Source organism: Coturnix japonica, chromosome 11, assembly GCF_054131305.1.
Source record: "Coturnix japonica strain WE chromosome 11, WE-NBRP24, whole genome shotgun sequence".
Lineage (NCBI taxonomy): Eukaryota > Metazoa > Chordata > Aves > Galliformes > Phasianidae > Coturnix > Coturnix japonica.
Genome location: NC_140673.1, coordinates 3,446,253 through 3,501,255, shown reverse-complemented (window position 1 = coordinate 3,501,255; position 55,003 = coordinate 3,446,253). Strand labels below are relative to the sequence as shown.

The following is a 55,003-nucleotide window of genomic DNA, read 5'->3' as shown; positions in this document are numbered from 1 at the left end:
TGACATCCAGGGCTGAGGGACAGATTTTTGCCCCTGGTGGTTCAGGAACCAGCGATGCTGGAGAGCAGGTTGAGCTGCAGGAGCTAGAAGAGGCTGTTCAGAATGAACCCACAGGCAGTCATCTGGCAACCTATGCAGCGCATCTCTTGCCTCACCTGTTGAGGCAGACACTTCATGTGCAGCTTCTCTGGCTGCAGACCTTGAGCCTGAAGGACACCTCGAGCCCTTGCCCATAACCGGACCTGAAGATGGGGAGAACTCAACTTCTTTCAACACTGAGTGCTCCTCTGCCTCTGATGGTTCCCCAGCCAGGGATGTGTTAGTCCAGGATTTGCAGCAAGAACTGGAAGAGAGCGCTGGGAGAGAAACGGCAGGAGAGTCATCTGGCACCCTGCAGGTTGCATCTCTTGGCCCATCTGATGAGGCACACCCGTGTGTTCAGCGTCTCTTCTGGAGCCTCTGCCTGCATCACATGTAGATACAGGAGATTCAGAAAGCTCCTATTCTTCTGAGGCTGCATGCTCTGCGGTGGAGGCCAATGCAGCAGCACTCCTCTTGTCTGTGTCTGAGGGAGGAGAAAGAGAAGAACCAGCTGTGGCCATGCCTGAAGCTCTGGGAGAAGCTGGGAGTTTCCAGGATCCCATTGAGATCAACAGGAGGGCCTGTGGGTGCCCTCGTATGATCGGAGGACCCCAAAGATTTGTGGATGAGGGCAGAAATGAGCGGACATTGTCACGCTGGAATATTTCCTGGCCAAGGAGTGTGATGAGGCCCGGGCAGGAAAGACTGTAGGCAAGATGTGATGGTTCCAAAACTGCTGGTGCTGCTCATGGCATGCCAGCCATCCGGCCCACAACATCACAGGCTCATGGCTTGTTTCTTGACTCTGGTGATTCCCAGATGTGGGCTGGTAGACTGCCAGTGTTGTGGGAAGAGCCCAGTGAGGAAAGCAGCGCTTCTGCCAGCACTGCTGAGAGACACAGAGAATATAATGGAGACACAGAGAGAGGATGGTATTTGATGGCTACACTAGATATGTAGCCATTTGTGACAGTGCGTCAGGGCTCTGCTGTACAGAGAAATTCAGAAATATTAAGGGAAGGGAAGGGAAGGGAAGGGAAGGGAAGGGAAGGGAAGGGAAGGGAAGGGAAGGGAAGGGAAGGGAAGGGAAGGGAAGGGAAGGGAAGGGAAGGGAAGGGAAGGGAAGGGAAGGGAAGGGAAGGGAAGGGAAGGGAAGGGAAGGGAAAGCAACTGCATGTCTGAAACACTCACATTGTTTGCTGGTTCTGGGGAGGGAAGTAGGGAAGGGAAAGGTCACCTTTTGGCTCTGTCACTTAATCTACTGTGCTAACAAAACTGAGACTCATACATTGTTGCTGGTATGAGTGCCTGTATGTACTGCAGAAGTCCATTTGAGCTTAACCAGTACCCCTAGGTCTCACAATATTTCCTTTTCTTCTCAGACTCTGGTTGCGGCACAGCCTCTTTACTGCAAAGGAAACACAGACAAAGAGACACTAACCAGCCTTACAGCAAGAGGGTATGCAGCCACATGCTTAAACAGGCTGATGTCTCTTCAGAGATAAATCTACCTTGACAGAAAAATCAACGGAGCCTGAGGTTTTACTGATGTTAGGATTCAACTCTAGGAGTTGCTTCTTTATTGAAAAGGTAATCCGGCAGTTAAAACATTCATAAAATAGACTGACTAAGAGTTTCAGTACAGGCTATGTTATCTGAGCTATGGAGAGAGCAAAGGCTAAAAGTAGACAAGGCTAGCTCAGAATTTTAATGAAATGTGCTTGTACAGGTATGTGTGGAGGGGAGTAATTATCTTCATGCCATTTGTGTCATACTTACGTATGATTTTTTGCTTTTGGTCACCTTGTGTTTTGATTCTTAGTTGGAATTTGTTTTTTCAGCTGAGCTATGGGAAGGAACATTTGTTTACAGATTTGGTGAGATGTACTTTTCACAACAAACTTTTCTTTTCCAAAATCATTACTAAAAATCACAATACTGTGAACTGGTTACTTGCAGAAAGAGAAGGAAAAAAAAAAAAAAAAAAAGGTCAGATCAATGAAAATATTACATTTTTCTAAAGGCAGAAACTTCTAACTTAGATATGAGTTCCACACCAGGCTAATCTCATCAGTTAAAGGTGTACAGAGGCAATCTGAAGTGTGGCTAACAGATTGGTAGCTCATTCTTTCTACCTTGGTTTAAAATGAGTGTGATATTGCCTTTTTTCCAGTCGCCACGGACTTCACTTACCGAGAGTGGCTTAGTGACTACATCATCCTTAGGACTCTGGGGTGCATCTCATCAGGACCTGAAGACTTACGGATGCTCAGGTTCTTCAGGTGGTTGTGAACCATCAGATCCCACATTTTGCACCTTCCAAACCACCTGCTCGAGGGCTATGTGGATGGCACTCTCCGGTGAAGACTAAGACAAAAATATTGCTGAATACCTCAGCCTTCTCCTTGTCCTTATCACTACCTTGCCTATGTTTCTCACTCGGGACAGTACGCTCTCTTGGACTTCCCTTTTCTGGTTGATGTACCTGTAGAAGCCTTTCTTATTCTCCTTTCCGTCCCTTTCCAATTGGGCCTTGGCCTTCCTGACTCCATCCCTACGCAGCCCAGCAACATTCCTGTACTCCTCCCAGTTTACCAGTCCCTGCTTCCACTGCCTGTGCATTTTCTTCCTACTCTCTAGTTTGACCAGTAGGTCGCAGTTCAGCCATGCTGGTCTCTTGCATTCCTTTCCTGACTTCTCCACTTAGGCATGCAGAGCCTAATCCTAACCCTAACCCTAACCCTAAACTTCTCTTGTGCTCTTGTGCCCTAAACTGCCCGTCTTCTCATTTGCTTCTAGTCATAGGACTGATATGTGCTTTCATGAGCTGAGTATTTTCACAGGTCTAGGAAATTACCTACGTGGTACCTGAACAACTGTAGATACTCTTTATTTCTTCAAAGTGCTGTGTGCATATTATCTCCGTCTTGTTAGCATAGCCAACATGAAAAAGCAGCACTCATCTGCTGGTCAGATAGCAGTATAAGATACCATTTGACTTTCACAGAGGTTTTCCTGTATTGTGTGCTGCAGATATTTAGTCCATGCTCTGGAATATGTTATATCTGGTTATATCAATTGCAGGAGTATGCATACAGGAGATTCAGGAGGTATGTTACTAGCAGAAGGCTAGGCTAAAATCTCCCTTTCTCCTTGCGCAATAACTGAAGGAAGCAGAAGCTGAAGCTGATCACCTGAAGAGCCTTCAAAATGAGGAGAGCTCACACAAGTTTTAAGCAGTTTCTTTACTGATCTCCAATTACATACGGAGTTGGCAGAGGACAATCTAGAGAAGGTAGGAGATTTTTTAGGTCACTGTACTTACTTTTTTGTGCTGCAAATTTTCTTAAATGGTACGAAGGGTACAAAGACACGCATATTTTTGAGTTAAGCATATTAGGTCAGATATGCCCTTGGTGCTTTACAACAGTGGCAGCTTTATAATTGTTTTATTATTACTATCATTATTTTTTAACCAGGGGCCTCATAGCATCCTTCTGCTCCAGGGAGTCAGACTGTTGTGCACACAGTACAGGAGTATGGATTTTTTTCTGACTTTTCCTTTCTAGCTGCACTGGACCTCATCCCAGTCAGCTAAACCTCCAGGAGGTGTGAGCTGTGCTGCACGGAGTGCATTGGGTACCTTTCCCTTTATATTTAAAGGCCTTGCCTTCAAACAGTGACTATGTGTGTGCGTGAGTCCAGCTCAGCATACTGCATGCAACACTGCTTGTGTCCCTGAAATCTGTGTTTTCTTTCTCTCAGCACAACCTTGGCCTTAGATTAGAAGGACAGTCAGAAAGATAAGAGTATCACTTGCTTGAGGAATTCCCTCAGAAAATGTGTTTGGATGAGGAAATATCCAAATGGATTTCTACTGCCTCAATTAATCAGAAAAGTATCATGGATGCCTGTATAATTTGATGCAAAGCTGCCGTAACACGGGGTGATCTGTAAAGGGGTTCATAACCGTGTAAAAGAACAGCTCTTCAACTAGTTTTTGAACTTCAGTAGACTCATTGTTAGGACTCCAGCGTTAGCTGCATCCATGTAAAATTTCACCTCATTGCAAAGCCAACTCTGCAAAACATCCAACTAGAGGCTTTGTTATCTCCTATTTGAAAGCCTCGTTTTGTTGGTACAGATACAACAAAGCTCTTTTTTTTGTATCAATTTTTCCAGCTTTTCCACCTTGCCATAGACACTGTTAGATCATGTGGTTGGAGGGTCACCTCAATGAATACACAGCTTATTCATAGGCTTGCCTTGGACTCCTCTTTCGTGCTACCAAATGTGGCACATCCAACATACACAGTCCTTACACACCTTCCAGGCATTCTGCATGGGAAGGAAAGGGAAACACTGCAGAGGCGTGCTTTGTTTCTTTTGTCATAGAACACCATACTTATTCCATCATTAACTTTCTTTTACTGTACAAACGTGATTTTAAAGTACAACATATGTGCTATATGTGTGGCTTATAAACTCGCATCTCCACTATCTGTGCTACGTGTTTCTATTAAGAGAATAGAATATATTTGCAAACTGCCACACATACCAAAATAGAATAATTGAAATTAATTAATTAATTAAAACATCTTTTTATGCTTGGAATGAAGTGCTCTTGTTTTTTGGCCAGGCTGGCTGACCAGTGTTTCAGCAAGGATTTATGCATTTAAGATTATTGTATGTAAGACTAAGTATAAATACACCAGAAACTTGGGATTTTCAGACAGAAGAAATGCGAAAGCTCAAAAGAAATGCAAGCACAAATGGAGGTTAGTCTGTGCACAGAGCTGGCAACATGAAAACAAGGCTTTTTACAGTTACTTCTATCACACCGGAAAAAACGGACAAGGAATAAAAGACACTCATCTGTCACGAATGTTGCCTGAAACACCGAGAAACTACTTCAGGCTGCTTTAAGTAAGGTGGATCCAGATTCCCTGTGATGAAGATGGTGATTGCAGTAGAGTGGATGATGGGGATATTGTACAGCTACAGCAGGGTCAGCTGAGACCGGTCTGAGGTCAGAGGGACGGAGTGGACTATCATTCTTCCAATTCAGGATGAATAATTCAGGATGAGTGTGGAGGATTTCTGACACCATCTCAGTGCAAAGATTGCTTGATGCATTTGTGCAGCACAGCAGAGTGCTGGACAGGATCAAAGAACAGTTAAGGCCCGAAGGGAACTCTGGGTCCTTCCTGCCTAAACCCCCACAAGAAGGGATGCATAGAGCAAGTTGCCCAGGGGAACCACTACAATTAGCGGCCATACTTGAGTGTATATTTCAAACATGTACTAAATAAACATCCAGCATGTAGTTACGAGTAAAGACAGAGAAATCATGATGAGCTGTACAATGCAACATGCAACCGTTTTAACGCTAATTCAGATTTACTCACTAATGTTCAAAAATCAGGACCTGAAATTGAACTTAATGGAAATTACCAATGCAGTGGATTAATTTACAAGTCTGTCCTATCAGAAATGTGTGATTAAGAGCAAAGATAACCCTATAAACTCTTCTAGGAATAAGTGTCATAGATAAATGACATACATAAGTGAAACTCTTGTATGAGCAAGAACAGCTAATGATGTTGTCCTGATGCGTGGTGCACAGACAGCTCCTTTGCTCCTCCCAAAGTGCATCACCAGTGAAAAAATCACTTAAAGTATTGATTTGAGAATGTATAGAAATATAAGATCATTAAGTGTAACATCATTATGCCACTACATATAAAAGTATAATCTGTAAGACAGACACAACTGACAAAGAAACGAGGTTGAAAACAGAGTTATATGAAAGTGAAACGGTTTCTGACTACAGATATAACTATCGGGTAAAAAACTTAATAAACATCTTTGTCTTCCGAATCTCCACTAGATGACCGAGATCCTTGCTCCTCTTAATCCCTTTGATTTATTTCCTTTTTACTAGTGGAGATTCTACAATTCTTTATTCTAAGTAATGAATTCTTTTTTCTTTCTCTCTTTCTTTCTTTTCTGAGTTGCCTTCATTTCTTTTCCTTATGAATTTTGTCAGCTGAACTATTATAGGCAAAGGAGTCACCAAGTTTTGGGGGAGATTCTTTGATCTTTCTAGAAGATTACACAGACTATTCCCAGTAAATTTCATCTCATAAAGAAGAGTTTATTATTTACTTTCAACATAAATTACATTTTAGTTTCAGATAATAATCCTGAGTTAGGAGTAGGGAGAGGTATAAGGACCACGCTGAGTCACAGGCAGCCGGCTGCCAGGCACGTGCGGAGGGCTGTCACAGTGGGCTGTCGTAACCGCCAGGGCTTTGTGACGCGGGCCGGCATCGAACCCGAAGGCCGTTGTGACGCGGGGCTGCCTTGAGGGGTCAGCGTCCCCTGGAGGGAGTGCCGCTCACTCTCAGGACAGCGGCTCCGTGAGGAGGCAGCAGCTCCTGGGTGCTTCCCTGTGCCTCTGTGCGAGGACGCGGAGATGAGCGAGAAGCGCGAGAAGGACGACTCCCAGCCCAACGCAGGGCTGCCACGCGTGCAGGAACGCCGCCAGGTGAGGCAGGCGGAGAGCAGCGGGGCCGGGCTCGGCCGGGCCGCCGGTGGCGACCTGGCCACCTCCATCTCACGCCTCCTTCTCCCCACAGGTGGGCCGCACGGCGCCGCGAGCGGTGCCGCCGGGCAGCCGGAGCCCGGGCTCGTCCCTCCACGGCGTCCATCTGCCGCCGCTGCCCGGCCCGGAGAGCTCGCGGGCCTCCGGGAGCCGCCGCGCACAGGTAGGGAGCCCGAGGGAGGCGAGGCCGAACGTCTTCCCGCGTGGCGCGGGGACCGCCCACATGAGCGCTGCCCTCGGTGCTCCGTGGGGCGGGAGCGGGACGGACCGCGCTCACCTGGTGTTTCTCCTCGGCTTCTCTTGCAGGCGGGCGGGTGGCAGTTCACGCTGTCGGTGACCCGCAGCAGTGCCGGCGGGCAACGGAGACAGCCTCAGCCATCCTTGCTGCCTCACTTAAGGCGGCCAGGGATGCCGGCAGCTGCACCCCGGCGTTCTAATGTCTGTAAGCTGCCTGCTCTGCAAGCAGCAGCCTGCGCACCTGCTGCGCGAGGCAGAGAATGCACCAGCGGCATTAGAAGCGTCAGACTCCCAACACTTCCCCGAAGACCTCAGGTGTCCAGTCGCAACACCGGCTGGACAAACCCTGTGAGCGTGCCCAGGCTTCTCGTGCCCCGAGCGGCAGCAGACGGTGCCAGCGCTGCTGGCTCTGCTCAGGGAAGACTGGGCGTATGCTCTGTGACATCCAGGGCTGAGGGACAGATTCCTGCCCCTGGTGGTTCCCGAACCAGGGATGTTGGAGTGCAGGTTGAGCTGCAGGAGCTAGAAGAGGCTGCTGAGAAGGAATCCACGGGACAGTCATCTGGCACCCTGCAGGTTGCATCTCTTGGCCCATCTGATGAGGCACACGCTGTGTGTTCAGCATCTCTCCTGGAGCCTCTGTCTGCATCAGATGTAGATACAGAAGAAGATTCAGAAAGCTCGCATTCTTCTGAGTCTGCATGCTCTGCGGTGGAGGCCAATGCAGCAGCACTCCTCTTGTCGGTGTCTGAGGGAGGAGAAAGAGAAGAACAAGCTGTGGCCATGCCTGAAGCTGTGGGAGTAGCAGGGAATTTCCAGGATCCCATAAAGTTCAACAGGAGGGCCTGTGGGTGCCCTCGTATGATCTCAGGACCCCGAAGAATTCTTGATGAGCAGCTGTTGTCACGCTGGAATATTTCCATGCCAAGGAGTGTGATGAGCACCAGGCAGCAAAGAGTGCAGGCAAGAGGTGATGCTTTCAACACTGCTGGCACTGCTCAGGGCATGCCGGCCATGCGGCCCACAACATCACAGGCTCATGGCTCTTATCGTGACACTGGTGATTCCCGAGTGTGGGCTGGTAGACTGCCAGTGTTGTGGGAAGAGCCCAGTGAGGACAGCAGCACTTTTGCCAGCACTGCTGAGTCGTCACACGCCAGAGACGCTGCAGAGACAGATGAGGGCGTGCACCTGCCCTCCTGTCTTTGCCAGTCAACACCAGAGGCTGTGGAGGAAGAACTGGAGTGTGACTGTGAGGAAGATGCTGCAGCAGAGGCAGTCAGTGTCACACCCGGCACATCTGATAATTCATCTGGTGAGGTGGAGACCACATCTTCAGAATCATCTGTGGCTGCAGATCCCAGGCCTGAGGAGCAGGTGTCAGCATGTGTGGGAGCAGATGTGGGCCCTCAGCACGAGGTGAGCAAGGCGTGTGTGGTTGGTACCAGGCACGAAATTGAGGCAGAGGCAGGAGAGGTGCCTGGAGCTTTTGCTGTGTCCGAGATGCCTGGTGCTGTCTCCTTTCCAGCCAGCTCAACGCATTAGGGTGGAGAACCCTTCTGTTAGCCCTGCCTTGCCTTCAAGCAAAGGGGCCTGGAAAGGCAATCCCTTCCTTGGTCGCCTGGCACCCACAGCAAAACAGGCAGTGACAGACAGGGTTGTGGTTTTCTGCTCTCCACACAGGTTTCTGCAGAGGCCGGAGAACGTGCACAGAGCTCCGTGTGCTTCAGAGATGCACCGGAGGATGGCCCAGGTACGTCCCCAGGCAGAAAGCCATGCCCACCAAGTGGCACGGAGGCCGGCAACGTTCCGTGCCCTGCCACATGCAGTGCAGTCCTCCCAGGGAAATTCCATGGTGGTGGGTGGCAGGCAGGGCCGTGCCTCTGCCCCTTGCCTACAGCTCTCTGTCCCCCACAGGTACCGCTGCCGCACCACACGCAGCGGCTCGCCGCCGGATGCCAGCTGTCATCAGGATGGCGCTTCGGGCTCTGCGCAGAGTTTGTACCTGCAGCTGCATCAGGGGACAGGAAGAGGAAAGGCAGGAGGCTGCAAACACCAGGCAGCTCCCAGAGACAACAGACTAAATCACAGAATCAAAGAATGACCTGGGTTGGAAGGGACCTCAAGGATCATGAAGTTCCAACCCCCCTGCCTGGCAGGGCCACCAACCTTCCACAATTACTACATCAGGTTGCCCAGGGCCCCATCCAACCTGGCCTTGAACACCTCCAAGGACGGGGCATCCACAACCTCCCTGGGCCATCTGTTCCAGGGCCTCACAACGCTCCTAGTAAAGAACTTCCCCCTAACATCCAACCTAAATCTACCCTCTTTCAACTTAAATCCATTTCCCCTTGTCCTGTAGTTGTAGAATAGCTCCCAGAGATGAAACACTCAATCCTGTAGATGTAGAAATCTGATTAAACATTATCCCTTAACCCTAACCTGGCTGAGTACTGTCTGGTCTGTGCACGTTTGGTCTCTGTGCAGCTACTGGGGTCAGAGAATGGAGCAGTGGATCTCCATGTCAGTGATGGCAGCAAGTGCAGAGAGCGTGGGCGTGCAAGGCACGGTGATTTCTCGCTTGCCAAGTGTGAGCTGGCTGAGCTGGTGTGTGTGTGAGGTGGCCTGTGATGAAGGGCTTGAGGGTCTCTGAAGCCCTGGTGGGAGAGTGCTGGTGTGTCTGTAACCAGGCACCTGGCTAGAGGAGACCAAGAGTGTCCCAGCTGGATCGGGGCTCCTCAGGCGCCACACTGTGTAGTCTTGGGTATTCCCACAAAGACATCATTCCCCCATATGAGGATGTCATCAGCATACAGACAAACCCGGACACTGTGGTCCAACGTAACCTTCTCCATCCCCCGTGCCTATGCTCTGAGCTCCAGAGTGGGCGAGTGTTTGTACCCCTGGGGTAATCAGCTGAATGTGCATTGCAGTCCCTCCAAATAAGTGCAAATTGACTGTCCTCCGCCTTCCTCAAGGGGACCGTAAAAAACCTGTCTTCGACATCAACAGCAGCCAGAAAGGGGTGAGCATGTTCCTGTAGAGCGGCAATCAATTCTGAAACATTTGGGACAGCTGTTGCTGAAGGGGCAGTGTTGGCATCCAGGTGCCTGTAAGTCTCCCACTTTCCATTAGGCTTCCATACCAGGAGAAGTCCCTCGACATTTTCTGCATACGGTGCCCGCCCTGTCCCTTGCCCATAGCCATCTGTCCCCCAGAGGATCCGCTGCCACACCACGTGCAAGGCTTCTGCAGAGGTGGAGAGGAGCTGCACGGAGCTCCAGGTGCTTCAGAGACACACCGGAGGGTGGCCCAGCTCCGTCCCCAGGAAGAAAGCCATCCCAGTGCTTACCCACCCAGCTCAGGTGGCCCACCAGGTGGCATGGAGGCCGGCAGCACTGCGTGCCCTGCCATATCCAGGCCCACCCTCCTGCGGAAAACCTGAAGTGGTGGGTGGAGGCAGGGCCGTGCCACTGCCCCTTGCCTACAGCTCTCTGTCCCCCACAGTTACCGCTGCCGCACCACACGCAGCGGCTTGCTGCCAGTGGCCTGCTGTCAGCAGGATGAGACTTTAAGCTCTGCACAGGGCATTCACCTGTAGCTGCATCAGGGGACAGCAAGAGGAGAGGCACGAGGCTGTCAGCAGTAGTTTGAGACCGCACAAAATGGAACCAGAAAGTTTAACGTTTTTCTTTTTTGATTCTCTCTCCCACCCCCCTGGGAGGTGGGATAGCCAGTAAGAGTAGTTTGCTGTGTAGCTGCCTGACTGGTTAAACCTCAACAACCACGCTTTTAATGTTCACTGCTTCAGTTTCTTGAAGAAAATAAACATCACATATGACCCCACAGTCTTCTGTCTGTGTCTAGGAGAACATTTTTAAAACTAAGGCAGGCTAAAGTAGGACCTTCCTATTGTCATCTATACTGCCGTTCCCCTCCAGAAATAATGTATTTGTGAGGGGAAAAAACAAACAAACAAAACCACAAAAACAAAGCAAACATTTCTTCGCTTCTCTCTTTCTTCTTATTTGGAATTTTCCTTTTTTTTTTTTTGTTTCTGAATTAAAATGAAAACTTCAAGAAAGATCAATGCAATTGCACGACTGTGCACTGTTCGCTCAGAGTAGCCTTTTTTTCCCCCAAAAGGATGTCCTGACATTTGCAATCCAACAAAGCTTAACCAGAAATACAGAAACTAGGCAAAGTGCTCCCGGCGGCGGTTTGTTTCTTTTAAAAGCGGAAACAACAGAGCCGGTCTCTAAGCCTCCGCGGTCCGTTTCCGACACGGCACCACACAGGGTTCCTCTCACGGCCGCCATCTTTTCCGCACTGCTCCCTCGCGGGCTTCCCACAGGCTGCAGCTCTGCCAGCACTGCTCCGAAGCGGCTCCGTAGCCCGGGGTCCATCCTGCAGAAACCGCCTCACGGTTTCTCCACAGAGCAGCTCTCTGTGAGGAAGCTCCCCACAGAGCTCCACCACCGCACGCTCCTCTTCAAGAGCGGCAGCCCGCCCAGCCCTCCCGCCTCACTTCGGGCCCCTCTCCACGGCCGCAGCTCGGGCCCGGGGCTGCTCCTGCGGGCACAACGTGGCTGCCGCCTCCTGCGGGCCGCTCCTGTCTGCAAAGGAGATGTGCTTCGTGTGGTGCCCACGGGCTGCAGGGGACAGCCTGCTCCTCCGCGGGCTGCAGGGAGCTGCTGCTCCGTGCGTGGAGCACACCCTGCTTTCCTTCTGCACTCACTTGGGTGACTGCAGGGCAGTGCCTCTCTCACTCCTCACTCCCCTCTCCCAGCCGCTGTCCTTACATCTCCTCACCCAGAATCACAACTGCCATCACTCGTTGGCTGTTTTGTCTCGTGGTGGATCTCTCCTGCAGCTAGACAGAACGCACTTTGTTCTAACATGGGCCATCCGGTAGAGTCCTCTCACAGACTCTAACAGAGGTTGTCCCGGAATCCTATTCTTGCCCATCCCCTCCTCCTTTTGGGGATGACTTTTCCTCAAAAGCTGTGCCCGGGAAGGAGAAAAAGGATCGACCAGCAGGATCTACCTTCTCATCCCCATACCTTTTGCCTGCATCAGTAGGATCCTGGAGGTATCCCTACATTCTTGGCCTTTGCATGGGCTGAACCCTGTGCACTCAAAATCCCTGTGCTGGCAGTGTCCAGCAGTGGAGGACATGCTCATGTACTGACAGAAGTAGGGAGCTTCCAGCACTGCACATCACAGTTTTCACCTGTTAGATGTCTCCTGCTTTCCTCTTCCCTTGAAACAGTGTGAGGTATTTAACTAGACTCTCTTCATATCCTTGTTCATCTTCCCCGATGATCGCCACTTCCTACAGCTTCTTCACGTGATCCCTCTGCACCCTGACCACAGCATACCTCCCTGAGATGAGGCAGCCGCTGCTCCCAGTGAAACCACCCCAGGTACCCTTCAAACAACACCTGGACAACCACATCCTCTCTCGGGATGGTGCTTCTGGGTTAAAATCTACTATGTGCTAAGGGCATGCTGTTTCTCTGGCCCACGGTGGCCACAACGCATGGCACGTCTTCGTGCTATGTTGCTTTCAGTGGAGCTGCTGTACCCCTCCGCCCATGCTGCAAGCACTGCTGAAGGCTGCACACTGCCCTTCCTTGCTGAAATTAGTAAACAGCTGCATCACAGAAGCTGCAAACTTATGGAGATTTGTTCTTCTGAAGAACCTACCCTGAACATATACACTGAATCAGAGAAATATGGCCTTGTAACATTTCTTCCAGTATCTCATGTAAGCTTGCACTGGAACAAAGAGATACAGTTTTTCACAAGTATCTTTATTCAACCTCTCACGCCCCAGTGGTTATTCTGGATGTCAGAGGCTATTTTGCAGACAGCCGTACTACTGGAAATCACTAATCATTCCCAGTCTTACTGGTCATAGCAATAGCTGGGAAGTCAACAACTTCAGGCACTTAAGTCAATTGTAACTTTCTTGCTCAGGTATCTAACCAGTAACATCTTCATAATATTCTGTTCTAAATCGAGTGCCAGTCAGCATGACAATGTCTTACTTCTTGTACCGTTGCTAGAGATCTGTGCAAATCCATCATCTTCACATCACCCACAGTATGTAGACATTATCTCCTCTTTGTAGGCCAGCTCACAGGATCCTCTCCAAACAGACTACACTAATTCTCAATTAGTGCTGTCTCAGTACCGCAACGTTATTTGCATGATAAAGCTACTTCATGTTTTCCTTCAACACGCTGCCTAATAATTTCATTTAATACTCCCTGTTCTACCAAGATAATCATTTATTCTCTGTTTTTCTTTTTCCGGCATGCAGCACCCCGGCGTGCAGCAGCGTCTCCTTGTGTCTGTAAGCTGCCTGCTCTGCAAGCAGCAGCCTGCGCACCTGCTGCGTGAGGCAGAGAATGGGCCATGGTCATTAGAGGCAGCAGAGTCCCAATACTTCCCCGAAGACCTTCTGCAAACACCATGCGTGTCCAGTCGCAACACCGGCTGGACAAACCCTGTGAGCGTGCCCAGGCTTCTCGTGCCCCGAGCGGCAGCAGTCGGTGCCAGCGCTGCCGGCACTGCTCAGGGAAGACTGGGCATATGCTCTGTGACATCCAGGGCTGAGGGACAGATTTTTGCCCCTGGTGGTTCAGGAACCAGCGATGCTGGAGAGCAGGTTGAGCTGCAGGAGCTAGAAGAGGCTGTTCAGAATGAACCCACAGGCAGTCATCTGGCAACCTATGCAGCGCATCTCTTGCCTCACCTGTTGAGGCAGACACTTCATGTGCAGCTTCTCTGGCTGCAGACCTTGAGCCTGAAGGACACCTCGAGCCCTTGCCCATAACCGGACCTGAAGATGGGGAGAACTCAACTTCTTTCAACACTGAGTGCTCCTCTGCCTCTGATGGTTCCCCAGCCAGGGATGTGTTAGTCCAGGATTTGCAGCAAGAACTGGAAGAGAGCGCTGGGAGAGAAACGGCAGGAGAGTCATCTGGCACCCTGCAGGTTGCATCTCTTGGCCCATCTGATGAGGCACACCCGTGTGTTCAGCGTCTCTTCTGGAGCCTCTGCCTGCATCACATGTAGATACAGGAGATTCAGAAAGCTCCTATTCTTCTGAGGCTGCATGCTCTGCGGTGGAGGCCAATGCAGCAGCACTCCTCTTGTCTGTGTCTGAGGGAGGAGAAAGAGAAGAACCAGCTGTGGCCATGCCTGAAGCTCTGGGAGAAGCTGGGAGTTTCCAGGATCCCATTGAGATCAACAGGAGGGCCTGTGGGTGCCCTCGTATGATCGGAGGACCCCAAAGATTTGTGGATGAGGGCAGAAATGAGCGGACATTGTCACGCTGGAATATTTCCTGGCCAAGGAGTGTGATGAGGCCCGGGCAGGAAAGACTGTAGGCAAGATGTGATGGTTCCAAAACTGCTGGTGCTGCTCATGGCATGCCAGCCATCCGGCCCACAACATCACAGGCTCATGGCTTGTTTCTTGACTCTGGTGATTCCCAGATGTGGGCTGGTAGACTGCCAGTGTTGTGGGAAGAGCCCAGTGAGGAAAGCAGCGCTTCTGCCAGCACTGCTGAGAGACACAGAGAATATAATGGAGACACAGAGAGAGGATGGTATTTGATGGCTACACTAGATATGTAGCCATTTGTGACAGTGCGTCAGGGCTCTGCTGTACAGAGAAATTCAGAAATATTAAGGGAAGGGAAGGGAAGGGAAGGGAAGGGAAGGGAAGGGAAGGGAAGGGAAGGGAAGGGAAGGGAAGGGAAGGGAAGGGAAGGGAAGGGAAGGGAAGGGAAGGGAAGGGAAGGGAAGGGAAGGGAAGGGAAGGGAAGGGAAGGGAAAGCAACTGCATGTCTGAAACACTCACATTGTTTGCTGGTTCTGGGGAGGGAAGTAGGGAAGGGAAAGGTCACCTTTTGGCTCTGTCACTTAATCTACTGTGCTAACAAAACTGAGACTCATACATTGTTGCTGGTATGAGTGCCTGTATGTACTGCAGAAGTCCATTTGAGCTTAACCAGTACCCCTAGGTCTCACAATATTTCCTTTTCTTCTCAGACTCTGGTTGCGGCACAGCCTCTTTACTGCAAAGGAAACACAGACAAAGAGACACTAACCAGCCTTACAGCAAGAGGGTATGCAGCCACATGCTTAAACAGGCTGATGTCTCTTCAGAGATAAATCTACCTTGACAGAAAAATCAACGGAGCCTGAGGTTTTACTGATGTTAGGATTCAACTCTAGGAGTTGCTTCTTTATTGAAAAGGTAATCCGGCAGTTAAAACATTCATAAAATAGACTGACTAAGAGTTTCAGTACAGGCTATGTTATCTGAGCTATGGAGAGAGCAAAGGCTAAAAGTAGACAAGGCTAGCTCAGAATTTTAATGAAATGTGCTTGTACAGGTATGTGTGGAGGGGAGTAATTATCTTCATGCCATTTGTGTCATACTTACGTATGATTTTTTGCTTTTGGTCACCTTGTGTTTTGATTCTTAGTTGGAATTTGTTTTTTCAGCTGAGCTATGGGAAGGAACATTTGTTTACAGATTTGGTGAGATGTACTTTTCACAACAAACTTTTCTTTTCCAAAATCATTACTAAAAATCACAATACTGTGAACTGGTTACTTGCAGAAAGAGAAGGAAAAAAAAAAAAAAAAAAAGGTCAGATCAATGAAAATATTACATTTTTCTAAAGGCAGAAACTTCTAACTTAGATATGAGTTCCACACCAGGCTAATCTCATCAGTTAAAGGTGTACAGAGGCAATCTGAAGTGTGGCTAACAGATTGGTAGCTCATTCTTTCTACCTTGGTTTAAAATGAGTGTGATATTGCCTTTTTTCCAGTCGCCACGGACTTCACTTACCGAGAGTGGCTTAGTGACTACATCATCCTTAGGACTCTGGGGTGCATCTCATCAGGACCTGAAGACTTACGGATGCTCAGGTTCTTCAGGTGGTTGTGAACCATCAGATCCCACATTTTGCACCTTCCAAACCACCTGCTCGAGGGCTATGTGGATGGCACTCTCCGGTGAAGACTAAGACAAAAATATTGCTGAATACCTCAGCCTTCTCCTTGTCCTTATCACTACCTTGCCTATGTTTCTCACTCGGGACAGTACGCTCTCTTGGACTTCCCTTTTCTGGTTGATGTACCTGTAGAAGCCTTTCTTATTCTCCTTTCCGTCCCTTTCCAATTGGGCCTTGGCCTTCCTGACTCCATCCCTACGCAGCCCAGCAACATTCCGGTACTCCTCCCAGTTTACCAGTCCCTGCTTCCACTGCCTGTGCATTTTCTTCCTACTCTCTAGTTTGACCAGTAGGTCGCAGTTCAGCCATGCTGGTCTCTTGCATTCCTTTCCTGACTTCTCCACTTAGGCATCCAGAGCCTAATCCTAGCCCTAACCCTAACCCTAAACTTCTCTTGTGCTCTTGTGCCCTAAACTGCCCGTCTTCTCATTTGCTACTAGTCATAGGACTGATATGTGCTTTCATGAGCTGAGTATTTTCACAGGTCTAGGAAATTACCTACGTGGTACCTGAACAACTGTAGATACTCTTTATTTCTTCAAAGTGCTGTGTGCATATTATCTCCGTCTTGTTAGCATAGCCAACATGAAAAAGCAGCACTCATCTGCTGGTCAGATAGCAGTATAAGATACCATTTGACTTTCACAGAGGTTTTCCTGTATTGTGTGCTGCAGATATTTAGTCCATGCTCTGGAATATGTTATATCTGGTTATATCAATTGCAGGAGTATGCATACAGGAGATTCAGGAGGTATGTTACTAGCAGAAGGCTAGGCTAAAATCTCCCTTTCTCCTTGCGCAATAACTGAAGGAAGCAGAAGCTGAAGCTGATCACCTGAAGAGCCTTCAAAATGAGGAGAGCTCACACAAGTTTTAAGCAGTTTCTTTACTGATCTCCAATTACATACGGAGTTGGCAGAGGACAATCTAGAGAAGGTAGGAGATTTTTTAGGTCACTGTACTTACTTTTTTGTGCTGCAAATTTTCTTAAATGGTACGAAGGGTACAAAGACACGCATATTTTTGAGTTAAGCATATTAGGTCAGATATGCCCTTGGTGCTTTACAACAGTGGCAGCTTTATAATTGTTTTATTATTACTATCATTATTTTTTAACCAGGGGCCTCATAGCATCCTTCTGCTCCAGGGAGTCAGACTGTTGTGCACACAGTACAGGAGTATGGATTTTTTTCTGACTTTTCCTTTCTAGCTGCACTGGACCTCATCCCAGTCAGCTAAACCTCCAGGAGGTGTGAGCTGTGCTGCACGGAGTGCATTGGGTACCTTTCCCTTTATATTTAAAGGCCTTGCCTTCAAACAGTGACTATGTGTGTGCGTGAGTCCAGCTCAGCATACTGCATGCAACACTGCTTGTGTCCCTGAAATCTGTGTTTTCTTTCTCTCAGCACAACCTTGGCCTTAGATTAGAAGGACAGTCAGAAAGATAAGAGTATCACTTGCTTGAGGAATTCCCTCAGAAAATGTGTTTGGATGAGGAAATATCCAAATGGATTTCTACTGCCTCAATTAATCAGAAAAGTATCATGGATGCCTGTATAATTTGATGCAAAGCTGCCGTAACACGGGGTGATCTGTAAAGGGGTTCATAACCGTGTAAAAGAACAGCTCTTCAACTAGTTTTTGAACTTCAGTAGACTCATTGTTAGGACTCCAGCGTTAGCTGCATCCATGTAAAATTTCACCTCATTGCAAAGCCAACTCTGCAAAACATCCAACTAGAGGCTTTGTTATCTCCTATTTGAAAGCCTCGTTTTGTTGGTACAGATACAACAAAGCTCTTTTTTTTGTATCAATTTTTCCAGCTTTTCCACCTTGCCATAGACACTGTTAGATCATGTGGTTGGAGGGTCACCTCAATGAATACACAGCTTATTCATAGGCTTGCCTTGGACTCCTCTTTCGTGCTACCAAATGTGGCACATCCAACATACACAGTCCTTACACACCTTCCAGGCATTCTGCATGGGAAGGAAAGGGAAACACTGCAGAGGCGTGCTTTGTTTCTTTTGTCATAGAACACCATACTTATTCCATCATTAACTTTCTTTTACTGTACAAACGTGATTTTAAAGTACAACATATGTGCTATATGTGTGGCTTATAAACTCGCATCTCCACTATCTGTGCTACGTGTTTCTATTAAGAGAATAGAATATATTTGCAAACTGCCACACATACCAAAATAGAATAATTGAAATTAATTGATTAATTAAAACATCTTTTTATGCTTGGAATGAAGTGCTCTTGTTTTTTGGCCAGGCTGGCTGACCAGTGTTTCAGCAAGGATTTATGCATTTAAGATTACTGTATGTAAGACTCTAAGTATAAATACACCAGAAACTTGGGATTTTCAGACAGAAGAAATGCGAAAGCTCAAAAGAAATGCAAGCACAAATGGAGGTTAGTCTGTGCACAGAGCTGGCAACATGAAAACAAGGCTTTTTACAGTTACTTCTATCACACCGGAAAAAACGGACAAGGAATAAAAGACACTCATCTGTCACGAATGTTGCCTGAAACACCGAGAAACTACTTCAGGCTGCTTTAAGTAAGGTGGATCCAGATTCCCTGTGATGAAGATGGTGATTGCAGTAGAGTGGATGATGGGGATATTGTACAGCTACGGCAGGGTCAGCTGAGACCGGTCTGAGGTCAGAGGGACGGAGTGGACTATCATTCTTCCAATTCAGGATGAATAATTCAGGATGAGTGTGGAGGATTTCTGACACCATCTCAGTGCAAAGATTGCTTGATGCATTTGTGCAGCACAGCAGAGTGCTGGACAGGATCAAAGAACAGTTAAGGCCCGAAGGGAACTCTGGGTCCTTCCTGCCTAAACCCCCACAAGAAGGGATGCATAGAGCAAGTTGCCCAGGGGAACCACTACAATTAGCGGCCATACTTGAGTGTATATTTCAAACATGTACTAAATAAACATCCAGCATGTAGTTACGAGTAAAGACAGAGAAATCATGATGAGCTGTACAATGCAACATGCAACCGTTTTAACGCTAATTCAGATTTACTCACTAATGTTCAAAAATCAGGACCTGAAATTGAACTTAATGGAAATTACCAATGCAGTGGATTAATTTACAAGTCTGTCCTATCAGAAATGTGTGATTAAGAGCAAAGATAACCCTATAAACTCTTCTAGGAATAAGTGTCATAGATAAATGACATACATAAGTGAAACTCTTGTATGAGCAAGAACAGCTAATGATGTTGTCCTGATGCGTGGTGCACAGACAGCTCCTTTGCTCCTCCCAAAGTGCATCACCAGTGAAAAAATCACTTAAAGTATTGATTTGAGAATGTATAGAAATATAAGATCATTAAGTGTAACATCATTATGCCACTACATATAAAAGTATAATCTGTAAGACAGACACAACTGACAAAGAAACGAGGTTGAAAACAGAGTTATATGAAAGTGAAACGGTTTCTGACTACAGATATAACTATCGGGTAAAAAACTTAATAAACATCTTTGTCTTCCGAATCTCCACTAGATGACCGAGATCCTTGCTCCTCTTAATCCCTTTGATTTATTTCCTTTTTACTAGTGGAGATTCTACAATTCTTTATTCTAAGTAATGAATTCTTTTTTCTTTCTCTCTTTCTTTCTTTTCTGAGTTGCCTTCATTTCTTTTCCTTATGAATTTTGTCAGCTGAACTATTATAGGCAAAGGAGTCACCAAGTTTTGGGGGAGATTCTTTGATCTTTCTAGAAGATTACACAGACTATTCCCAGTAAATTTCATCTCATAAAGAAGAGTTTATTATTTACTTTCAACATAAATTACATTTTAGTTTCAGATAATAATCCTGAGTTAGGAGTAGGGAGAGGTATAAGGACGACGCTGAGTCACAGGCAGCCGGCTGCCAGGCACGTGCGGAGGGCTGTCACAGTGGGCTGTCGTAACCGCCAGGGCTTTGTGACGCGGGCCGGCATCGAACCCGAAGGCCGTTGTGACGCGGGGCTGCCTTGAGGGGTCAGCGTCCCCTGGAGGGAGTGCCGCTCACTCTCAGGACAGCGGCTCCGTGAGGAGGCAGCAGCTCCTGGGTGCTTCCCTGTGCCTCTGTGCGAGGACGCGGAGATGAGCGAGAAGCGCGAGAAGGACGACTCCCAGCCCAACGCAGGGCTGCCACGCGTGCAGGAACGCCGCCAGGTGAGGCAGGCGGAGAGCAGCGGGGCCGGGCTCGGCCGGGCCGCCGGTGGCGACCTGGCCACCTCCATCTCACGCCTCCTTCTCCCCACAGGTGGGCCGCACGGCGCCGCGAGCGGTGCCGCCGGGCAGCCGGAGCCCGGGCTCGTCCCTCCACGGCGTCCATCTGCCGCCGCTGCCCGGCCCGGAGAGCTCGCGGGCCTCCGGGAGCCGCCGCGCACAGGTAAGGGAGCCCGAGGGAGGCGAGGCCGAACGTCTTCCCGCGTGGCGCGGGGACCGCCCACATGAGCGCTGCCCTCGGTGCTCCGTGGGGCGGGAGCGGGACGGACCGCGCTCACCTGGTGTTTCTCCTCGGCTTCTCTTGCAGGCGGGCGGGTGGCAGTTCACGCTGTCGGTGACCCGCAGCAGTGCCGGCGGGCAACGGAGACAGCCTCAGCCATCCTTGCTGCCTCACTTAAGGCGGCCAGGGATGCCGGCAGCTGCACCCCGGCGTTCTAATGTCTGTAAGCTGCCTGCTCTGCAAGCAGCAGCCTGCGCACCTGCTGCGCGAGGCAGAGAATGCACCAGCGGCATTAGAAGCGTCAGACTCCCAACACTTCCCCGAAGACCTCAGGTGTCCAGTCGCAACACCGGCTGGACAAACCCTGTGAGCGTGCCCAGGCTTCTCGTGCCCCGAGCGGCAGCAGACGGTGCCAGCGCTGCTGGCTCTGCTCAGGGAAGACTGGGCGTATGCTCTGTGACATCCAGGGCTGAGGGACAGATTCCTGCCCCTGGTGGTTCCCGAACCAGGGATGTTGGAGTGCAGGTTGAGCTGCAGGAGCTAGAAGAGGCTGCTGAGAAGGAATCCACGGGACAGTCATCTGGCACCCTGCAGGTTGCATCTCTTGGCCCATCTGATGAGGCACACGCTGTGTGTTCAGCATCTCTCCTGGAGCCTCTGTCTGCATCAGATGTAGATACAGAAGAAGATTCAGAAAGCTCGCATTCTTCTGAGTCTGCATGCTCTGCGGTGGAGGCCAATGCAGCAGCACTCCTCTTGTCGGTGTCTGAGGGAGGAGAAAGAGAAGAACAAGCTGTGGCCATGCCTGAAGCTGTGGGAGTAGCAGGGAATTTCCAGGATCCCATAAAGTTCAACAGGAGGGCCTGTGGGTGCCCTCGTATGATCTCAGGACCCCGAAGAATTCTTGATGAGCAGCTGTTGTCACGCTGGAATATTTCCATGCCAAGGAGTGTGATGAGCACCAGGCAGCAAAGAGTGCAGGCAAGAGGTGATGCTTTCAACACTGCTGGCACTGCTCAGGGCATGCCGGCCATGCGGCCCACAACATCACAGGCTCATGGCTCTTATCGTGACACTGGTGATTCCCGAGTGTGGGCTGGTAGACTGCCAGTGTTGTGGGAAGAGCCCAGTGAGGACAGCAGCACTTTTGCCAGCACTGCTGAGTCGTCACACGCCAGAGACGCTGCAGAGACAGATGAGGGCGTGCACCTGCCCTCCTGTCTTTGCCAGTCAACACCAGAGGCTGTGGAGGAAGAACTGGAGTGTGACTGTGAGGAAGATGCTGCAGCAGAGGCAGTCAGTGTCACACCCGGCACATCTGATAATTCATCTGGTGAGGTGGAGACCACATCTTCAGAATCATCTGTGGCTGCAGATCCCAGGCCTGAGGAGCAGGTGTCAGCATGTGTGGGAGCAGATGTGGGCCCTCAGCACGAGGTGAGCAAGGCGTGTGTGGTTGGTACCAGGCACGAAATTGAGGCAGAGGCAGGAGAGGTGCCTGGAGCTTTTGCTGTGTCCGAGATGCCTGGTGCTGTCTCCTTTCCAGCCAGCTCAACGCATTAGGGTGGAGAACCCTTCTGTTAGCCCTGCCTTGCCTTCAAGCAAAGGGGCCTGGAAAGGCAATCCCTTCCTTGGTCGCCTGGCACCCACAGCAAAACAGGCAGTGACAGACAGGGTTGTGGTTTTCTGCTCTCCACACAGGTTTCTGCAGAGGCCGGAGAACGTGCACAGAGCTCCGTGTGCTTCAGAGATGCACCGGAGGATGGCCCAGGTACGTCCCCAGGCAGAAAGCCATGCCCACCAAGTGGCACGGAGGCCGGCAACGTTCCGTGCCCTGCCACATGCAGTGCAGTCCTCCCAGGGAAATTCCATGGTGGTGGGTGGCAGGCAGGGCCGTGCCTCTGCCCCTTGCCTACAGCTCTCTGTCCCCCACAGGTACCGCTGCCGCACCACACGCAGCGGCTCGCCGCCGGATGCCAGCTGTCATCAGGATGGCGCTTCGGGCTCTGCGCAGAGTTTGTACCTGCAGCTGCATCAGGGGACAGGAAGAGGAAAGGCAGGAGGCTGCAAACACCAGGCAGCTCCCAGAGACAACAGACTAAATCACAGAATCAAAGAATGACCTGGGTTGGAAGGGACCTCAAGGATCATGAAGTTCCAACCCCCCTGCCTGGCAGGGCCACCAACCTTCCACAATTACTACATCAGGTTGCCCAGGGCCCCATCCAACCTGGCCTTGAACACCTCCAAGGACGGGGCATCCACAACCTCCCTGGGCCATCTGTTCCAGGGCCTCACAACGCTCCTAGTAAAGAACTTCCCCCTAACATCCAACCTAAATCTACCCTCTTTCAACTTAAATCCATTTCCCCTTGTCCTGTAGTTGTAGAATAGCTCCCAGAGATGAAACACTCAATCCTGTAGATGTAGAAATCTGATTAAACATTATCCCTTAACCCTAACCTGGCTGAGTGCTGTCTGGTCTGTGCACGTTTGGTCTCTGTGCAGCTACTGGGGTCAGAGAATGGAGCAGTGGATCTCCATGTCAGTGATGGCAGCAAGTGCAGAGAGCGTGGGCGTGCAAGGCACGGTGATTTCTCGCTTGCCAAGTGTGAGCTGGCTGAGCTGGTGTGTGTGTGAGGTGGCCTGTGATGAAGGGCTTGAGGGTCTCTGAAGCCCTGGTGGGAGAGTGCTGGTGTGTCTGTAACCAGGCACCTGGCTAGAGGAGACCAAGAGTGTCCCAGCTGGATCGGGGCTCCTCAGGCGCCACACTGTGTAGTCTTGGGTATTCCCACAAAGACATCATTCCCCCATATGAGGATGTCATCAGCATACAGACAAACCCGGACACTGTGGTCCAACGTAACCTTCTCCATCCTCCGTGCCTATGCTCTGAGCTCCAGAGTGGGCGAGTGTTTGTACCCCTGAGGTAATCAGCTGAATGTGCATTGCAGTCCCTCCAAATAAGTGCAAATTGACTGTCCTCCGCCTTCCTCAAGGGGACCGTAAAAAACCTGTCTTCGACATCAACAGCAGCCAGAAAGGGGTGAGCATGTTCCTGTAGAGCGGCAATCAATTCTGAAACATTTGGGACAGCTGTTGCTGAAGGGGCAGTGTTGGCATCCAGGTGCCTGTATGTCTCCCACTTTCCATTAGGCTTCCATACCAGGAGAAGTCCCTCGACATTTTCTGCATACGGTGCCCGCCCTGTCCCTTGCCCATAGCCATCTGTCCCCCAGAGGATCCGCTGCCACACCACGTGCAAGGCTTCTGCAGAGGTGGAGAGGAGCTGCACGGAGCTCCAGGTGCTTCAGAGACACACCGGAGGGTGGCCCAGCTCCGTCCCCAGGAAGAAAGCCATCCCAGTGCTTACCCACCCAGCTCAGGTGGCCCACCAGGTGGCATGGAGGCCGGCAGCACTGCGTGCCCTGCCATATCCAGGCCCACCCTCCTGCGGAAAACCTGAAGTGGTGGGTGGAGGCAGGGCCGTGCCACTGCCCCTTGCCTACAGCTCTCTGTCCCCCACAGTTACCGCTGCCGCACCACACGCAGCGGCTTGCTGCCAGTGGCCTGCTGTCAGCAGGATGAGACTTTAAGCTCTGCACAGGGCATTCACCTGTAGCTGCATCAGGGGACAGCAAGAGGAGAGGCACGAGGCTGTCAGCAGTAGTTTGAGACCGCACAAAATGGAACCAGAAAGTTTAACGTTTTTCTTTTTTGATTCTCTCTCCCACCCCCCTGGGAGGTGGGATAGCCAGTAAGAGTAGTTTGCTGTGTAGCTGCCTGACTGGTTAAACCTCAACAACCACGCTTTTAATGTTCACTGCTTCAGTTTCTTGAAGAAAATAAACATCACATATGACCCCACAGTCTTCTGTCTGTGTCTAGGAGAACATTTTTAAAACTAAGGCAGGCTAAAGTAGGACCTTCCTATTGTCATCTATACTGCCGTTCCCCTCCAGAAATAATGTATTTGTGAGGGGAAAAAACAAACAAACAAAACCACAAAAACAAAGCAAACATTTCTTCGCTTCTCTCTTTCTTCTTATTTGGAATTTTCCTTTTTTTTTTTTTGTTTCTGAATTAAAATGAAAACTTCAAGAAAGATCAATGCAATTGCACGACTGTGCACTGTTCGCTCAGAGTAGCCTTTTTTTCCCCCAAAAGGATGTCCTGACATTTGCAATCCAACAAAGCTTAACCAGAAATACAGAAACTAGGCAAAGTGCTCCCGGCGGCGGTTTGTTTCTTTTAAAAGCGGAAACAACAGAGCCGGTCTCTAAGCCTCCGCGGTCCGTTTCCGACACGGCACCACACAGGGTTCCTCTCACGGCCGCCATCTTTTCCGCACTGCTCCCTCGCGGGCTTCCCACAGGCTGCAGCTCTGCCAGCACTGCTCCGAAGCGGCTCCGTAGCCCGGGGTCCATCCTGCAGAAACCGCCTCACGGTTTCTCCACAGAGCAGCTCTCTGTGAGGAAGCTCCCCACAGAGCTCCACCACCGCACGCTCCTCTTCAAGAGCGGCAGCCCGCCCAGCCCTCCCGCCTCACTTCGGGCCCCTCTCCACGGCCGCAGCTCGGGCCCGGGGCTGCTCCTGCGGGCACAACGTGGCTGCCGCCTCCTGCGGGCCGCTCCTGTCTGCAAAGGAGATGTGCTTCGTGTGGTGCCCACGGGCTGCAGGGGACAGCCTGCTCCTCCGCGGGCTGCAGGGAGCTGCTGCTCCGTGCGTGGAGCACACCCTGCTTTCCTTCTGCACTCACTTGGGTGACTGCAGGGCAGTGCCTCTCTCACTCCTCACTCCCCTCTCCCAGCCGCTGTCCTTACATCTCCTCGCCCAGAATCACAACTGCCATCACTCGTTGGCTGTTTTGTCTCGTGGTGGATCTCTCCTGCAGCTAGACAGAACGCACTTTGTTCTAACATGGGCCATCCGGTAGAGTCCTCTCACAGACTCTAACAGAGGTTGTCCCGGAATCCTATTCTTGCCCATCCCCTCCTCCTTTTGGGGATGACTTTTCCTCAAAAGCTGTGCCCAGGAAGGAGAAAAAGGATCGACCAGCAGGATCTACCTTCTCATCCCCATACCTTTTGCCTGCATCAGTAGGATCCTGGAGGTATCCCTACATTCTTGGCTTTTGCATGGGCTGAACCCTGTGCACTCAAAATCCCTGTGCTGGCAGTGTCCAGCAGTGGAGGACATGCTCATGTACTGACAGAAGTAGGGAGCTTCCAGCACTGCACATCACAGTTTTCACCTGTTAGATGTCTCCTGCTTTCCTCTTCCCTTGAAACAGTGTGAGGTATTTAACTAGACTCTCTTCATATCCTTGTTCATCTTCCCCGATGATCGCCACTTCCTACAGCTTCTTCACGTGATCCCTCTGCACCCTGACCACAGCATACCTCCCTGAGATGAGGCAGCCGCTGCTCCCAGTGAAACCACCCCAGGTACCCTTCAAACAACACCTGGACAACCACATCCTCTCTCGGGATGGTGCTTCTGGGTTAAAATCTACTATGTGCTAAGGGCATGCTGTTTCTCTGGCCCACGGTGGCCACAACGCATGGCACGTCTTCGTGCTATGTTGCTTTCAGTGGAGCTGCTGTACCCCTCCGCCCATGCTGCAAGCACTGCTGAAGGCTGCACACTGCCCTTCCTTGCTGAAATTAGTAAACAGCTGCATCACAGAAGCTGCAAACTTATGGAGATTTGTTCTTCTGAAGAACCTACCCTGAACATATACACTGAATCAGAGAAATATGGCCTTGTAACATTTCTTCCAGTATCTCATGTAAGCTTGCACTGGAACAAAGAGATACAGTTTTTCACAAGTATCTTTATTCAACCTCTCACGCCCCAGTGGTTATTCTGGATGTCAGAGGCTATTTTGCAGACAGCCGTACTACTGGAAATCACTAATCATTCCCAGTCTTACTGGTCATAGCAATAGCTGGGAAGTCAACAACTTCAGGCACTTAAGTCAATTGTAACTTTCTTGCTCAGGTATCTAACCAGTAACATCTTCATAATATTCTGTTCTAAATCGAGTGCCAGTCAGCATGACAATGTCTTACTTCTTGTACCGTTGCTAGAGATCTGTGCAAATCCATCATCTTCACATCACCCACAGTATGTAGACATTATCTCCTCTTTGTAGGCCAGCTCACAGGATCCTCTCCAAACAGACTACACTAATTCTCAATTAGTGCTGTCTCAGTACCGCAACGTTATTTGCATGATAAAGCTACTTCATGTTTTCCTTCAACACGCTGCCTAATAATTTCATTTAATACTCCCTGTTCTACCAAGATAATCATTTATTCTCTGTTTTTCTTTTTCCGGCATGCAGCACCCCGGCGTGCAGCAGCGTCTCCTTGTGTCTGTAAGCTGCCTGCTCTGCAAGCAGCAGCCTGCGCACCTGCTGCGTGAGGCAGAGAATGGGCCATGGTCATTAGAGGCAGCAGAGTCCCAATACTTCCCCGAAGACCTTCTGCAAACACCATGCGTGTCCAGTCGCAACACCGGCTGGACAAACCCTGTGAGCGTGCCCAGGCTTCTCGTGCCCCGAGCGGCAGCAGTCGGTGCCAGCGCTGCCGGCACTGCTCAGGGAAGACTGGGCATATGCTCTGTGACATCCAGGGCTGAGGGACAGATTTTTGCCCCTGGTGGTTCAGGAACCAGCGATGCTGGAGAGCAGGTTGAGCTGCAGGAGCTAGAAGAGGCTGTTCAGAATGAACCCACAGGCAGTCATCTGGCAACCTATGCAGCGCATCTCTTGCCTCACCTGTTGAGGCAGACACTTCATGTGCAGCTTCTCTGGCTGCAGACCTTGAGCCTGAAGGACACCTCGAGCCCTTGCCCATAACCGGACCTGAAGATGGGGAGAACTCAACTTCTTTCAACACTGAGTGCTCCTCTGCCTCTGATGGTTCCCCAGCCAGGGATGTGTTAGTCCAGGATTTGCAGCAAGAACTGGAAGAGAGCGCTGGGAGAGAAACGGCAGGAGAGTCATCTGGCACCCTGCAGGTTGCATCTCTTGGCCCATCTGATGAGGCACACCCGTGTGTTCAGCGTCTCTTCTGGAGCCTCTGCCTGCATCACATGTAGATACAGGAGATTCAGAAAGCTCCTATTCTTCTGAGGCTGCATGCTCTGCGGTGGAGGCCAATGCAGCAGCACTCCTCTTGTCTGTGTCTGAGGGAGGAGAAAGAGAAGAACCAGCTGTGGCCATGCCTGAAGCTCTGGGAGAAGCTGGGAGTTTCCAGGATCCCATTGAGATCAACAGGAGGGCCTGTGGGTGCCCTCGTATGATCGGAGGACCCCAAAGATTTGTGGATGAGGGCAGAAATGAGCGGACATTGTCACGCTGGAATATTTCCTGGCCAAGGAGTGTGATGAGGCCCGGGCAGGAAAGACTGTAGGCAAGATGTGATGGTTCCAAAACTGCTGGTGCTGCTCATGGCATGCCAGCCATCCGGCCCACAACATCACAGGCTCATGGCTTGTTTCTTGACTCTGGTGATTCCCAGATGTGGGCTGGTAGACTGCCAGTGTTGTGGGAAGAGCCCAGTGAGGAAAGCAGCGCTTCTGCCAGCACTGCTGAGAGACACAGAGAATATAATGGAGACACAGAGAGAGGATGGTATTTGATGGCTACACTAGATATGTAGCCATTTGTGACAGTGCGTCAGGGCTCTGCTGTACAGAGAAATTCAGAAATATTAAGGGAAGGGAAGGGAAGGGAAGGGAAGGGAAGGGAAGGGAAGGGAAGGGAAGGGAAGGGAAGGGAAGGGAAGGGAAGGGAAGGGAAGGGAAGGGAAGGGAAAGCAACTGCATGTCTGAAACACTCACATTGTTTGCTGGTTCTGGGGAGGGAAGTAGGGAAGGGAAAGGTCACCTTTTGGCTCTGTCACTTAATCTACTGTGCTAACAAAACTGAGACTCATACATTGTTGCTGGTATGAGTGCCTGTATGTACTGCAGAAGTCCATTTGAGCTTAACCAGTACCCCTAGGTCTCACAATATTTCCTTTTCTTCTCAGACTCTGGTTGCGGCACAGCCTCTTTACTGCAAAGGAAACACAGACAAAGAGACACTAACCAGCCTTACAGCAAGAGGGTATGCAGCCACATGCTTAAACAGGCTGATGTCTCTTCAGAGATAAATCTACCTTGACAGAAAAATCAACGGAGCCTGAGGTTTTACTGATGTTAGGATTCAACTCTAGGAGTTGCTTCTTTATTGAAAAGGTAATCCGGCAGTTAAAACATTCATAAAATAGACTGACTAAGAGTTTCAGTACAGGCTATGTTATCTGAGCTATGGAGAGAGCAAAGGCTAAAAGTAGACAAGGCTAGCTCAGAATTTTAATGAAATGTGCTTGTACAGGTATGTGTGGAGGGGAGTAATTATCTTCATGCCATTTGTGTCATACTTACGTATGATTTTTTGCTTTTGGTCACCTTGTGTTTTGATTCTTAGTTGGAATTTGTTTTTTCAGCTGAGCTATGGGAAGGAACATTTGTTTACAGATTTGGTGAGATGTACTTTTCACAACAAACTTTTCTTTTCCAAAATCATTACTAAAAATCACAATACTGTGAACTGGTTACTTGCAGAAAGAGAAGAAAAAAAAAAAAAAAAAAAAAGGTCAGATCAATGAAAATATTACATTTTTCTAAAGGCAGAAACTTCTAACTTAGATATGAGTTCCACACCAGGCTAATCTCATCAGTTAAAGGTGTACAGAGGCAATCTGAAGTGTGGCTAACAGATTGGTAGCTCATTCTTTCTACCTTGGTTTAAAATGAGTGTGATATTGCCTTTTTTCCAGTCGCCACGGACTTCACTTACCGAGAGTGGCTTAGTGACTACATCATCCTTAGGACTCTGGGGTGCATCTCATCAGGACCTGAAGACTTACGGATGCTCAGGTTCTTCAGGTGGTTGTGAACCATCAGATCCCACATTTTGCACCTTCCAAACCACCTGCTCGAGGGCTATGTGGATGGCACTCTCCGGTGAAGACTAAGACAAAAATATTGCTGAATACCTCAGCCTTCTCCTTGTCCTTATCACTACCTTGCCTATGTTTCTCACTCGGGACAGTACGCTCTCTTGGACTTCCCTTTTCTGGTTGATGTACCTGTAGAAGCCTTTCTTATTCTCCTTTCCGTCCCTTTCCAATTGGGCCTTGGCCTTCCTGACTCCATCCCTACGCAGCCCAGCAACATTCCGGTACTCCTCCCAGTTTACCAGTCCCTGCTTCCACTGCCTGTGCATTTTCTTCCTACTCTCTAGTTTGACCAGTAGGTCGCAGTTCAGCCATGCTGGTCTCTTGCATTCCTTTCCTGACTTCTCCACTTAGGCATCCAGAGCCTAATCCTAGCCCTAACCCTAACCCTAAACTTCTCTTGTGCTCTTGTGCCCTAAACTGCCCGTCTTCTCATTTGCTTCTAGTCATAGGACTGATATGTGCTTTCATGAGCTGAGTATTTTCACAGGTCTAGGAAATTACCTACGTGGTACCTGAACAACTGTAGATACTCTTTATTTCTTCAAAGTGCTGTGTGCATATTATCTCCGTCTTGTTAGCATAGCCAACATGAAAAAGCAGCACTCATCTGCTGGTCAGATAGCAGTATAAGATACCATTTGACTTTCACAGAGGTTTTCCTGTATTGTGTGCTGCAGATATTTAGTCCATGCTCTGGAATGTGTTATATCTGGTTATATCAATTGCAGGAGTATGCATACAGGAGATTCAGGAGGTATGTTACTAGCAGAAGGCTAGGCTAAAATCTCCCTTTCTCCTTGCGCAATAACTGAAGGAAGCAGAAGCTGAAGCTGATCACCTGAAGAGCCTTCAAAATGAGGAGAGCTCACACAAGTTTTAAGCAGTTTCTTTACTGATCTCCAATTACATACGGAGTTGGCAGAGGACAATCTAGAGAAGGTAGGAGATTTTTTAGGTCACTGTACTTACTTTTTTGTGCTGCAAATTTTCTTAAATGGTACGAAGGGTACAAAGACACGCATATTTTTGAGTTAAGCATATTAGGTCAGATATGCCCTTGGTGATTTACAACAGTGGCAGCTTTATAATTGTTTTATTATTACTATCATTATTTTTTAACCAGGGGCCTCATAGCATCCTTCTGCTCCAGGGAGTCAGACTGTTGTGCACACAGTACAGGAGTATGGATTTTTTTCTGACTTTTCCTTTCTAGCTGCACTGGACCTCATCCCAGTCAGCTAAACCTCCAGGAGGTGTGAGCTGTGCTGCACGGAGTGCATTGGGTACCTTTCCCTTTATATTTAAAGGCCTTGCCTTCAAACAGTGACTATGTGTGTGCGTGAGTCCAGCTCAGCATACTGCATGCAACACTGCTTGTGTCCCTGAAATCTGTGTTTTCTTTCTCTCAGCACAACCTTGGCCTTAGATTAGAAGGACAGTCAGAAAGATAAGAGTATCACTTGCTTGAGGAATTCCCTCAGAAAATGTGTTTGGATGAGGAAATATCCAAATGGATTTCTACTGCCTCAATTAATCAGAAAAGTATCATGGATGCCTGTATAATTTGATGCAAAGCTGCCGTAACACGGGGTGATCTGTAAAGGGGTTCATAACCGTGTAAAAGAACAGCTCTTCAACTAGTTTTTGAACTTCAGTAGACTCATTGTTAGGACTCCAGCATTAGCTGCATCCATGTAAAATTTCACCTCATTGCAAAGCCAACTCTGCAAAACATCCAACTAGAGGCTTTGTTATCTCCTATTTGAAAGCCTCGTTTTGTTGGTACAGATACAACAAAGCTCTTTTTTTTGTATCAATTTTTCCAGCTTTTCCACCTTGCCATAGACACTGTTAGATCATGTGGTTGGAGGGTCACCTCAATGAATACACAGCTTATTCATAGGCTTGCCTTGGACTCCTCTTTCGTGCTACCAAATGTGGCACATCCAACATACACAGTCCTTACACGCCTTCCAGGCATTCTGCATGGGAAGGAAAGGGAAACACTGCAGAGGCGTGCTTTGTTTCTTTTGTCATAGAACACCATACTTATTCCATCATTAACTTTCTTTTACTGTACAAACGTGATTTTAAAGTACAACATATGTGCTATATGTGTGGCTTATAAACTCGCATCTCCACTATCTGTGCTACGTGTTTCTATTAAGAGAATAGAATATATTTGCAAACTGCCACACATACCAAAATAGAATAATTGAAATTAATTGATTAATTAAAACATCTTTTTATGCTTGGAATGAAGTGCTCTTGTTTTTTGGCCAGGCTGGCTGACCAGTGTTTCAGCAAGGATTTATGCATTTAAGATTATTGTATGTAAGACTCTAAGTATAAATACACCAGAAACTTGGGATTTTCAGACAGAAGAAATGCGAAAGCTCAAAAGAAATGCAAGCACAAATGGAGGTTAGTCTGTGCACAGAGCTGGCAACATGAAAACAAGGCTTTTTACAGTTACTTCTATCACACCGGAAAAAACGGACAAGGAATAAAAGACACTCATCTGTCACGAATGTTGCCTGAAACACCGAGAAACTACTTCAGGCTGCTTTAAGTAAGGTGGATCCAGATTCCCTGTGATGAAGATGGTGATTGCAGTAGAGTGGATGATGGGGATATTGTACAGCTACGGCAGGGTCAGCTGAGACCGGTCTGAGGTCAGAGGGACGGAGTGGACTATCATTCTTCCAATTCAGGATGAATAATTCAGGATGAGTGTGGAGGATTTCTGACACCATCTCAGTGCAAAGATTGCTTGATGCATTTGTGCAGCACAGCAGAGTGCTGGACAGGATCAAAGAACAGTTAAGGCCCGAAGGGAACTCTGGGTCCTTCCTGCCTAAACCCCCACAAGAAGGGATGCATAGAGCAAGTTGCCCAGGGGAACCACTACAATTAGCGGCCATACTTGAGTGTATATTTCAAACATGTACTAAATAAACATCCAGCATGTAGTTACGAGTAAAGACAGAGAAATCATGATGAGCTGTACAATGCAACATGCAACCGTTTTAACGCTAATTCAGATTTACTCACTAATGTTCAAAAATCAGGACCTGAAATTGAACTTAATGGAAATTACCAATGCAGTGGATTAATTTACAAGTCTGTCCTATCAGAAATGTGTGATTAAGAGCAAAGATAACCCTATAAACTCTTCTAGGAATAAGTGTCATAGATAAATGACATACATAAGTGAAACTCTTGTATGAGCAAGAACAGCTAATGATGTTGTCCTGATGCGTGGTGCACAGACAGCTCCTTTGCTCCTCCCAAAGTGCATCACCAGTGAAAAAATCACTTAAAGTATTGATTTGAGAATGTATAGAAATATAAGATCATTAAGTGTAACATCATTATGCCACTACATATAAAAGTATAATCTGTAAGACAGACACAACTGACAAAGAAACGAGGTTGAAAACAGAGTTATATGAAAGTGAAACGGTTTCTGACTACAGATATAACTATCGGGTAAAAAACTTAATAAACATCTTTGTCTTCCGAATCTCCACTAGATGACCGAGATCCTTGCTCCTCTTAATCCCTTTGATTTATTTCCTTTTTACTAGTGGAGATTCTACAATTCTTTATTCTAAGTAATGAATTCTTTTTTCTTTCTCTCTTTCTTTCTTTTCTGAGTTGCCTTCATTTCTTTTCCTTATGAATTTTGTCAGCTGAACTATTATAGGCAAAGGAGTCACCAAGTTTTGGGGGAGATTCTTTGATCTTTCTAGAAGATTACACAGACTATTCCCAGTAAATTTCATCTCATAAAGAAGAGTTTATTATTTACTTTCAACATAAATTACATTTTAGTTTCAGATAATAATCCTGAGTTAGGAGTAGGGAGAGGTATAAGGACGACGCTGAGTCACAGGCAGCCGGCTGCCAGGCACGTGCGGAGGGCTGTCACAGTGGGCTGTCGTAACCGCCAGGGCTTTGTGACGCGGGCCGGCATCGAACCCGAAGGCCGTTGTGACGCGGGGCTGCCTTGAGGGGTCAGCGTCCCCTGGAGGGAGTGCCGCTCACTCTCAGGACAGCGGCTCCGTGAGGAGGCAGCAGCTCCTGGGTGCTTCCCTGTGCCTCTGTGCGAGGACGCGGAGATGAGCGAGAAGCGCGAGAAGGACGACTCCCAGCCCAACGCAGGGCTGCCACGCGTGCAGGAACGCCGCCAGGTGAGGCAGGCGGAGAGCAGCGGGGCCGGGCTCGGCCGGGCCGCCGGTGGCGACCTGGCCACCTCCATCTCACGCCTCCTTCTCCCCACAGGTGGGCCGCACGGCGCCGCGAGCGGTGCCGCCGGGCAGCCGGAGCCCGGGCTCGTCCCTCCACGGCGTCCATCTGCCGCCGCTGCCCGGCCCGGAGAGCTCGCGGGCCTCCGGGAGCCGCCGCGCACAGGTAGGGAGCCCGAGGGAGGCGAGGCCGAACGTCTTCCCGCGTGGCGCGGGGACCGCCCACATGAGCGCTGCCCTCGGTGCTCCGTGGGGCGGGAGCGGGACGGACCGCGCTCACCTGGTGTTTCTCCTCGGCTTCTCTTGCAGGCGGGCGGGTGGCAGTTCACGCTGTCGGTGACCCGCAGCAGTGCCGGCGGGCAACGGAGACAGCCTCAGCCATCCTTGCTGCCTCACTTAAGGCGGCCAGGGATGCCGGCAGCTGCACCCCGGCGTTCTAATGTCTGTAAGCTGCCTGCTCTGCAAGCAGCAGCCTGCGCACCTGCTGCGCGAGGCAGAGAATGCACCAGCGGCATTAGAAGCGTCAGACTCCCAACGCTTCCCCGAAGACCTCAGGTGTCCAGTCGCAACACCGGCTGGACAAACCCTGTGAGCGTGCCCAGGCTTCTCGTGCCCCGAGCGGCAGCAGACGGTGCCAGCGCTGCTGGCTCTGCTCAGGGAAGACTGGGCGTATGCTCTGTGACATCCAGGGCTGAGGGACAGATTCCTGCCCCTGGTGGTTCCCGAACCAGGGATGTTGGAGTGCAGGTTGAGCTGCAGGAGCTAGAAGAGGCTGCTGAGAAGGAATCCACGGGACAGTCATCTGGCACCCTGCAGGTTGCATCTCTTGGCCCATCTGATGAGGCACACGCTGTGTGTTCAGCATCTCTCCTGGAGCCTCTGTCTGCATCAGATGTAGATACAGAAGAAGATTCAGAAAGCTCGCATTCTTCTGAGTCTGCATGCTCTGCGGTGGAGGCCAATGCAGCAGCACTCCTCTTGTCGGTGTCTGAGGGAGGAGAAAGAGAAGAACAAGCTGTGGCCATGCCTGAAGCTGTGGGAGTAGCAGGGAATTTCCAGGATCCCATAAAGTTCAACAGGAGGGCCTGTGGGTGCCCTCGTATGATCTCAGGACCCCGAAGAATTCTTGATGAGCAGCTGTTGTCACGCTGGAATATTTCCATGCCAAGGAGTGTGATGAGCACCAGGCAGCAAAGAGTGCAGGCAAGAGGTGATGCTTTCAACACTGCTGGCGCTGCTCAGGGCATGCCGGCCATGCGGCCCACAACATCACAGGCTCATGGCTCTTATCGTGACACTGGTGATTCCCGAGTGTGGGCTGGTAGACTGCCAGTGTTGTGGGAAGAGCCCAGTGAGGACAGCAGCACTTTTGCCAGCACTGCTGAGTCGTCACACGCCAGAGACGCTGCAGAGACAGATGAGGGCGTGCACCTGCCCTCCTGTCTTTGCCAGTCAACACCAGAGGCTGTGGAGGAAGAACTGGAGTGTGACTGTGAGGAAGATGCTGCAGCAGAGGCAGTCAGTGTCACACCCGGCACATCTGATAATTCATCTGGTGAGGTGGAGACCACATCTTCAGAATCATCTGTGGCTGCAGATCCCAGGCCTGAGGAGCAGGTGTCAGCATGTGTGGGAGCAGATGTGGGCCCTCAGCACGAGGTGAGCAAGGCGTGTGTGGTTGGTACCAGGCACGAAATTGAGGCAGAGGCAGGAGAGGTGCCTGGAGCTTTTGCTGTGTCCGAGATGCCTGGTGCTGTCTCCTTTCCAGCCAGCTCAACGCATTAGGGTGGAGAACCCTTCTGTTAGCCCTGCCTTGCCTTCAAGCAAAGGGGCCTGGAAAGGCAATCCCTTCCTTGGTCGCCTGGCACCCACAGCAAAACAGGCAGTGACAGACAGGGTTGTGGTTTTCTGCTCTCCACACAGGTTTCTGCAGAGGCCGGAGAACGTGCACAGAGCTCCGTGTGCTTCAGAGATGCACCGGAGGATGGCCCAGGTACGTCCCCAGGCAGAAAGCCATGCCCACCAAGTGGCACGGAGGCCGGCAACGTTCCGTGCCCTGCCACATGCAGTGCAGTCCTCCCAGGGAAATTCCATGGTGGTGGGTGGCAGGCAGGGCCGTGCCTCTGCCCCTTGCCTACAGCTCTCTGTCCTCCACAGGTACCGCTGCCGCACCACACGCAGCGGCTCGCCGCCGGATGCCAGCTGTCATCAGGATGGCGCTTCGGGCTCTGCGCAGAGTTTGTACCTGCAGCTGCATCAGGGGACAGGAAGAGGAAAGGCAGGAGGCTGCAAACACCAGGCAGCTCCCAGAGACAACAGACTAAATCACAGAATCAAAGAATGACCTGGGTTGGAAGGGACCTCAAGGATCATGAAGTTCCAACCCCCCTGCCTGGCAGGGCCACCAACCTTCCACAATTACTACATCAGGTTGCCCAGGGCCCCATCCAACCTGGCCTTGAACACCTCCAAGGACGGGGCATCCACAACCTCCCTGGGCCATCTGTTCCAGGGCCTCACAACGCTCCTAGTAAAGAACTTCCCCCTAACATCCAACCTAAATCTACCCTCTTTCAACTTAAATCCATTTCCCCTTGTCCTGTAGTTGTAGAATAGCTCCCAGAGATGAAACACTCAATCCTGTAGATGTAGAAATCTGATTAAACATTATCCCTTAACCCTAACCTGGCTGAGTGCTGTCTGGTCTGTGCACGTTTGGTCTCTGTGCAGCTACTGGGGTCAGAGAATGGAGCAGTGGATCTCCATGTCAGTGATGGCAGCAAGTGCAGAGAGCGTGGGCGTGCAAGGCACGGTGATTTCTCGCTTGCCAAGTGTGAGCTGGCTGAGCTGGTGTGTGTGTGAGGTGGCCTGTGATGAAGGGCTTGAGGGTCTCTGAAGCCCTGGTGGGAGAGTGCTGGTGTGTCTGTAACCAGGCACCTGGCTAGAGGAGACCAAGAGTGTCCCAGCTGGATCGGGGCTCCTCAGGCGCCACACTGTGTAGTCTTGGGTATTCCCACAAAGACATCATTCCCCCATATGAGGATGTCATCAGCATACAGACAAACCCGGACACTGTGGTCCAACGTAACCTTCTCCATCCTCCGTGCCTATGCTCTGAGCTCCAGAGTGGGCGAGTGTTTGTACCCCTGGGGTAATCAGCTGAATGTGCATTGCAGTCCCTCCAAATAAGTGCAAATTGACTGTCCTCCGCCTTCCTCAAGGGGACCGTAAAAAACCTGTCTTCGACATCAACAGCAGCCAGAAAGGGGTGAGCATGTTCCTGTAGAGCGGCAATCAATTCTGAAACATTTGGGACAGCTGTTGCTGAAGGGGCAGTGTTGGCATCCAGGTGCCTGTATGTCTCCCACTTTCCATTAGGCTTCCATACCAGGAGAAGTCCCTCGACATTTTCTGCATACGGTGCCCGCCCTGTCCCTTGCCCATAGCCATCTGTCCCCCAGAGGATCCGCTGCCACACCACGTGCAAGGCTTCTGCAGAGGTGGAGAGGAGCTGCACGGAGCTCCAGGTGCTTCAGAGACACACCGGAGGTTGGCCCAGCTCCGTCCCCAGGAAGAAAGCCATCCCAGTGCTTACCCACCCAGCTCAGGTGGCCCACCAGGTGGCATGGAGGCCGGCAGCACTGCGTGCCCTGCCATATCCAGGCCCACCCTCCTGCGGAAAACCTGAAGTGGTGGGTGGAGGCAGGGCCGTGCCACTGCCCCTTGCCTACAGCTCTCTGTCCCCCACAGTTACCGCTGCCACACCACACGCAGCGGCTTGCTGCCAGTGGCCTGCTGTCAGCAGGATGAGACTTTAAGCTCTGCACAGGGCATTCACCTGTAGCTGCATCAGGGGACAGCAAGAGGAGAGGCACGAGGCTGTCAGCAGTAGTTTGAGACCGCACAAAATGGAACCAGAAAGTTTAACGTTTTTCTTTTTTGATTCTCTCTCCCACCCCCCTGGGAGGTGGGATAGCCAGTAAGAGTAGTTTGCTGTGTAGCTGCCTGACTGGTTAAACCTCAACAACCACGCTTTTAATGTTCACTGCTTCAGTTTCTTGAAGAAAATAAACATCACATATGACCCCACAGTCTTCTGTCTGTGTCTAGGAGAACATTTTTAAAACTAAGGCAGGCTAAAGTAGGACCTTCCTATTGTCATCTATACTGCCGTTCCCCTCCAGAAATAATGTATTTGTGAGGGGAAAAAACAAACAAACAAAACCACAAAAACAAAGCAAACATTTCTTCGCTTCTCTCTTTCTTCTTATTTGGAATTTTCCTTTTTTTTTTTTTGTTTCTGAATTAAAATGAAAACTTCAAGAAAGATCAATGCAATTGCACGACTGTGCACTGTTCGCTCAGAGTAGCCTTTTTTTCCCCCAAAAGGATGTCCTGACATTTGCAATCCAACAAAGCTTAACCAGAAATACAGAAACTAGGCAAAGTGCTCCCGGCGGCGGTTTGTTTCTTTTAAAAGCGGAAACAACAGAGGCGGTCTCTAAGCCTCCGCGGTCCGTTTCCGACACGGCACCACACAGGGTTCCTCTCACGGCCGCCATCTTTTCCGCACTGCTCCCTCGCGGGCTTCCCACAGGCTGCAGCTCTGCCAGCACTGCTCCGAAGCGGCTCCGTAGCCCGGGGTCCATCCTGCAGAAACCGCCTCACGGTTTCTCCACAGAGCAGCTCTCTGTGAGGAAGCTCCCCACAGAGCTCCACCACCGCACGCTCCTCTTCAAGAGCGGCAGCCCGCCCAGCCCTCCCGCCTCACTTCGGGCCCCTCTCCACGGCCGCAGCTCGGGCCCGGGGCTGCTCCTGCGGGCACAACGTGGCTGCCGCCTCCTGCGGGCCGCTCCTGTCTGCAAAGGAGATGTGCTTCGTGTGGTGCCCACGGGCTGCAGGGGACAGCCTGCTCCTCCGCGGGCTGCAGGGAGCTGCTGCTCCGTGCGTGGAGCACACCCTGCTTTCCTTCTGCACTCACTTGGGTGACTGCAGGGCAGTGCCTCTCTCACTCCTCACTCCCCTCTCCCAGCCGCTGTCCTTACATCTCCTCGCCCAGAATCACAACTGCCATCACTCGTTGGCTGTTTTGTCTCGTGGTGGATCTCTCCTGCAGCTAGACAGAACGCACTTTGTTCTAACATGGGCCATCCGGTAGAGTCCTCTCACAGACTCTAACAGAGGTTGTCCCGGAATCCTATTCTTGCCCATCCCCTCCTCCTTTTGGGGATGACTTTTCCTCAAAAGCTGTGCCCGGGAAGGAGAAAAAGGATCGACCAGCAGGATCTACCTTCTCATCCCCATACCTTTTGCCTGCATCAGTAGGATCCTGGAGGTATCCCTACATTCTTGGCCTTTGCATGGGCTGAACCCTGTGCACTCAAAATCCCTGTGCTGGCAGTGTCCAGCAGTGGAGGACATGCTCATGTACTGACAGAAGTAGGGAGCTTCCAGCACTGCACATCACAGTTTTCACCTGTTAGATGTCTCCTGCTTTCCTCTTCCCTTGAAACAGTGTGAGGTATTTAACTAGACTCTCTTCATATCCTTGTTCATCTTCCCCGATGATCGCCACTTCCTACAGCTTCTTCACGTGATCCCTCTGCACCCTGACCACAGCATACCTCCCTGAGATGAGGCAGCCGCTGCTCCCAGTGAAACCACCCCAGGTACCCTTCAAACAACACCTGGACAACCACATCCTCTCTCGGGATGGTGCTTCTGGGTTAAAATCTACTATGTGCTAAGGGCATGCTGTTTCTCTGGCCCACGGTGGCCACAACGCATGGCACGTCTTCGTGCTATGTTGCTTTCAGTGGAGCTGCTGTACCCCTCCGCCCATGCTGCAAGCACTGCTGAAGGCTGCACACTGCCCTTCCTTGCTGAAATTAGTAAACAGCTGCATCACAGAAGCTGCAAACTTATGGAGATTTGTTCTTCTGAAGAACCTACCCTGAACATATACACTGAATCAGAGAAATATGGCCTTGTAACATTTCTTCCAGTATCTCATGTAAGCTTGCACTGGAACAAAGAGATACAGTTTTTCACAAGTATCTTTATTCAACCTCTCACGCCCCAGTGGTTATTCTGGATGTCAGAGGCTATTTTGCAGACAGCCGTACTACTGGAAATCACTAATCATTCCCAGTCTTACTGGTCATAGCAATAGCTGGGAAGTCAACAACTTCAGGCACTTAAGTCAATTGTAACTTTCTTGCTCAGGTATCTAACCAGTAACATCTTCATAATATTCTGTTCTAAATCGAGTGCCAGTCAGCATGACAATGTCTTACTTCTTGTACCGTTGCTAGAGATCTGTGCAAATCCATCATCTTCACATCACCCACAGTATGTAGACATTATCTCCTCTTTGTAGGCCAGCTCACAGGATCCTCTCCAAACAGACTACACTAATTCTCAATTAGTGCTGTCTCAGTACCGCAACGTTATTTGCATGATAAAGCTACTTCATGTTTTCCTTCAACACGCTGCCTAATAATTTCATTTAATACTCCCTGTTCTACCAAGATAATCATTTATTCTCTGTTTTTCTTTTTCCGGCATGCAGCACCCCGGCGTGCAGCAGCGTCTCCTTGTGTCTGTAAGCTGCCTGCTCTGCAAGCAGCAGCCTGCGCACCTGCTGCGTGAGGCAGAGAATGGGCCATGGTCATTAGAGGCAGCAGAGTCCCAATACTTCCCCGAAGACCTTCTGCAAACACCATGCGTGTCCAGTCGCAACACCGGCTGGACAAACCCTGTGAGCGTGCCCAGGCTTCTCGTGCCCCGAGCGGCAGCAGTCGGTGCCAGCGCTGCCGGCACTGCTCAGGGAAGACTGGGCATATGCTCTGTGACATCCAGGGCTGAGGGACAGATTTTTGCCCCTGGTGGTTCAGGAACCAGCGATGCTGGAGAGCAGGTTGAGCTGCAGGAGCTAGAAGAGGCTGTTCAGAATGAACCCACAGGCAGTCATCTGGCAACCTATGCAGCGCATCTCTTGCCTCACCTGTTGAGGCAGACACTTCATGTGCAGCTTCTCTGGCTGCAGACCTTGAGCCTGAAGGACACCTCGAGCCCTTGCCCATAACCGGACCTGAAGATGGGGAGAACTCAACTTCTTTCAACACTGAGTGCTCCTCTGCCTCTGATGGTTCCCCAGCCAGGGATGTGTTAGTCCAGGATTTGCAGCAAGAACTGGAAGAGAGCGCTGGGAGAGAAACGGCAGGAGAGTCATCTGGCACCCTGCAGGTTGCATCTCTTGGCCCATCTGATGAGGCACACCCGTGTGTTCAGCGTCTCTTCTGGAGCCTCTGCCTGCATCACATGTAGATACAGGAGATTCAGAAAGCTCCTATTCTTCTGAGGCTGCATGCTCTGCGGTGGAGGCCAATGCAGCAGCACTCCTCTTGTCTGTGTCTGAGGGAGGAGAAAGAGAAGAACCAGCTGTGGCCATGCCTGAAGCTCTGGGAGAAGCTGGGAGTTTCCAGGATCCCATTGAGATCAACAGGAGGGCCTGTGGGTGCCCTCGTATGATCGGAGGACCCCAAAGATTTGTGGATGAGGGCAGAAATGAGCGGACATTGTCACGCTGGAATATTTCCTGGCCAAGGAGTGTGATGAGGCCCGGGCAGGAAAGACTGTAGGCAAGATGTGATGGTTCCAAAACTGCTGGTGCTGCTCATGGCATGCCAGCCATCCGGCCCACAACATCACAGGCTCATGGCTTGTTTCTTGACTCTGGTGATTCCCAGATGTGGGCTGGTAGACTGCCAGTGTTGTGGGAAGAGCCCAGTGAGGAAAGCAGCGCTTCTGCCAGCACTGCTGAGAGACACAGAGAATATAATGGAGACACAGAGAGAGGATGGTATTTGATGGCTACACTAGATATGTAGCCATTTGTGACAGTGCGTCAGGGCTCTGCTGTACAGAGAAATTCAGAAATATTAAGGGAAGGGAAGGGAAGGGAAGGGAAGGGAAGGGAAGGGAAGGGAAGGGAAGGGAAGGGAAGGGAAGGGAAGGGAAGGGAAGGGAAGGGAAGGGAAGGGAAGGGAAGGGAAGGGAAGGGAAGGGAAGGGAAGGGAAGGGAAAGCAACTGCATGTCTGAAACACTCACATTGTTTGCTGGTTCTGGGGAGGGAAGTAGGGAAGGGAAAGGTCACCTTTTGGCTCTGTCACTTAATCTACTGTGCTAACAAAACTGAGACTCATACATTGTTGCTGGTATGAGTGCCTGTATGTACTGCAGAAGTCCATTTGAGCTTAACCAGTACCCCTAGGTCTCACAATATTTCCTTTTCTTCTCAGACTCTGGTTGCGGCACAGCCTCTTTACTGCAAAGGAAACACAGACAAAGAGACACTAACCAGCCTTACAGCAAGAGGGTATGCAGCCACATGCTTAAACAGGCTGATGTCTCTTCAGAGATAAATCTACCTTGACAGAAAAATCAACGGAGCCTGAGGTTTTACTGATGTTAGGATTCAACTCTAGGAGTTGCTTCTTTATTGAAAAGGTAATCCGGCAGTTAAAACATTCATAAAATAGACTGACTAAGAGTTTCAGTACAGGCTATGTTATCTGAGCTATGAAGAGAGCAAAGGCTAAAAGTAGACAAGGCTAGCTCAGAATTTTAATGAAATGTGCTTGTACAGGTATGTGTGGAGGGGAGTAATTATCTTCATGCCATTTGTGTCATACTTACGTATGATTTTTTGCTTTTGGTCACCTTGTGTTTTGATTCTTAGTTGGAATTTGTTTTTTCAGCTGAGCTATGGGAAGGAACATTTGTTTACAGATTTGGTGAGATGTACTTTTCACAACAAACTTTTCTTTTCCAAAATCATTACTAAAAATCACAATACTGTGAACTGGTTACTTGCAGAAAGAGAAGGAAAAAAAAAAAAAAAAAAAGGTCAGATCAATGAAAATATTACATTTTTCTAAAGGCAGAAACTTCTAACTTAGATATGAGTTCCACACCAGGCTAATCTCATCAGTTAAAGGTGTACAGAGGCAATCTGAAGTGTGGCTAACAGATTGGTAGCTCATTCTTTCTACCTTGGTTTAAAATGAGTGTGATATTGCCTTTTTTCCAGTCGCCACGGACTTCACTTACCGAGAGTGGCTTAGTGACTACATCATCCTTAGGACTCTGGGGTGCATCTCATCAGGACCTGAAGACTTACGGATGCTCAGGTTCTTCAGGTGGTTGTGAACCATCAGATCCCACATTTTGCACCTTCCAAACCACCTGCTCGAGGGCTATGTGGATGGCACTCTCCGGTGAAGACTAAGACAAAAATATTGCTGAATACCTCAGCCTTCTCCTTGTCCTTATCACTACCTTGCCTATGTTTCTCACTCGGGACAGTACGCTCTCTTGGACTTCCCTTTTCTGGTTGATGTACCTGTAGAAGCCTTTCTTATTCTCCTTTCCGTCCCTTTCCAATTGGGCCTTGGCCTTCCTGACTCCATCCCTACGCAGCCCAGCAACATTCCGGTACTCCTCCCAGTTTACCAGTCCCTGCTTCCACTGCCTGTGCATTTTCTTCCTACTCTCTAGTTTGACCAGTAGGTCGCAGTTCAGCCATGCTGGTCTCTTGCATTCCTTTCCTGACTTCTCCACTTAGGCATGCAGAGCCTAATCCTAACCCTAACCCTAACCCTAAACTTCTCTTGTGCTCTTGTGCCCTAAACTGCCCGTCTTCTCATTTGCTTCTAGTCATAGGACTGATATGTGCTTTCATGAGCTGAGTATTTTCACAGGTCTAGGAAATTACCTACGTGGTACCTGAACAACTGTAGATACTCTTTATTTCTTCAAAGTGCTGTGTGCATATTATCTCCGTCTTGTTAGCATAGCCAACATGAAAAAGCAGCACTCATCTGCTGGTCAGATAGCAGTATAAGATACCATTTGACTTTCACAGAGGTTTTCCTGTATTGTGTGCTGCAGATATTTAGTCCATGCTCTGGAATATGTTATATCTGGTTATATCAATTGCAGGAGTATGCATACAGGAGATTCAGGAGGTATGTTACTAGCAGAAGGCTAGGCTAAAATCTCCCTTTCTCCTTGCGCAATAACTGAAGGAAGCAGAAGCTGAAGCTGATCACCTGAAGAGCCTTCAAAATGAGGAGAGCTCACACAAGTTTTAAGCAGTTTCTTTACTGATCTCCAATTACATACGGAGTTGGCAGAGGACAATCTAGAGAAGGTAGGAGATTTTTTAGGTCACTGTACTTACTTTTTTGTGCTGCAAATTTTCTTAAATGGTACGAAGGGTACAAAGACACGCATATTTTTGAGTTAAGCATATTAGGTCACATATGCCCTTGGTGCTTTACAACAGTGGCAGCTTTATAATTGTTTTATTATTACTATCATTATTTTTTAACCAGGGGCCTCATAGCATCCTTCTGCTCCAGGGAGTCAGACTGTTGTGCACACAGTACAGGAGTATGGATTTTTTTCTGACTTTTCCTTTCTAGCTGCACTGGACCTCATCCCAGTCAGCTAAACCTCCAGGAGGTGTGAGCTGTGCTGCACGGAGTGCATTGGGTACCTTTCCCTTTATATTTAAAGGCCTTGCCTTCAAACAGTGACTATGTGTGTGCGTGAGTCCAGCTCAGCATACTGCATGCAACACTGCTTGTGTCCCTGAAATCTGTGTTTTCTTTCTCTCAGCACAACCTTGGCCTTAGATTAGAAGGACAGTCAGAAAGATAAGAGTATCACTTGCTTGAGGAATTCCCTCAGAAAATGTGTTTGGATGAGGAAATATCCAAATGGATTTCTACTGCCTCAATTAATCAGAAAAGTATCATGGATGCCTGTATAATTTGATGCAAAGCTGCCGTAACACGGGGTGATCTGTAAAGGGGTTCATAACCGTGTAAAAGAACAGCTCTTCAACTAGTTTTTGAACTTCAGTAGACTCATTGTTAGGACTCCAGCGTTAGCTGCATCCATGTAAAATTTCACCTCATTGCAAAGCCAACTCTGCAAAACATCCAACTAGAGGCTTTGTTATCTCCTATTTGAAAGCCTCGTTTTGTTGGTACAGATACAACAAAGCTCTTTTTTTTGTATCAATTTTTCCAGCTTTTCCACCTTGCCATAGACACTGTTAGATCATGTGGTTGGAGGGTCACCTCAATGAATACACAGCTTATTCATAGGCTTGCCTTGGACTCCTCTTTCGTGCTACCAAATGTGGCACATCCAACATACACAGTCCTTACACGCCTTCCAGGCATTCTGCATGGGAAGGAAAGGGAAACACTGCAGAGGCGTGCTTTGTTTCTTTTGTCATAGAACACCATACTTATTCCATCATTAACTTTCTTTTACTGTACAAACGTGATTTTAAAGTACAACATATGTGCTATATGTGTGGCTTATAAACTCGCATCTCCACTATCTGTGCTACGTGTTTCTATTAAGAGAATAGAATATATTTGCAAACTGCCACACATACCAAAATAGAATAATTGAAATTAATTGATTAATTAAAACATCTTTTTATGCTTGGAATGAAGTGCTCTTGTTTTTTGGCCAGGCTGGCTGACCAGTGTTTCAGCAAGGATTTATGCATTTAAGATTATTGTATGTAAGACTAAGTATAAATACACCAGAAACTTGGGATTTTCAGACAGAAGAAATGCGAAAGCTCAAAAGAAATGCAAGCACAAATGGAGGTTAGTCTGTGCACAGAGCTGGCAACATGAAAACAAGGCTTTTTACAGTTACTTCTATCACACCGGAAAAAACGGACAAGGAATAAAAGACACTCATCTGTCACGAATGTTGCCTGAAACACCGAGAAACTACTTCAGGCTGCTTTAAGTAAGGTGGATCCAGATTCCCTGTGATGAAGATGGTGATTGCAGTAGAGTGGATGATGGGGATATTGTACAGCTACGGCAGGGTCAGCTGAGACCGGTCTGAGGTCAGAGGGACGGAGTGGACTATCATTCTTCCAATTCAGGATGAATAATTCAGGATGAGTGTGGAGGATTTCTGACACCATCTCAGTGCAAAGATTGCTTGATGCATTTGTGCAGCACAGCAGAGTGCTGGACAGGATCAAAGAACAGTTAAGGCCCGAAGGGAACTCTGGGTCCTTCCTGCCTAAACCCCCACAAGAAGGGATGCATAGAGCAAGTTGCCCAGGGGAACCACTACAATTAGTGGCCATACTTGAGTGTACATTTCAAACATGTACTAAATAAACATCCAGCATGTAGTTACGAGTAAAGACAGAGAAATCATGATGAGCTGTACAATGCAACATGCAACCGTTTTAATGCTAATTCAGATTTACTCACTAATGTTCAAAAATCAGGACCTGAAATTGAACTTAATGGAAATTACCAATGCAGTGGATTAATTTACAAGTCTGTCCTATCAGAAATGTGTGATTAAGAGCAAAGATAACCCTATAAACTCTTCTAGGAATAAGTGTCATAGATAAATGACATACATAAGTGAAACTCTTGTATGAGCAAGAACAGCTAATGATGTTGTCCTGATGCGTGGTGCACAGACAGCTCCTTTGCTCCTCCCAAAGTGCATCACCAGTGAAAAAATCACTTAAAGTATTGATTTGAGAATGTATAGAAATATAAGATCATTAAGTGTAACATCATTATGCCACTACATATAAAAGTATAATCTGTAAGACAGACACAACTGACAAAGAAACGAGGTTGAAAACAGAGTTATATGAAAGTGAAACGGTTTCTGACTACAGATATAACTATCGGGTAAAAAACTTAATAAACATCTTTGTCTTCCGAATCTCCACTAGATGACCGAGATCCTTGCTCCTCTTAATCCCTTTGATTTATTTCCTTTTTACTAGTGGAGATTCTACAATTCTTTATTCTAAGTAATGAATTCTTTTTTCTTTCTCTCTTTCTTTCTTTTCTGAGTTGCCTTCATTTCTTTTCCTTATGAATTTTGTCAGCTGAACTATTATAGGCAAAGGAGTCACCAAGTTTTGGGGGAGATTCTTTGATCTTTCTAGAAGATTACACAGACTATTCCCAGTAAATTTCATCTCATAAAGAAGAGTTTATTATTTACTTTCAACATAAATTACATTTTAGTTTCAGATAATAATCCTGAGTTAGGAGTAGGGAGAGGTATAAGGACGACGCTGAGTCACAGGCAGCCGGCTGCCAGGCACGTGCGGAGGGCTGTCACAGTGGGCTGTCGTAACTGCCAGGGCTTTGTGACGCGGGCCGGCATCGAACCCGAAGGCCGTTGTGACGCGGGGCTGCCTTGAGGGGTCAGCGTCCCCTGGAGGGAGTGCCGCTCACTCTCAGGACAGCGGCTCCGTGAGGAGGCAGCAGCTCCTGGGTGCTTCCCTGTGCCTCTGTGCGAGGACGCGGAGATGAGCGAGAAGCGCGAGAAGGACGACTCCCAGCCCAACGCAGGGCTGCCACGCGTGCAGGAACGCCGCCAGGTGAGGCAGGCGGAGAGCAGCGGGGCCGGGCTCGGCCGGGCCGCCGGTGGCGACCTGGCCACCTCCATCTCACGCCTCCTTCTCCCCACAGGTGGGCCGCACGGCGCCGCGAGCGGTGCCGCCGGGCAGCCGGAGCCCGGGCTCGTCCCTCCACGGCGTCCATCTGCCGCCGCTGCCCGGCCCGGAGAGCTCGCGGGCCTCCGGGAGCCGCCGCGCACAGGTAGGGAGCCCGAGGGAGGCGAGGCCGAACGTCTTCCCGCGTGGCGCGGGGACCGCCCACATGAGCGCTGCCCTCGGTGCTCCGTGGGGCGGGAGCGGGACGGACCGCGCTCACCTGGTGTTTCTCCTCGGCTTCTCTTGCAGGCGGGCGGGTGGCAGTTCACGCTGTCGGTGACCCGCAGCAGTGCCGGCGGGCAACGGAGACAGCCTCAGCCATCCTTGCTGCCTCACTTAAGGCGGCCAGGGATGCCGGCAGCTGCACCCCGGCGTTCTGGTGCAGCAGCCTGCGCACCTGCTGCGCGAGGCAGAGAATGCACCAGCGGCATTAGAAGCGTCAGACTCCCAAGACTTCCCCGAAGACCTCGGCAAACACCACACGTATCCAGTCGCAATACCAGCTGGGCAAACCCTGTGAGTGTGCCCAGGCTTTTCATGCCCCAAGCGGCAGCAGACGGTGCCAGCGCTGCCAGCACTGCTCAGGGAAGACTGGGCATAGGCTCTGTGACAACCAGGGCTGAGGGACAGATTCCTGCCTCTGGTGGTTCCCGAACCAGTGATGCTGGAGTGCAGGTTGAGCTGCAGGAGCTGGAAGAGGCTGCTGAGAAGGAATCCACGGGACAGTCATCTGGCAACCTGTGCAGCGCATCTCTTGCCTTACCTGTTGAGGCAGGCACTGTATGTGCAGCTTCTCTGACTGTAGACCTTGAGCCTGAAGGACACCTCGAGCCCTTGCCAGCAACCAATCCTGAAGATGAGGAGAACTCAACCTCTTCCAACACTGAATGCTCCTCTGCCTCTGATGATTCCCCAGCTAGGGATGTTCTAGTCCAGGATTCGCAGCAAGAACTAGGAGAGAGTGCTGGGATAGAAACGGCAGGAGAGTCATCTGGCACCCTGCAGGTTGCATCTCTTGCCCCATCTGATGAGGCACACGCTGTGTGTTCAGCATCTCTCCTGGAGCCTCTGTCTGCATCACATGTAGATACAGAAGAAGATTCAGAAAGCTCCTATTCTTCTGAGTCTGCATGCTCTGCAGTGGAGGCCAATGCAGCCGCACTCCTCTTGTCAGTGTCTGAGGGAGGAGAAAGAGAAGAACCATCTGTGGCCATGCCTGAAGCTCTGGAAGAAGCAGGGAGTTTCCAGGATCCTGTAGGATCCCACAGGAGGGCCTGTGGGTGCCCTCATATGATCCCAGCACTCCGAAGAATTCTTGATGAGGACAGAAATGAGCGGATGTTGTCACACTGGAATATTTCCTGGCCAAGGAGTGTGATGAGCCCCAGTCAGCTAAGACTACAGGCAAGAGGTGATGCTTTCAACACTGCTAGCGCTACTCAGGGCATGCCAGCCATCCGGCCCACAACATCAAGGGGTCATACCTCATTTCTTGACTCTGGTGATTTCCAATTGTTGGCTGGTAGACTGCCACTTGTGCAAGAAGACTCCAGCGATGACAGCAGCAGTTCTTCTAGCACTGCTGAGAGCATGCTGAATACCAGAGACACTGCAGAGACAGATGAGGGCATCCACCTGCCCTCCCGTCTTTGCACTTCAAAAGTGGATGCTGTGGAGGAAGACTGGGATTATTACTCTGAGGAAGATACTTCATCAGAGGCAGTCAGTTTAACACCCAGCACATCTGATAATTCATCAGTTGATGTGGAGACCACATCTTCAGCATCATCTGTGGCTGCAGATCCCAGGCCTGAGGAGCAGGTGTCAGCATGTGTGGGAGCAGATGTGGGCCCTCAGGACGAGGTGAGCAAGGCGTGTGTGGTTGGTACCAGGCATGAAATTGAGGCAGAGGCAGGAGAGGTGCCTGGAGCTTGCGCTGTGGCAAGATGCCTGGTGCTGTCTCCTTTCCAGCCAGCTCCACGCATTAGGGTGGAGAACCCTTCTGTTACCCCTGCCTTACCTTCAAGCAAAGGGGCCTGGAAAGGCAATCCCTTCCTTGGGCGCGTGGCACCCACAGCATCACCGGGCAGTGACAGACTGGGTTGTGGTTTTGTTCTCTCCACACAGGTTTCTGCAGAGGCCAGAAAACGTGCACAGAGCTCCGTGTGCTTCAGAGATGCACCGGAGGATGGCCCAGGTACGTCCCCGGGCAGAAAGCCATGCCCACCAAGTGGCACGGAGGCCAGCGGCGTTCTGTGCCCTGCCACATGCAGTGCAGTCCTCCCAGGGAAATTCCATGGTGGTGGGTGGCAGGCAGGGCCGTGCCTCTGCCTCTTGCCTACAGCTCTCTGTCCCCAACAGGTACCACTGACGCACCACACGCAGCGGCTCGCCGCCGGATGCCAGCTGTCATCAGGATGGCGCTTCGGGCTCTGCGCAGAGTTTGCACCTGCAGCTGCATCAGGGGACAGGAAGAGGAAAGGCAGGAGGCTGCAAACACCAGGCAGCTCCCAGAGACAACAAACTAAATCACAGAATTGAAGAATGACCTGGATTGCAAGGGACTTCAGGGATCATGAAGTTCCAAACCCCCCTGCCTGGCAGGGCCACCAACCTTCCACAATTACTAGATCAGGTTGCCCAAGGTCCCATCCAACCTGGCCTTGAACACCTCTAAGGACGGGGCATCCACAACCTCCCTGGGCAGCCTGTTCCAGGGCCTCACAACGCTCCTAGTAAAGAACTTCCCCCTAACATCCAACCTAAATTTACCCTCTTTCATCTTAAGTCCATTTCCCCTTGTCCTGTAGTTGTAGAATAGCTCCCAGAGATGAAACACCCAATCCTGTATATGTAGAAATCTGATTAAACCTTATCCCTTAACCCTATCCTGGCTGAGTGCTGTCTGGTCTGTGCACGTTTGGTCTCTGTGCAGCTACTGGGATCAGAGAATGGAGCAGTGGATCCCCGTGTCAGTGATGGCAGCAAGTGCAGAGAGCGTGGGCGTGCAAGGCACGGTGATTTCTCGCTTGCAAAGTGTGAGCTGGCTGAGCTGGTGTGTGTGTGAGGTGGCCTGTGATGAAAGGGTTGAAGGTCTCTGAAGCCCTGGCTAGAGGAGACCAAGAGTGTCCCAGCTGGATCGGGGCTCCTCAGGTGCCACACTGTGTAGTCTTGGGTATTCCCACAAAGACATCATTCCCCCATATGAGGATGTCATCAAACCCGGACACCGTGGTCCAACATAACCTTCTCCATCCTCCGTGCCTATGCTCTGAGCTCCAGAGTGGGCGAGTGTTTGTACCCCTGGGGTAATCAGCTGAATGTGCACTGCAGTCCCTCCAAGTAAATGCAAACTGACTGTCCTCCGCCTTCCTCAAGGGGACAATAAGAAACCTGTCTTAGACATCAAGAGCAGCCAGAAAGGCAGGAGCCTGTTTCTGTAGAGCAGCAATCAATTCTGAAACATTTGGGACAGCTGTTGCTGAAGGGGCAGTGTTGGCATCCAGGTGCCTATAAATCTCCCACTTCCCATTAGGCTTCCACACCAGAAGTCCCTTGACATTTTCAGAATACAGTGCCCGTCCTGTCCCATACCTATGGCCATCTGTCCCCCAGAGGATCCACATCTCACAGAATCACAGAATCACAGAATTGTAGGGGTTGCAAGGGACTTCTAGAGATCATCGAGTCCAATCCCCCTGCCAAAGCAGGCTCCCTACACCACGTTGCACATGTAGGCATCCAGTCGGGTCTTGAATATCTCCAGAGGAGAGTCCACCACCTCCCTGGGCAGCCTGTTCCAGTGCTCTGTCACCCTCACCATAAAGAAGTTCTTCCACACATTCGTGCAGAACTTCCTATGCTGTAGTTTCTTCCCATTACCCCTAGTCCTGTCCCCGCACACTACCGAAAGGGGACCAGCATCACAACTATGACCCCACATCTCAGGTATTTATAGACCTGGATCAAACCCCCTCTCAGCATTCCTAACTCAAGGCTAAACAGACCCAGTTCACTTAGTCTCTCCTCATAGGGGAGATGCTCTGGGCCCTTCACCATCTCTGTGGCCCTCCGCTGGACTCTTTCCAAGAGATCCCTGTCTTCTTTGTACTGAGCAGCCCAGAACTAGACACAGTATTCCAGATGAGGCCTCACCAGGCAGAGTAGATGAGGAGGATCACCTCCCTCAACCTGCTGGACACGCTCTTTTTAATGCACCCCAGAATGCCATTGGCCTGTTTGGCTACAAGGGCACACTGCTGGCTCATGGCCAACCTGTCGTCCACCAGGACGCCCAGGTCCCTCTCAGCAGAGCTCCTCTCCAGCAGGTCTTCCCCCAGCCTGTACCGGTGCATGCAATTATTTCTCCCTAGGTGCAAGACTCCTCACTTGCATTTGTTAAACCTCATCCGGTTTCTTACTGCCCAGCTCTCCAGCCTGTCCAGGTCTCACTGAATGGCAGCACAGCCTTCAGGCATGTCAGCCAATCCTCCCAGCTTCGTATCACCAGCAAACTTGCTGAGGGTGGTCACTATCCCCTTGTCAAGGTCATTGATGAAGGTGTTGAACAAGACCAGACTCAGCACCAGCCCCAGGGGAACGCCGCTAGTTACAGGTTTCCAAACAGACTTTGCACCACCAATGACAATCCTCTGAGCTCTGCCATTCAGCCAGCTCTCAAACCACTTCACCGTCCACTCATCTAGCCCACACTTCCTCAGCTTTGTTATAAGGATGCTGTGGGAAAGAGTATCAAATGCCATGCTGAAATCAAGGTAGACTACATCTACCGCCCTCTCCCCACCCAGCCAGTGACAATGTCATAGAAGGCTACCACGTTGGTTGAGCATGACTTCCCCCTGGTGAACCCATGATGGCTACTCCTGATAACCTCCTTTTCTTCCAATTGTTTGGAGATGGCATCCAGCACAACCTGTTCCATCACCTTTCCAGGGACAGAGGTGAGGCTGACTGGCCTATAACTACCAGGATCATCCTTCCTGCCCTTTTTGAAGACTGGAGTGACACTGGCTATCCTCCAGTCTTCAGGGACCTCCCCCATTCTCCAAGACCTCTCTAAGATGATGGAGAGAGCGGTTCAGCAATCACTTCCGCCAGCTCCCTCAGCACCTGTGGATGCAACCCATCAGGCCCCATGGATTTATGGAACTCAGTGTCACCTAGGAGCTCACGGACCACCTCTTCCCTGACTAAAGGGAAGTCTCCCATTCCCCAGACCCTCTCACTAACCTCCAGGGTCTGGGATTCCAGAGGGAGAGCCTTTTCACTGAAGACAGAAGCAAAGGAGGTATTCAGTAACTCTGCCTTCTCAGCATCCCCCTGTTACAAGAACACCCCCCTCACTTAGTAGGGGACCCTCGTTCTCCCTAGTCTTCCTTTTGCTGTTAACTTACTTTAAAAAGCCTTTTTTATTATCCGTTATCACTTTAGGCAGATTCAATTCCAGGTGGCTTTAGCTTTCCTCATCACATCCCTGCAGGCCATGACAACATTCCTATATTATTCCCAAGTGGTCAGACCCTTTTTCCACATTCATGGACCTTCTTCTTCCCTTTGAGTTTGTGCATGAGCTCCTTGCTCATCCACACAGGTCTCCTGCCACCCCTTCCCGATTTCGTAGTCAGATGGATGTACTGATCCTGAGCTTGGAAGTAGCGCTGTTTAAATGCTGACCAGCTCTCAAAGGCCCCCTTACCTTCTAACACCTAGCCCACGGGATAGCTCCAAGCAGGTCGCGGAAGAGACCAGTGTTGGCTCTCCTGAAGTCCAGGGTAGCAATCCTACTTTTTACCTTGCTTCTTCCACTCTGGATCTTGAACTCCACCATCTCGTGGTCACTACAACCCAAGGTGCCCCCAACCTTTACTTCCTTAACATGTCCTTCCTTGTTAGTGAGAATAAATGAGTTTAAGGCTGAGAGCAGGGTACAATAAAACAAGAAACTTAAGAAGGAACTAGAAAAAGACAGAGTGATTTTTTCAGAGCAGAAATGAAGTTAGACTCAAGTCACGTGTTTTCGGTGGTGTAGGTTTTAATTCATCAAAATGTTTTTGGAAATGGTTGATAGCTTTAGCTTGTTTGTTTCTTCACTTGTTCTTGACCTTTCCTCTGTTGCTTATTCTGGAAAAGCATATCTTCCTTTCCTCCTGTTGATCTGTCTAGACTAAAATTAAGAAGCTGATTTTCTTAACAGTGTCTGGTGTGATGCCATGTTTTGGCTTTAGGAGAAGAATGCCGATAGCGCATCAGAGCTTTGGTTGTTGCTGAGCCATGATGTACAGAGCCAAGGATGTTTCTGTTCCTCAGCTTCTCCTACTGTCCTGCCAGCGAGGGGGCTGGGAGGGGACAAGGAACAGGAAGGGGCACTCACACCATATGACATCATACAAAAGCAAATAAAACTGTGCGGATCTGGCCAGGGAGGGGGCAGACACTGCTCAGGGACAGGCTGCGCATAACTTGGTGGGGGGGAAGAAATCACTTGTTTTGTAAATATGCATGTATATACACATACATACATACGCATATATATACATATACATGCGTTTTCCAGGATTGTTCAGCCCAGAAAAGGGAAGGCTGCAGGGAGACCTCATTGTGAACTTCCGATATTTCACGGGAGTTTAGAAACTTCAGGTGAATAAACTTATTGCAAGTGTAGTGATAGGACATGGCGGGAAGCAGGGGGGAGGATATTGTTGTCCAGTAGGAACACATCCTGGCTGCATAGCATGAGCAAGCCAAGGTATGTCCCCAAGTGAAGAGACATCCCAGTGAGGGCCTGCCGACCCCAACCAGCCCAGTGAGCAGCTCTGTGTACAGAGTACTGCTGTGCCAAGGCCACCTCTCCCAGGGGAAAGCTGTGGTGACTGGAGGCAGGTAGGGCCTTGCCTGGTGCTTGCCCTGCCCCTAGCCTACAGGTATCTGCCCCCTGCCTACAGCTCTCTGTCCTCCACAGGAGCCACTGCCGCATCACACACTGCAACTTGCTGCTGGTGGCCAGCTGTCATCAGGATGAAGCTGAGCCGCAGCCAGCCAGCTGCCCAGGCATGTGAGCAGAGCTGCCACAGTAGGGCCGTGGGGGCTGCCATATGGGGACCGTCCTCTGCCGGTTTGGCTATGGGGAGCCGGGCAGCAGATGCCCGTGGCTGAGCGTTCTGTGGGGCGTGAGCTGGAAGGACCGCGCTCACTTGGTGTTTCTAACTCGGCTTCTCTTGCAGGCAGGTGGGAGTTCACGCTGTCAGTGACCCGCAGCAGTGCCTGCGGGCAAAGGAGACAGCCTCAGCCATCCTTGCTGCCTCACTTAAGGTGAGCAGGGATGCCGGCAGCTGCACCCCCAGCATGCAGCAGCATCTTCTAATGCCCATAAGCTGCTTGCTCTGCAAGCAGCAACCTGCGCACCTGCTGCAAGAGGCAGAGCACGTGCCATAGGCATTAGAGGCGGCAGACTCCCAGAAGTTTCTCCAGGTCCTTCAGGGAACCTTGCATGTCCAAGACCTGGCAGTGAGATCTGAGAGCAGGGCGCCAGCCCTCAAAGACTCTAACTGTTCTCATGCCTCTGCACGCTAGAGCCAAGCAAGGGTACCCTGTGCGCTGCAGCCAGAAGCCCAAGAGTTGGCGTGCAGCTGGCAGTACCGGGGCATGGTGCATGCACCAGCAGCCTGGGAGCACCAGCAACAACTGCCCAG

The 55,003-nt window shown here is 50.0% G+C and overlaps 4 protein-coding genes across 4 annotated transcripts; all 4 read left to right on the top strand.

Annotated features, from left to right (window-relative positions):
* Window positions 1-6,559: 6,559 nt before the first annotated feature.
* On the top strand, window positions 6,560-13,772 carry LOC146758961 (uncharacterized). The gene is made up of 10 exons (XM_085511963.1): window positions 6,560-8,344; window positions 8,609-8,690; window positions 10,257-10,377; window positions 10,436-10,482; window positions 11,283-11,629; window positions 11,718-11,839; window positions 12,087-12,124; window positions 12,305-12,400; window positions 12,502-12,698; window positions 13,257-13,772. Exons 1-10 carry the CDS (start codon window positions 6,560-6,562, stop codon window positions 13,770-13,772), a joined length of 3,351 nt encoding a protein of 1,116 aa, XP_085368089.1.
* Window positions 13,773-20,092: 6,320 nt separating this feature from the next.
* On the top strand, window positions 20,093-27,306 carry LOC146758960 (uncharacterized). Its single transcript, XM_085511961.1, has 11 exons — window positions 20,093-20,164; window positions 20,256-21,878; window positions 22,143-22,224; window positions 23,791-23,911; window positions 23,970-24,016; window positions 24,817-25,163; window positions 25,252-25,373; window positions 25,621-25,658; window positions 25,839-25,934; window positions 26,036-26,232; window positions 26,791-27,306. Exons 1-11 carry the CDS (start codon window positions 20,093-20,095, stop codon window positions 27,304-27,306), a joined length of 3,261 nt encoding a protein of 1,086 aa, XP_085368087.1.
* Window positions 27,307-33,582: 6,276 nt separating this feature from the next.
* Window positions 33,583-35,745, top strand: LOC146758959 (uncharacterized). Its single transcript, XM_085511960.1, has one exon. It carries the CDS (start codon window positions 33,583-33,585, stop codon window positions 35,491-35,493), a length of 1,911 nt encoding a protein of 636 aa, XP_085368086.1. The 3' UTR covers window positions 35,494-35,745.
* An 11,626-nt stretch (window positions 35,746-47,371) lies between these two features.
* Window positions 47,372-50,182, top strand: LOC146758958 (uncharacterized). Its single transcript, XM_085511912.1, has one exon. It carries the CDS (start codon window positions 47,646-47,648, stop codon window positions 49,833-49,835), a length of 2,190 nt encoding a protein of 729 aa, XP_085368038.1. The 5' UTR covers window positions 47,372-47,645; the 3' UTR covers window positions 49,836-50,182.
* The last annotated feature ends 4,821 nt before the right edge of the window (window positions 50,183-55,003 follow it).

Coding starts and splice junctions, on each gene's coding strand:
- LOC146758961 (XM_085511963.1), top strand. CDS start 6,560: ATGAGCGAGAAGCGCGAGAAGGACGACTCCCAGCCCAACGCAGGGCTG. Junction 11,630..11,717: donor CTGCAGGGAGCTGCTGCTCC/GTGCGTGGAGCA, acceptor CCCCTCTCCCAG/CCGCTGTCCTTACATCTCCT. Junction 12,401..12,501: donor CCACATCCTCTCTCGGGATG/GTGCTTCTGGGT, acceptor TGTTGCTTTCAG/TGGAGCTGCTGTACCCCTCC.
- LOC146758960 (XM_085511961.1), top strand. CDS start 20,093: ATGAGCGAGAAGCGCGAGAAGGACGACTCCCAGCCCAACGCAGGGCTG. Junction 22,225..23,790: donor TGGCCCAGGTACGTCCCCAG/GCAGAAAGCCAT, acceptor CTCCGTCCCCAG/GAAGAAAGCCATCCCAGTGC. Junction 23,912..23,969: donor CCTGCGGAAAACCTGAAGTG/GTGGGTGGAGGC, acceptor TGTCCCCCACAG/TTACCGCTGCCGCACCACAC.
- LOC146758959 (XM_085511960.1), top strand. CDS start 33,583: ATGAGCGAGAAGCGCGAGAAGGACGACTCCCAGCCCAACGCAGGGCTG.
- LOC146758958 (XM_085511912.1), top strand. CDS start 47,646: ATGCCGGCAGCTGCACCCCGGCGTTCTGGTGCAGCAGCCTGCGCACCT.